The following is a 59,178-nucleotide window of genomic DNA, read 5'->3' as shown; positions in this document are numbered from 1 at the left end:
GAGGAGGGGGGAGAGGAGGAGGAGGGGGGTGGAGTGGGGAGGGAGGGGGGTGGAGTGGGGAGGGAGGGGGGTGGAAGGGAGGGGGAGGGAGGGAGGGAGGAGAGACCAGGGAGGGAGAGAAGGAGGCTGAAGGGCCGGGCCCGAGACTTCGGGCTGGATTTACAGGTGGATGGCGTCGGGTCTGCGGGGGGAGGGGAGAGAGAGTCGCGGAGGTCGGGTCGCCGGGGGGAGAAGAGAGTCGCGGAGGTCGGGTCGCCGGGGGGAAGAGAGAGTCGGGAGGGGGTGGGAGCGGAGGTAGGGTGGTTGGGGGGGGGCGGGTGAAGCGGAGGTCGGGTCGCTGGGGGGGCGGTGGAAAGCGGGGGTCGGGTCCGGTCCAGGGAGCGGGAGTCCAGTCGGGTGGGAGGGTGAGCCTTATGCACGCAGCCCCAGTGAGGCCATTCGACCAGGGCTAGGGGCTGCGTGCTTCGGGCCCCTCCCACAATTTTGGGCGCCTGGAGCTACTGCACATGCGCGCTCACTGTCGCGGTCCTGTGCAGAGGTCCCGGCACTGTTTTCAGCGCAGGGACCTGGCTCCGCCCCCCACAGCTCATGCTGCGCCGCGCCAAGCTCCAGAGGACCTGAAGGGAGCCAGAGAATAGGTGAGTTTTTTTTTAGGTGCACTTTGTGGCATAAAAAACGGCGTCCAGGTCCAGGCTGCACCGTTTTAGGCGTGACCCGAAACTTGGGCCCATTAAACTGAGTTCTGTTTGCCTGTATTGGTGATCCAGGGAGACATAAAGGATCCTATAGTACTATTTGAAAAGAGCAAGGAGTTCTCCAGGTGTCCTGGTCAACATTAATCTCTCCAACATCACCAAATGCTCGTGCATTTTGTTTGTTTTTGTGCAAATTAACATCACATTTGTCTGCAAAGCAAGTGGCAGACTGCACTTTGCAAGTAATTCATTAGTTGTTAAGTGTTTTGAAGTGCCTTGGGATGTTTTACTACATTAAAGGTGCTATATAAATACAAGTTGTTGAATGTCCTGATAGTGTGATGAAGTACTTTTGCTCGTCTATTTAAGTACAAGTTTGTTTTTCTGATATTTCCCGAGTAGTGCTTTTAAAAATCCAGCAAGTGACAGTTGCTAATAATGTCTTAAACTTTTCACTCTGCTGTAATCTTTTTTTTTTAAATGCAAAGTTATTAATGAAGCAGTTTGTCTTGTGGCATGAAGGGCACCACATTATTGAGTTTATTTGTATTACTTTATCCCAAAATGCATTGTTTTTCTTTGAGGTAATGTTTTATTAATTTCTCTGCCATCCTCTACTAAATGTTACATAGAAACTTAGAAAAATAGGTGCAGGATAGGCTATTCGGCCCTGTGAATGGTGGTGCAGGCTCAATCAGATCATGGCTGATCATTCACCTCAGTACCCCTTTCCTGCTTTCTCTCCATACCCCTTGATCCCTTTAGCCTTAAGGGCCATATCCAATGCCCTCTTGAATATATCTAATGAACTGGCATCAACAACTCTCTGCGGAAGAGAATTCCACAGGTTAACAACTCTCTGAATGAAGAAGTTTCTCCTCATGTCGGTCCTAAATGGACTACCCCTTATCCTTAGACTGTGACCCCTGGTTCTAGACTCACCCAACATTGGGAACATTCTTCCTGCATCTAACCTGTCCAATTCTGTCAGAATTTTATGTTTCTATGAGATCCCCTCTCATTCTTCTAAACTCCAGTGATTCAAGCCCAGTCGATCCAATGCCTCCTCAGATATCAGTCCTGCCATCCCAGGAATCAGTCTGGTGAACCTTCGCTGCACTCCCTCAATAGCAAGAATGTCCTTCCTCAGATTAGAAAACCAAAACTGAACACACTATTCCAGTCGAGGCCTCAGCAAGGCCCTGTACAGCTGCAGCAAGACCTTCCTGCTCTGAGACTCAAATCCCCGAGCTATGAAGGTCAACATGCCATTTGCCGCCTTCACCGCCTGCTGCACCTTCATGCCAACCTTCAATGACTGATGTACCATGACACCCAGGTCTCGTTGCACCTCCCCTTTTCCTAATCTGCCGCTATTCAGATAATATTCTGCCTTCGTGTTTTTGCCACCAAAGTGGATAACCTCACATTTATCCACATTATACTGCATCTGCCATGCATTTGCACACTCACCTAACATGTCCAAGTCACTCTGCAGCCTCTTTGCATTCTCCTCACAGCTCACACTGCCACCTACCTTCGTGTCATCTGAAAACTTGGGAGATATTACACTCAATTCCTTCATCTAAATCATTGATGTATATTGTAAATAGCTGAGGTCCCAGCACTGAGCCCTGTGGTACCCCACGAGTCACTGCCTGCCATTCTGAAAAGGATCCGTTTATCCCGACTCTCTGCTTCCTGTCTGCCAACCAGTTCTCTATCCACGTCAATACATTATCCCCAATACCATGTGCTTTAATTTTACACACTAATCTCTTGTGTGGGACCTTGTCAAAAGCCTTTTGAAAGTCCAAATACACCACATCCACTGATTCTCCCTTGACCACTCTAGTTACATCCTCAAAAAATTCTAGAAGATTTGTCAAGTATGATTCCCCTTTCATAAATCCATGCTGACTTGGACCGATCCTGTCACTGCTTTCCAAATGCGCTGCTATTTCATCTTTAATAATTGATTCCAACATATTCCCCACCACTGATGTCAGGCCATAATTCCCTGTTTTCTCTCACTCCTTTTTTAAAAAGTGGGGTTACATTTGCTACCCTCCAGTCCATAGGAACTGATCCAGAGTCGATAGACTGTTGGAAAATGATCACCAATGCATCCACTATTTCTAGGGCCACTTCCATAAGCACTCTAGGATGCAGACTATCAGGCCCTGGGGATTTATCGACCTTCAATCTCATCAATTTCCCTAACACAATTTCCTGGCTAATAAGGATTTCCTTCGGTTTCTCCTTCTCGCTAGACTCTCGGTCCCCTAGTATTTTACGAAGGTTATTTGTGTCTTCCTTCATGAAGACAGAACCAAAGTATTTGTTCAATTGGTCTGCCATTTCTTTGTTCCCCATTATAAATTCACCTGATTCTGACTGCAAGGGACCTATGTTTGTCTTCACTAATCTTTTTCTCTTCACTTATCTATAGAAGCTTTTGCAGTCAGTTTTTATGATCCCAGCAAGCTTCCTGTCATACTCTCTTTTCCCCTTCCTAATTAAACCCTTTGTCCTCCTCTGCTGAATTCTAAATTTCTCCCAGTCCTCAGGTTTGCTGCTTTTACTGGCCAATTTATATGCCTCTTGGATTTAACACTATCCCTAATTTCCCTTGTTAGCCACGGTTGAGCCACCTTCCCCGTTTTTTTATTTTTACTCCAGACAGGGATGTACAATTGTTGAAGTTTATCCTTGTGCTCTTTAAATGTTTGCCATTGTCTATCCACCATCAACTCTTTAAGTATCATTCGCCAGTCTATTCACGTCTCATACCATCGAAGTTACCTTTCCTTAAGTTCAGGACCCTAGTCTCTGAATTAACTGTGTCACTCTCCATCTTTATAAAGAATTCTACCATATTATGGTCACTCTTCCCCAAGGGGTCTCGCACAACAAGATTGCTAATTAGTCCTTTCTCGTTACACATCACCCAGTCTAGGATGGGCAGTCCTCTAGTTGGTTCCTCGACATATTGGTCAAGAAAACCATCCCTAATACACTCCAGGAAATCCTCCTCCACCGTACCGCTACCTGTTTGGTTAGCCCAACCTATATGTCGATTAAAGTCGCCCATGATAACTGCTGTACCTTTATTGCACGCATCCCTAATTTCTTGTTTGATGCTGTCCCCAACCTCACTACTACTGTTTGGTGGTCTGTACACAACTCCCACTAGCGTTTTCTGCCCTTTGTATTCCGCAGCTCTACCCATACAGATTCCACATCATCCAAGCTAATGTCCTTCCTTACTATTGTGTTAATTTCTTCTTTAACCAGAAATCCCATCTCCTTTTCCTTTCTGTTTATCCTTCCTGAATGTTGAATTCCCAGACTTGGTCACCCTGGAGCCATGTCTCCGTAATCCCAATTATATCATATTCGTTAATAGATGCCTGCGCAGTAAATTCGTCCACCTTCATCCACCTTTTTACGAATACTCCTCGCATTGAGGCACAGAGCCTTCAGGCTTGTCTTTTTAACACACTTTGTCCCTTTAGACTTTTGCTGTAATGTGGCCCTTTTTGATTTTTGCCTTGGGTTTCTCTGCCCTCCACTTTTACTTTTCTTCTTTCTATCTTTTGCTTTTGCCCCTATTTTACTTCCCTCTGTCTCCCTGCATAGGTTCCCATCTCCCTGCCATATTAGAACATAAGAACATAAGAATTAGGAACAGGAGTAGGCCATCTAGCCCCTCGAGTCTGCTCCGCCATTCAACAAGATCATGGCTGATCTGGCCGTGGACTCAGCTCCACTTACCTGCCCACTCCCCATAACCCTTAATTCCCTTATTGGTTAAAAATCTATCTATCTGTGACTTGAATACATTCAATGGGCCCAAGTTTCCACATGATTTGCGCCTGATTTTTAGGAGCAACTGGTGGAGAACGGACTATCTTAAAAATCGCAATTCTCCACATTTTTTTTTCTGCAGTTCTAGTCAGTTAGAACAGTTCCACTTTGGAACAGAATTTTTTCTTCAAATGGGGGCATGTCCGGCCACTGACACCTGATTTCAAAGTTTCCACAGTGAAAACGTACTCCAAACTAACTTAGAATGGAGCAAGTGAAGATTTTTGTTGAAACTGAAAAAACCTTGTCTACACATTAAAAAATCAGGCGCAGGTTACAAATTAGGCGTCCAGAACGGGGGGGGGAGGGAAGTCATTAAATTCTACAATAAATCCTTATTTATACTTTTACAAATATTATACAAATAAATCCAACCTGAATAAACATTTATAAGCAAAGAAAAGATTAAATAAACCATCTTCCTACTTGTGTGAAAGTGCTTCAGCCAGGGAGAATGCTGCAGGCGTTCGTTCCCGTGGGGGGGTGAGGTGGGGGAGGAGAAAGCCGTTCGTTCCCGCGGGGGGGAGGAGAAAGCCGTTCGTTCCCGCGGGGGGGGGGGGGGCTAGGAGAAAGCTGTTCGTTCCCGTGGGGGAGGAGGAGAAAGCCGTTGGTTCCCGCGGAGGGGGAGGAGAAAGCCGTTCGTTCCCGCGGGGGGAGGGGGAGGGAAACGGCTGCCTCAACTTTCTGAGGCTTCCTGCAGCTTTCTCACTGCTTTTATTAAAAAATGTTCAAAAATTAAACAGCTACAAAGAACTACAAAAATGGCCGAGTGCCAATGTTTCCTTCACACTGCACGTGCGCAAACACTCCAACGCGCACGCGCAGCGTTGCCGGCAGGAAAAAAACTAATTTAAATGGTACCCGCCCCCTCCCACTTACAAAATCGGCGCGAGTGTAGGCTCCGCCCCCGGGCGCCGCGCCAAACAGACAAGGAGCTGCAGGGTGCTCCAGAATCGCGCGTGTTTTTTCCAGCGCCGTTTTAGGCGCGAAAAACGGGCGCCCAGCTCGGAGGGGCGCCTGTTTTTTATCGTGTGGAAACTTGGGCCCAATGAGCTAGCCTCAACTGCTTCCTTGGGCAGAGAATTCCACAGATTCACAACCCTCTGGGAGAAGAAATTCCTTCTCAACTCGGTTTTAAATTGTCTCCCCTGTATTTTGAGGCTGTGCCCCCTAGTTCTAGTCTCCCCGACCAGTGGAAACAACCTCTCTGCCTCTATCTTGTCTATCCCTTTCATTATTTAAATGTTTCTATAAGATCAGCCCTCATCCTTCTGAACTCCGAGTAAAGACTCCGTCTACTCAATCTATCATCATAAGGTAACCCCCTCATCTCCGGAATCAGCCTAGTGAATCGTCTCTGTACCCCCTCCAAGGCTAGTATATCCTTCCTTAAGTAAGGTGACCAAAACTGCACACAGTACTCCAGGTGCGGCCTCATCAATACCCTATACAGTTGCAGCAGGACCTCCCTGCTTTTGTACTCCATCCCTCTCGCAATGAAGGCCAACATTCCATTCGCCTTCCTGATTGCCTGCTGCACCTGCAAACTAACTTTTTGGGAGTTTCATGCACAAGGACCCCCAGGTCCCTCTGCACCGCAGCATGTTGTAATTTCTCCCCATTCAAATAATAATCCCTTTTACTGTTTTTTTTTCCCCCAAGGTGGATGACCTCACATTTTCCGACATTGTATTCCATCTGCCAAACCTTAGCCCTTTCGCTTAACCTATCTCAATCTCTTTGCAGCCTCTCTCTGTCCTCTACACAACCCGCTTTCCCACTAATCTTCCCACTAAAATTAGTTTAACCCCTCCCCAACAGCACTAGCAAACACTCCCCCTAGGACATTGGTTCCGGTCCATTCGCTCCCTCCGGTCCGTTAATCAGCTCCATTCGTTTCCATCACTTACTTTCTAGTTTAGTTCAGTAAGTGTCCACAATTTCATAGTATTCTGTGATATGCAGCACAGGGTATTATATTCTTAAACAACGAATGTGACTCTTCGACAAGTTGAAGAGTGGAATTTATGATGCTGCCCTTCTGCCCATGAACTAACTTGATGCCCCGAATAAAATATTCTTAACATTTTATCTGGATTTATAAGTAGTTTCTTCCCATAAACACCATGTTCCTTTTGAAAATGTTACGATTTAACTGTCAAAAGATCAGAATAAAACCAATACACATTTTCTGGTAACTGCGAGATCTTTGTGGTGAAACTATTTTATTTTTCTTTAGTTGCCTTTTACTGTATAAGTAGTCACTTACTGTCTTTCTGGTTTGATTAATATGGGGATAGCAGCTTTTAGTTCCGGGGTGGCATGTGCTACTTTTAAGCCTTGGAGCTGTAAACAACTGCAATAAAGCACAAGCTTGATACCTACAATCTTACATGAACTCACCACCAGTTATTTGTTTTTGAAGGGTAGCAGTTACAACTGAATTAGCTCCTATGAATGAAATGTCTAAATAACCCAATGGCTTTCTTCTTTTTGTTGATGTATTATAGTGGATTTAAAATGTGAATGAAGCATACTGTACTTAATCACACAATTAGCAATTATTTAGGTAACTTTGCATCTTCTAATAAAGCTTTTGTACATAATGTGCTTAAAAAGAAGTGAATTTTATTTTGCCAGTATTGAGTAGCAGCCACAAATATGCAGTACTGTTGCTTCAACTGAATACTTATCAACTTATTTTTTCCTTCAGATCTATGTAATGCACACTGTAGCAGCTTCTCTGTCTGCATGCCTCTACCAGTGTCTTTGTGATGGCCACAGTTACAGGTAAGTGTAAATGCAGTGTATTGAGGTGAAGTCTTTATTTTCTTTTGATCAGATTTCTTCCCTTTATGAAGATATTCACTCCTGCAGGACTAGAATTTCACGGGTGCCAGGCAATATCCAATACCTTGTAACAAGTGACTATTTTACACGTGCAAGCCCTGAGAATGAGTCTTGAAAGAATATTTGACTTCGGGATAGTATCAGAGCAGAACTCAATCCTGTCCTCACCCAATATCCACATGCATGCACTTTCCAGCAGGGTCATAAGAATATAAGAATTAGGAGCCATTCAGCCCCTTGAGCCTGCTCCATCATTCAATAAGATGATGGCTGATCTACCTCAACTCCACTTTCCTGCACTATCCTCATATCCCTTACTATTTAAAAGTCTCTCTAGCATTGTCTTGAATATACTCAATGACTGAGCATCCACAGCCCTCTGGGGTAGAGAATTCCAAAGATTCACCACCCTCTTAATGAAGAAATTTCTCCTCATCTCAGTCCTAAATGGCCGACCCCTTATTCTGAGACTGTGACCCTTGGTTCTTGACTCCCCAGCCAAGGGAAACATCCTCCCTGCATCAACCCTGTCAAGTCCTGTAAGAATGTATGTTTCAATGAGATCACCTCTTATTCTTGCAACCTCTAGAGAATATAGGCCTAGTCTACTAAATCTCTCCTCATATGACAATCCCCTATCCTAGGAATCAGTCTGGTGAACCTTTGTTGCACTCTCTCTAAGGCAAGTACAGGTTCGACCTCCAAAATCTGGAGTTCCGGAATCCGGACACCGGGCAGATCCGTGGCGGGGTCGTCCGGAAACTGGAAAATGTTCCGATATCCGAACCTCCACCCCCCGCCTCAGCAAACCGACTTCGGCCCAACTTCGTTCGCCCCGGCCCCCCTCCCTCCCCTTTACCTCGGCTGCCCGACCCCACCTACCTCGGGCCAGACAAGGAACTCCTCCTCAGCGGTGGGGCCCCGCCCGATCAGCCCTCGGCAGCAGACCCCGTCCGAACACTTTCTCGGCACTTGGCCCCGCCCAACGACCTCATCGACTGGGCCGGCGACCCAAACAGCTCCTCGGCGAGCACCTGCCCCCCCCCCCCCCCCCCCCCAAGCCTCTGTCATTCTGAAATCCGGAAATAGCGGAGGCCTGGGCTCGGGTGATTCTGGATTCGTGACATCAGAAATACGTTCCCAAGTCCGGAAAAACATGAAAACCGGCTCGGCCTCAGTCCCAAGGTTGCCGGATTCGGGAGGTCGAACCTGTATATCCTTCCTTGGGTAAGGAGACCAAAAACTGTACATAATACTCCAGGTGGGGCCCTATATAATTGCATCTTTACTCTTATACTCAAATCCTCTCGTAATAAGGGTCAACATACCATTTGCTTTCTTAATTTCTTGCTGTACCTGCATATTAACTTCCAGTGATTCGTGTGCAAGGACATCCAGGTCCCTCAACACCAATAGTTCCCAATCTCTTAATTTAAAAAAATACTCTCTCTATCTATTTTTCCTACTAAATGGATAACTTCACATTATATTCCATTTGCCATGTTCTTGCCCACTCACTTAGCCTTTCTATATATCCCTTGAAATCTCTTTGCATCCTCCTCAAAACTTACATTCCCACCTAGCTTTGTATCATCAGAAAACTTGGACTCCTCTCCTCAAAATCATTGATTTAGATTGTGAATAGCTGAGACCCAAGCACTGATCCTTGCAGTACCCGACTAGTTATAGTCTGCCAACCCAAAAAAGACCCTTTTAATTCCTATTCTCTCTTCTGTCCATTAACCAATCCTCAATCCATGCTAGTATATTACCCCCAATCCCATGAGCCCTAATTTTGTTTAATAACTTTTTGTGTGGTAGTTTATCAAATGCCTTCTGAAAATCTAAATACATCACATCCACTGGTTCCCCCTCTTATCTATTCTGCTAGTTACAACCTCAAATAACTCTTAGCTCTTAAGTACATTTCTTCCTGACTTTACACAGAAAGCTTCGTAATCTTAAAATTTCTCTTGCTGTTGCATTTCTTTTGTCCCTTATCTATTGATCTCATAATGTATCTGACATGCATCATGCTCTGTCTGTTGCTGATGCATATATGTTTTCTCTCTTCTATCCTCCTGTTGCCTGTTCACTGTCCATTCTTGAGTTAGCCCACTCCTCACTCTGTCCTCCACTCTGTCCTCCTCTCTTCCTTAGCTGAGTGGACATATTCTCCCTTCTCACCACTCTCTCCTATTTGATTTATTTGCTGCTGTTCTCCACTTATTACTGCATTCCTTCCATCCTCCACCTTGCATTCCCTAGATGTGCATGGACTCCCTCCTCCACTGTCTTCCCTCCTTCTATTTCTCAGATGTTCTTTACCACCCTCACCATGCCTATCCTTCATTAGTCCACTTGTTTTATTGGCCCCATTCCTTACCTTCCTGTCCTATGTATCCAGTCACATGTACATTGTTATTTTCCCCAATCCAAAACAAACTTTTGCTTCCTTCACATACTCATCCCCATAATGAAACGCAGTGCTCACTTATCCTGCTTCCACCAGGACTCTATTTCTCACTTGCCCCTTCATCTTTCCCACTCTGTCTTTTGTGCGTGTACTTATTTGTTCAGTTTCTCAATAATGCCCCCTCTCCGCTTCACCACTCCCACCACGACCTAAACTGGGTTATATGTATGTTCTATGCCTGTCATACAACATTTTGGCCCATGCACTGCATTGCCCTCCTTTGTTGCAACCACTTAACTCCATGCATGATCTTGGTCTTATTTCCACTCTCGTGCTCTTGCTTTCTAGCCTTCCTCATTTTTAAGTACCTTGTGATATATTTCTCTCTCTCTCTCTCATTCTCTCTCTCTCTCTCTCATTCTCTCTCTCATTCTCTCTCTCTCTCTCTCTCACTCTCTCTCTCTCTCTCTCTCTCTCTCTCTCTCTCTCTCTCTCTCTCTCTCTCTCTCTCTCTCTCTCTTTCTTTCTCTCTTTCTCTCTTTCTCATTCTCTCGCTCGCTGCCTGGTGCTCTGTCTTTTTCTTTTCTATCATAGTTTCCTCCTCTGCCTGAGATTTTAATATGAATTGATAGTCATTTTGGGGATCACATAAGCTAATGTTCCAATGAAGGAAATAAACTTGTGTTTTATCTCTTTCAGTTCTTCATATGCAAACCAGTTCACTGGAATGGTCTATCAGAGCTTTCTGTTTACACAGCAACGTTCAAACAGAGCAGCAAGTTTAGATGGCACAGTAACTCCCAATACTTCCCCTGACCAATGGCCAGGTAAAAGTTATATATAGATAGATATTTATTATTCCTTTTATTCAGTGGGAAAATAGTCTGTTGTATAACTTGAAAATATTATGTTTTCATTCGACCTCCACGCACCACTAAATAGGCTGTTGTCTAAATTTGAAGGTGGGAGGAGAAATCACCACACTAGTTAGAAATTGATGTTATATGGATCCTCAACTCCCATTAAATATTAATCCTTGTTATGGAAGTTTTGTTTTGTCATTGCAGCAGCAGGTTGTTAATTTTTCAGTACAATTATTCACTCTTACAGTTGTGTGCTCCTTCCACATTTATTCCCGTTTCTAGCATTAGGTAAGTAGTGCTGCCCTTTAAGATATGAGAGATAGGGAGAACTAACAAATGAAGAAAATGCAGCAATATTTCTAAAAGATGTTCCTAAAAAAATAAATAGTGATGATAATGTTTCTCAGAAGAATCTGAAATACATATTTTCTACTACTCTAATTTACAGGTATAAAGGAACTCATTCGTCTCTTAAATTCTGCTGGAGATGACGACAAGCCCAAATTGACAGTCCTACTCTGTGAGGTGTTGACAGCAGTTTACCTTAGTCTTTTTGTTCATGGCCTGGGAACACATTCCAGCAATGAGCTATTCCGCCTTGTAGCTCATCCTCTTAACAGCAAGATGTGGGCCGCAGTTTTTGGTGGAGGTGCCCATGTACCTATGAAAAGCCAAATCCCGCCTCAGCCTGTTCTAGGTTTGTTCACTTTTTTACCATCTTATGTTTATGCAAATGGTATTTGTATAAAATTCTGATTTAATACAGTTCATTAGCATGTGTGCTTGCCAGTGCAACAGCAATATAGAAATAAAGTGAAAATACGAGGAAGAGATAAGACAACATTTAAGTTAAGAACCTTCATCAAATTTGATCAGCTCTGATGGAAAAATCTCAATGAAAAATGTTAACCTGTGCCCTCTTTGATTGCTGAAGGACCAGTGCTGTATTTTCAGTGTTTACTATTTTAATTTGTTTTGTAGCATTTACAGTTTTACTTTTTATTTAGTAATATATTTATATTACCAAGAACAAAACCAAAACTTTCATCCCCATAGTCATTGCAAGAACAAAAATCTATGTAACAATATTATCTGGTAAATCAGGTATCTTCCAACAAAACTATCTTATGCTATTTATCCTCCTTCAATATTACTTAAGAATTTTCTACAAGAAGTTTTCTCTAGTCTCTCCAGCATTTATTATTTTTGTTTGGAATTTCCTTATTGAAAATTCATTGCTAAGAACATAAGAAATAGGAGCAGAGTAGGCCATACTGCCCCTCAAGCCTGCTCCGCCATTCACTAAGATCATGGCTGATCTTTGACCTCAATTCCACTTTCTTGCCCGATCTCCATATCCCTTGATTCTCCGAGACTCTCAAAATCTATCTATCTCAGCCTTGAATATATTCAGAGACTTCCACAGCCCTCTGATGAAGAAATTCCTCCTCATCTGTCTTAAATGACCTCCCCCTTATCTTGACACTGCCCCAAGTTCTAGACACTCCAGCCAGGGGAAATAACCTCTCAACATCTACCCTGTCAATCCCCTTCAGAATCTTGTGTGTCAAAAATGTGAAGGATTACTGTTGGAGCTTTTTTTCAGTTTGATAAGTACATTAGCACAGAAAATGAAACCCAGTAAACAATTAAATCAGATATTGTTTATCTTGCTCTGTAAATTAACAGTTGTGAGTATCCTGCTTACTGTATGAACATTTTTTTAAATATTCTCAAATGGTTTTCTCTTGGAGATTTTGTTGCAGCAATGTATTTTTGTAAATAATAGTCAATTTGTAGTGAGAATCTACATTTTGTTAAATAATTGGCTATGACTAATCTCCCAACTGGGTAGAATATTTTTGCTCCATTCCCAATTTCAATGGCATTCAGAAGTTTAGATCTAACATTTCAGTCTTTAGCTTCACTCTCCCAGATCACCTTGGACTCAGCTTTATACACACAGTCCAATGTACTGCACTGATCATGCTGATAAAATTAGCTGACAATAGTGGCATGAAGGAACTCAATGAATTAAATGGTATTAACTTTTTACATAAGTATCCTGAAAAGCTGTGTTGTGTAATTTGTTGTCAGCTTTGCGCAGACCAAAAAATATTAGCCATTAGATGCACGATATTAGGATAAGTGTATATAACCAGAAATGTTGCAATAAAGTCCTCAAGCATTAAACAATACATTGAGTTCCCTCAATAGTCAGTAGTAATAAGAACAAGTATTATATTTGAACATGAAGAATAGACAAGGCAGTACAGTGTGTTGTAGCACCTATGCATTGTGGGGCACAGATTCAATTCCCTACTGCACTGAGTTCCTGATCTTAGTTGCACTGTTGTGAATAAGAACTGTGCAGCAGCCTAGCAACCTTTCCACAAAAGAGACAGAGAAAATAGGTGAGAAAATTGTTACTGGACTTTGTGTGCCTACTAGGAGCTGGGTCTAGAGTAAAATGGGCTTAGCAGCAGTTTGTCTACCTTTTCTCTTAACCTCAGGAGGTGTTTTCTCCAGGAAGGGAGAGAAAAACAAGGGCACATTTTTAAGTAACAGAACCATAGAAATACAAGTTGAAATCCTTTTAATTCTCAGTAAAGTGAGGTGGGATGCTTTTTTTTTTGAACAAGTGCAAAATATTGTACAAAATCGAGTGGGTATAATGAGGCAACCAAAACCTTAAAATAAAATAGCCAAGTTCATACTGCAAACCTTTAGAAACCATTCACAGGATTGTGATAACTTTTTCAGAATCAACTTGTCTTCTGTTGCCATACTCTTAATTGCTCCAGCATGTCCCAGTGGCAATAAATTCCCTGGCTTCACTCTTGCAGGTTTCTACCATTTTCTCTCTTAATTTGTGAAGGCATCATAAACTGCAGAATCGAGGAGGTGGTTTTGCATGTCATGACATATGTTCACAGCCCCAAGTGACATGGTGGGCATTTAGTGCTTCACCCTGTTTTGTTACCATTTGTTGGTTGGCGACTCAAAATTATTTTTAAACTTTGGACCATCAACAACCCCTTTGCTGTTGACCTCGTGAATACTGATGCAGAATTCAGTTGGACATAATTTTTCAGTGCACTCTAATCTCTGAAATTTTGACATTTTGTGAAGTTTTTTAAAAATTAAAAATCTGATCATTGTTACACAAAATAAGGTTGTGAATTATTTAGATTACTTGCCTTTGAGTCTGTGTTGGAGGAGGAAGTAATTTGAAGTTTTTTTAATCTTTGCAAGTAATGTAGGCAGAATACAAAACTGTAAAGTGTACAAAGCTAGTTTATTTCACTTATGAAGACTCAAATTCGAGCAATCTTCACCGTTACCATTGTTTATACTGTACCTTTCGGGCACAGCATTTCCTGGTAATGAGCTGTAGATTATTTCTCAATATTCTATAGTTTTTATGTTGCTATCGTTAATCCTCTCTATATAAATGTTAGCACTCACCAAGTACACAGAGCACGTTAATGGCTTATATTTGTACTGATGGCACTAACCTTAAATAAAACTCTCTTGTAAAATGTAAACCATATATTTTAAATGCATACTTTCATGATTTCAAGAAAGTTGATGGCTGTAGGCTATTCAGGCTTTGCACATTATGTCCCCTGAACCTTCATGAAGATTGCTGCCTTATTTTCACTCTAAGAATCCATATTTTATTCAGCAGGGGAGAACATGTACAGATATTTTCTCAAATAATTGTACAATTCTATTGCACAATACTTACAAGAGAAAGATTTGGTATATCCGGGTTATCTTTACAATTGTGCACACATGATGGGCAGCAGACTATTTGAGTAAAAATAGTTTGGCAATGGTCTCTCAGATTTATTATTCTCTAATGCTTGTGTATCCGAATTATAATTTAAATTAAAATTAAATGTTTTTAGCATGAATACGATAATGAAACTAAGAGCTCCAAACGGTTTACTCTGATTTTCCAGCCTTTTAAAATTCAATGCTTTGTGGGTTTTTTCCCAAATTTAAGTGTTACTATTCATGTACTCACTCCTATTGTTTGGTAGTACGTCAGCACTTAATGCATGCAAATAGCTATGTTCACGGAAATAAGAGCAATGCATGATAAACATTTGTTCAGTATCCACTGTTTGTAATTCTTTATGTATTGCCTTCATGTTTTTCCAGCAGCAGATTGATGCTTGTTTATTTTGACAGGGTTACCTGAGCATAGCCAACAGCAGATAGTAATGTACTCCGTGGATTGTGTGGGGTTTTCAAAAGCTCTTGCAATCTTCAATCCTACGTGTTCTGCAAGTGCAGCAGGCAAGATAAATAGGGCCCGAGTATTTTATATAGTGTCTGTGCATAGGAAGCAATTATTTAAAAAAAAGTGAATACTGCATACTTTTGTTTTATTACTGCTTTTTATTATTGCTTTAGTCTGTACTTTTGAAAAATCGTTGCATTTCTAATGTTTTAAATGCTTTCTTTGATGTGTTAAAAACAAAACATTATTGTAAAGTTAAAACTGTGCCTAAACAAGTTCTTAACATATCAAAACTGTCAATTTATTCAACTTGCTATACACATTTAAGTAGAATTTCACAGATTTTCAGCATCTACCACTTCTATCAGTAGCATCTATTACAATGAATCGTTCTGATAATGTCTTTTAAAATTGCATGAATTAAAAGATTATAATATTTTTAAAGTAAGATGGTGCTATGATTAGTCTTGCACTCAATTATGTCATCACCATGAAATGCAATATTGGGTGGTGATGTAATAGAGAACAGCACTTAAATAAATCAGATTAGGAAAAGGGGAGGTGCAACGAGACCTGTGTGTCATGGTACATCAGTCATTGAAGATTGACATGCAGGTACAGCAGGCGATTAAGAAAGCAAATGGCATGTTGGCCTTCATAGCGAGGGGATTTGAGTACAGGGGCAGGGAGGTGTTGCTACAGTTGTACAGGGCCTTGGTGAGGCCACACCTGGAGTATTATGTACAGTTTTGGTCTCCTAACTTGAGGAAGGACATTCTTGCTATTGAGGGAGTGCAGCGAAGGTTCACCAGACTGATTCCCGGGATGGCGGGACTGACATATCAAGAAAGACTGGATCAACTGGGCTTGTATTCACTGGAGTTCAGAAGAATGAGAGGGGACCTCATAGAAACGATTAAAATTCTGACGGGTTTTAGACAGGTTATAGATGCAGGAAGAATGTTCTCAATGTTGGGGAAGTCCAGAACCAGGGGTCACAGTCTAAGGATAAGGGGTAAGCCATTTAGGACCAAGATGAGGAGAAACTTCTTCACCCAGAGAGTGGTGAACCTGTGGAATTCTCTACCACAAAGTTGTTGAGGCCAACTCACTAAATATATTCAAAAAGGAGTTGGATGTAGTCCTTACTACTAGGGGGATCAAGGGGTATGGTAAGAAAGCAGGAATGGGGTACTGAAGTTGCATGTTCAGCCATGAACTCATTGAATGGCGGTGCAGGCTAGAAGGGCCGAATGGCCTACTCCTGCACCTATTTTCTATGTTTCTATGTTTCTGTTGATGGTGATGTCTTCAGAATCCACTCAGTGACATTAATATAATGTGCACATAGATTTAAAATGTTCAAAATTTAATTTTAAATACTACACCAAATTTGCAATAAAATCAGAATCTATGATGTGGATCCATGAGGTATGGCTTTTATCTCCCATCATTATGCTCATTTTTTCTTTTCTTTGTTCACCAGGTGTGGTGATGTGGCAAGACCACATTCATTGTCCATCCTTTGTTACATTGTCACTATGTAGTGAGGACTAGTGTCCTGCATAGGAGTGGCAGGTTCCTTTCTCTGAAGAACATTCGTGAACCAGTTGGATTTTTGCCGCAATTCAGCAGTTTTTATGGATTTCTTGAATTTAATTCATAACTTACTAAAATTGAATTTGAACTCCCATAATCACTATGCTACCTTACACAGACCAGATCAGAATTTGGTTCCACACAAGTCATCAGTGAAGTCCAGTCATCAGATATAAATTGTATACTGCAGGTGCTCATCATGTCCCATTATAAATGCCAGCCTTACATTATTCTGAGAGAACTATTGTAGTTTGAAAGGTATTTTGTTCATTTTCAAATGTAAACTTTCTGTCTAATACATGGTGTTGCATTTGAAATAACACCGGATAAATTACTGTTTTGTTAAAATAGGTAAACATTCATTTTAAAACGAAATAATTGGGTTACATTTGTTGCTTTGTACAGAATAATGCACATCATAGTGAAGTCCAGATTTTACTTCACTTGAGACAAAACCTTTAAAACAAATCTGCATCTCCAGAACTTTCTGGAAAAGTAATTGCCATAACAGCAGTGTGCAACAGGTAACTGTTACATTTTCACTAACCCTCATTAGTCAGAAAAAAACTTTCCCATCAGTGCCATATCTATTACATGATCTGTGAGATCAAAGTTTATGTTTACCTGCAATTAATTTCAAATGACTTCTACCTATATTTACACACATGTAATTAATGATTTCAAATCGGTTAGCGTTCCTAGAACTGAAAATGACAGATGGAGACCCACCTTGTATGACCTCCAGTCAAAATACTTTGAAAGAGCCATCAATGGAGGAAACCAATTGAAGGAAAAATTGTTTTCCTTTTAAACCTTAATATAATATATAGTGCATAATGATATGCTACTCAGCATCCTTACTTGAAAATTAAGTTGAAAGTTGATGACGTAAAACTTTATAGAGCATATGAAAGGAACCAGTAAAGCAAAAATTAAGATTTCTTAAAAAGATAGACATTCTTAATGACATTACCCCATTGAATTGACTACACCTATAGTAGGTGAGCAATGACAAATAAAAGAATTACAAGTACTACAGGTACCTAAAAGAAGTTAAATACTTTGTTTTTTTACCAATAAACTGCTCAAGAGGCTAAGTCAATATCAGATACTACATGGCAAAGCCATTACATCTTGGTATACAAAGCTAATAGTTTTTTAAAAAATGTTCAACTCAGGAAATAGCTTTTTCTGCAACTCTGATAGTGGAAGAGGAGCATGCTGTGTATCACGTGGTACCATGTAAGGAGATACCATTTTGTACCATTCCAATTGTGCCCAATATTTTCTTTTAGTTTTGAGACAAGTAAGTTGGACAGTATTTAGGGTTAGAGTTAGTAGTCTTTCCTGATTCGTTACATTTATATCTCCTAAATTCAGAGCATTATCATGCAAATAATTGAGTAATTCTTCAGTTAGTATTCCAATATCTATTGGCATCCAGCTAAAGAACTGCACAATTTTGTTGAATTTGTCACTCAGGACAATATATTAAATGAAAGCACCTTTCTCACCCATTTCTAGCATACTCTTCAGCCAATATCTTCGATTTAAATTCTCTGAAAGTAGATTTTATGATGTCTTTTGCATTATCTTTGACTTGCACAGATTTAAGAACACAAGAAATGGGAGCAAGAGTAGGCCATTCAGCCCTTCGTGCCTACTCTGCCATTCAATAAGATCATGGCTGATCATCTAACCCAACTCCATCTTCCCGCACTATCCCCATATTCCTTGATTCCTTTAGTATCTCAAAATCTATCGATATCTATCTTGAATATACTGAACGACGAAGCATCCACAGCTCTCTGGGGTAGAGAATTCCAAAGATTCGTAACCCTTTGAGTGACGAAATTCCGCCTCATCTCGTCCCTTTACTCTGAGACTGCGACTTTTGGTTCTAGACTTCGTGGCCAGGGGAAACATCCTCCCAGCATCTACCCTGTTGAGTCCTTCAAGAATTTTGCATTCCAACGAGATCACCTCTCGTTCATTTAAATTCTAGGGAATATAGCCCTAGTCTACTCAATCTCTCTTTATAGGACAATCCCCATCATCCCAGGAAACAGTTTAGTGAACCTTTGTTGCATTCCCTCTAAGGCAAATATATTCTTAATTGGGTAAGGAGACTACAACAATACACAGTTTCACCAAGGCCCTATATAATTGTGTGTTCTTTACTCCAAACCCTTTGTAATAAAGGCCAATATACCATTTGTTTTTCTAATTGCTTGCTGTACCTGTATGTTAACTTGCTGTGAGTCGTGTACAAGGACACCCAAGTCCCTCTGAATACCAACATTTCCCAATCTCTCTCCATGTAAAAGTATTTTGTTTTTCTATTTTTCCGACCAAAGTGGATAACTTCATACTTCTCCACATTATACTCCATCTGTCATGTTCTTGCCCATTCACGTATCCCTTTGCAGCCTTTTTGCGCCGCCTCATAGCTTATTTGTACCGTCAGCAGACTTAGATACGTTACACTTGGTCCCCTCATCTAAGTCATTGATATAGATTGTAAATAGCTGAAGCCCAAGCACTGATCCTTGTGGTACCCCACTAGTTGCAGCCTGTCAATCCGAAAATAAGCTGTTTTATGTTCTTTAACCAATCCTCTATCCATGCGAATATATTACTCCAATCCCATGAGCCCTAATTTGGTGTAATACCTTAATGAATGCTTTTTGAAATTTCAAGTACGTGACATCCACTGGTTCCCCTTTATCTACCCTGCTAGTTACAACCTCAAAAAAATAACACATTTGGCAAACACGATTTCTCTTTCATAAATCAGTGTTGACTCTGCCCAATCATGTTTAATTAGGAGGGGGAAAATAGAGTATGAGAGTAAGCTTGCAAGGAACACAAATACTGACTGCAAAAGCTTCTATAGATATGTGAAGAGAAAAAGATTGTTAAGACTAATGTAGGTCCCTTGGAGTCAGAATCAGGGAAATTCATAAAGGGGAACAAGGAAATGGCAGACCAATTGAACAAATACTTTGGTTCTGTCTTCACTAAGGAAGACACGAATAACCTCCCGAAAATACTAGGGGACCGAGGGTCTAATGAGAAGGGGGAACTGAGGGAAATCCTTATTAGTCAGGAAATGCTGTTAGGGAAATAGAAGGGAGTGAAGGCCGATAAATCCTCAGGGCCTGATAGTCTGCATCCCAGAGTACTTAAGGAAGTGGCCCTAGAAATAGTGGATGCATTGGTAGTCATTTTCCAACATTCTATAGACTCTGGTTCAGTTCCTATGGATTGGAGAGTAGATAATGTAACCCCACTTTTTAAAAAAGGAGGGAGAGGGAAAACAGGGGTATTTGGACTTTCAAACGGCTTTTGACAAAGTCCCATGCAAGAGATTAATGTGCAAAATTAAGGCACATAGTATTGGGGGTAATGTATTGACGTGGATAGAGAACTGGTTGGCAGACAGGAAGCAAAGAGTGGGAATAAACGGGTCCTTTTCAGAATGGCAGGCAGTGACTAGTGGGGTGCCATAGGGTTCAGTGCTGGGACCTCAGCTATTTACAATATACATCAATGATTTAGACGAAGGAATTGAATGTAATATCTCCAAGTTTGCAGATGATACTAAGCTGGGTGGCAGTGTGAGCTGTGAGGAGGATGCTATGAGGTTGCAGGGGGACTTGGGCAGGGTAGGTGAATGGGCAAATGCATGGCAGATGCAATATAATGTGGATAAATGTGAGGTTATCCACTTTGGTTGCAAAAAGAGAATGGCAGATTATTATCTGAATGGTGACAGATTAGTAAAATAGGAGGTGCAACGAGACCTGGGTGTCATGGTACATCCGTCATTGAAGGTAGGCATGCAGGTACAGCAGGCAGTAAAGAAGGCAAATGGCACGCTGGTCTTCATAGCAAGGGGATTTGAGTATAGGAGCAGGCAAGTTTTACTGCAGTTGTACAGAGCCTTGGTGAGACCACACCTTAAGTATTGTGTACAGTTTTGGTCTCCTTATCTGAGGAAGGACATTCTTACTATTGAGGGAGTGCAGCGAAGGTTCACCAGACTGATTCCCAGGATGGCAGGACTGACATATGAAGAAAGAATGGAATCGACTAGGCTTATACGCAATGGAATTTAGAAGAATGAGAGGGGATCTCATAGAAACATATAAAATTCTGACGGGACTGGACAGGTTAGATGCAGGAAGAATGTTCCCGATGTTCCCGATGTTGGGGAAGTCCAGAACCAGGGGTCACAGTCTAAGGATAAGGGATAAGCCATTTTGGACCGAGATGAGGAGAAACTTCTTCACTCAGAGAATTGTGAATCTGTGGAATTCTCTACCATAGAAAGTTGTTGAGGCCAGTTGGTTAGATATATTCAAAAGGGAGTTAGATGTGGCCCTTATGGCTAAAGGGATCAAGGGAGAGAAAGCAGAGTGGGGTACTGAAGTTGCATGATCAGCCATGATCATATTGAATGGTAGGACCAAGTGGCCTACTCCTGCACCTACTTTCTATGTTTCTGTTATAATTTTCTAAGTGCCCTGTTACCACATCGCTAATAATAGATTCCAGTATGTTCCCTACTACTGATGTCAGGCTAACTGGTCTACAGTGTCCTGTTTTCTAGAATCTAGGGAATTCTTACAGATCAAAACCAATGCATCCACTATCTCTGTAGCTACCTCTTTTAAAACCGTAAGATGTAGGCCATCAGGTCCAGGGGATTTGTCAATTTGTAATCCCATTACTTTCTCCAATGCAGTTTCTTTACCAGTACTAATTTCTTTAAGTTCCTCATTCTCTTTGGTTCCCCACTATTTCCAGAATGTTATTGGTGTCTTCGACCATAAAGACAGATACAAGGTGTTAGTTTAGTGTCTCTGCCATTTCTTTATTCCCCATTATAATTTCTCCTGTCTCTGCCTGTAAGGGGATCCACGTTTACATTCGCTAATCTCTTCCTTCTTGCATATCTATAGAAGCTTTTAAGGACATAAGAAATAGGAGCAGGAGCCTGCTTGCCATTTAATAAGATCATGGCCGATCTGATCATGGACTCAGCTCCACTTCACTGCCCATTCCCCATAACCCTTTATTTCCTTATCGCTCAAAAATCTGTCTATCTCCGCTTTAAATATATTTAATGACCCAGCTTCCCCAGCTCTCTGAGGCAGCGAATTCCGCAGATCCACAACCCTCAGAGAAGAAATTTCTCCTCATCTCAGTTTTAAATGGGCGGCCCCTTATTCTAAGATTATGCCCTCGAGTTCTAGTCTCCCCCATCAATGGAAACATCCTTTCTGCATCCTACCTTGTCAAGCCTCCTCATAATCTTATACGTTTTGATAAGATCACCTCTCATTCTTCTGAATTCCAATGAGTAGAGAGCCAACCTACTCAACCTTTCCTCCTAAGTCAACCCCCTCATCTCCAGAATCAATCTAGCGAACCTTCTCTGGACTGCCTCCAATGTAAGTATATCCTTCCTTAAACACGAAGACCAAAACTGCATGCAGTACTCTAGGTGTGGCCTCACCAATACCCTGCACAGTTGTGGCAGGACTTCTTTGCTTTTATACTCCATCCCCCTTGCAATAAAGGCCAACATTCCATTTGCCTTCCTGATCACTTGCTGTACCTGCATACTAACTTTTTGTGTTTTATGCACAAGGACCCCAGGTCCCTCTGTACTGCAGTGCTTTATAATTTAAATGGAGAAAAATTGCTAATTGTTTTTCTCTCTTTTTCTGCTAAAGTGGATAACCTCACATATTTTCCCACTCTATCTGCCAAATTTTTACAATCTGTTTTTATGTCTCTTGCTAGCTTACATACACATTCTTTCTTTTCAATTTCTTGGTCATCCTTTGCTTAATTCTAAAATCCTCACCATCCTTTTTTGGCAACATTATATGCCTTTTTGATCTAATACTATCTTTAACTCCATGTTAGCCATGGTTGGACTACTAATTCTATTTTTTTCCCCTTATGGGAATGTGAATTATGAATTCTTTAAATGTTTGCCATTCGATCCTACTTTCGGACTTAACGAAATCACTCTCAAACTCAGTATAAAATTCTATCATATGATCACTCTTCACCAGAGACTCCTTTACTACAAGGTTGTTAATTAGCCCTTTCTCATTGCACAATACTAGATCTAAAATAGCCTATTCCCTAGTTGATTCCTTGATAAACTGATCTAGAAAGCCATTTTGAATATATTCCATGAACTCCTCCACACTATTACTGCAAATTTGGTTTGCCCAGTCTTTAAAATCCCCCAGGATTACTGTATTACCCTTGTTACATGCACCTCTGATCCTCTAATTTCCTGATTTATACCCCGCCTGACACTACAACTACTGTTACGGGAGTCTGTAAACTACTTGCATCTTGCATCAGTGTTTTCTGCTCCTTCTTGTTTCTTAGCTCCACTCAAACTAATTCTACATCTTGATTTTCTGATACTTTATTATCAGGGCTATCCTTCCCCCCCCCCCCCAACCACCGTTTACATTTTGCCGATCTCTTTTAAAGTCAAGTATCCTGCAATATTTAGTTAGCAACCTTGGGCACTTTGCTACATTGTTTCCACAATGGTTATTAGATCAAACCCATTTATTTCTATCTGTTATTTCTGAAAGCTCAGATAATAAATGTATTTTTTTTGTCGTCATACAGCAAACCTTAACTTTAAAAGTAGTTACCATTCTACAAGTCATGCATATGTAGAGAGCGAAGTTATATTTGTCCACTTTTCACTTAGTTTGAGGCAAATTATTTGAAGACCGTGAATACAAGACACATTTTTAATTTTGTTTCTTGGAAGAGAAGATCTTGCAGTCTCATTGAAATGAAATGCATGATTAGCTGGAACTTTACAGTATTTGAAGTTGGATTACTGTAATGTTATATCCATTCAGGAATGTGAATGTCTATTTTCCTGATTAAATTGGCATTTGGATCTTTCAGTTTCACCTCTGATAATATGCTGTTTTTTGTAGACAGACTCCTAGAGGTTCTAGTTTTGTATATTTAGCAAAATCTTTATTTACAAAAAAATTAGTTGCGTAAGATTTCTAAAGGTTAGCCAGAAGCATTAATGTCTCATGATGCTATTCATGATGCAAGTAAATAATTGAGTTATTCTTCAAACCAAATGTTGTTTGAAATCAGAAATCTAACCATGAACTAGTATAACCGTTTATTGCTTCTGTTTTTAAGATTCTTGTTATCGACTTTAGTTTAAGAATTTGGTTATATGGTGGATCAATAACAATTGGACACACAGCTCTTCCATACAACAACATATAATAACATTCCTTTTTAACTTTTATTAAAATATTTATATATTTATCCATGTAGGCTTAAGTGTGGATACATTTGTTGCAAGATGAAAGGTTTTTATTCCTTGTTGAAAGAGTATTTCTTACAAGATTTAAATAGAAGACTTAATGACGCTATGCTTTGATGGGATGAAAGTCAATGGAGAGTCTCCGGGTATGATGGGTTTGGGGCAGTCTCAACTCAATTCATAGTGAATGTGGGTACACTTCCAAAAAGTACTACCCATAATTTGCTAGTTTGGTATTAAATGGACAGTTTTAAAGAGACTCTTACAAGATAGCTACTGTGGAAAATAGAAAACAATCATACTGATACATTTGGGAGGAGGTTAAGCTTAACTTGTGTTGTTGAGTCAGAATAGAGCTTTATATGGTACTTGTTTGTGCTGCACCTGACTTGAGATTGTGAAAAAGGATATTCCCTTCCTCACCTTCAGTACATAAATTCTCCATTATACAAGATAATTAGAGTAATGAATTTTCAGGGCAGCTATACAAGGCAAATGGTGCTTATACTCCAGTTTCATAACTTGGCCAGATATTTTCCTATGTGAATATGCTGAATTGTTACTGCAAAATAAAAACTAATGTTTAAGAAATGGGTTGATCAGTTCACTTGAAACATGTTGGGTCTTTTTTTTCCAGAAGTGCAATACTCATTTTGTAGCTAGAATAGCTCTGACAAAGTACACTTTCTAGCTGCCAGATTGTGATGGAATTTGAATCCATGAAAACATGGTGTGCTGTGCTACAGTGCTACTCAGTATTTGAAACTAGGGATATATTATGATTTGTATTTACTTTTACCTTAAATATTATAATATCTGTATTCACAGAAAGAGGCTTTTGTTTCGATGGGGAATCTTCATTTTATTTTCATGTTTCTCTCTGCTTTATTTTTTTCACACAACTTTTCATTGCTTTTCCACTGAAGCGATAGAAACTGTAGGAGAGTTGTCTGACCCAGAGCTGCAGCTTCATCCCTACCATTTCAGTATGTCTGAGGCTGAAATAGTTAAGGTTACTGGTGAGGTTGGTGAGTAAATACTTGGACTGCCTAGTATTTTTGTGTTACAGCTATTCTAGTTAACTATCACCAAACAAATACTAGACATGCCGGTAGCTAATATTGTGAAGGAGTTGTTGCATTTTAAACTAACTATTTGAAATCTTAAACTATTTGAATGCAAACAAATCCATGCAAAAGTGTCCATCATGTTCAAACAGTGAAAAACCTAAAATGCTTGCAATTTCTTAGTGTGTGTTGCACATGAATATTAACCTTGTCAATGTTGGTCTGATTGAGCTGCAAAATGGTTACCTGTAGAAAGGGAAAATATGCTTCTGGTTAAGTACACAGAAAGACTATCTATGCATGTACTAATTCTGTATATATTGCTATCATACTGCCGAAGTTTAGACAGCACACCATTTTTGGTTTTATACAAGAAAAGCAGTAGTTAATTTTTTTTAAACTAGTTCAGATTTTATTTTTTTTTAATTATAACACTTTGTTGATTAACTTTTCTATTCCTTTTTATGTCTGACTTTTTGCAAGAAATTTTAAAAATTCTGTTTAACCAGTTGGCATTTTCATTCCTTAAATTTCAGTTTTTGCATGTATTTGCATATCTATACTGCAGAATGGAGGTTATATGCAAACATTATTATATTAGCCTCTTCTGAACAGATGTGCTCATTAGAGAAATTTACTTTCGGTACTGGGGAGTGTTGGTATGAATTTGTATGTTTGTTGTCTTGTGTGAAGGAGGCTGATGTGTAATTGTACTATCATTCACTTGTATTTGTACTTGTTGATATTACAGCTGAAGTGCTTATCCTTTGGCCTGTTTTCAATTTGCTTTTTGTGAGTGGAAGAAAATATTATGAAATTGCATTGATATGGCTATTATGTTCTGGTAAACCTGTTCCCACAACAAATAGGTAAACAAAATGTGATGCATTGCATATTACTCTTTCTCTACTTCCTTTACAGTAGTTACTCCTCCCTCTGATGATCAGCATCACAGCCGTTTCAAGCGCATGACATCAAGAACAGTAAGCAGAGAATCCAAAGCAGCCTCACAAGGCCATCCCCCTCGAGTTGTCAACCAGGAGATTCCAGTTTATAAAGAGAAGTTTATCCCACCTGAGCTTAGTATCTGGGATTACTTCATAGCAAAGGTAATAATTTTTAAATGTTTGAACAAGATTAATATCAGGTCATTGAAAACCATTAAAATACACACAAAGAGGTTAAAATATATCTGTATTATGTATTGGAACTGATGGACTGTGACCATATTAATGCATATGGAAACTCGCCAGGTAAACATCAACAAAATGGTGATAACAACAAAAAAAACTCTTTTGGGAGAATGCACATTTTTTTTTATTCATTGCCCTCGAGAAGGTGGTGATGAGCGAGCTACATGAACCACAAGTCAGGGAATGAAGGTACTCCCATAGTGCTAGCAGTTTGATACCGTTGAGTGGCTTGCTAGGCCATTTGAGGGCAGTTAAGAGTCAACCACATTGCTGTGAGTCTTGTCGCCGACAACATGCAGAAACCAAGCGCAGGCAGAGGAAGGAGCATGCGGCAAACCAGACTCCCCACCCACCCTTTCCTTCAACAACTGTCTCCCACCTGTGATTTAAAAACTCTAATTCCCACATTGGACTGTCCAGTCACCTGAGAACTCACTTTTAGAGTGGAAGCAAGTCTTCTTTTGAGGGACTGCCTATGATGATGATGATGATGGGTCTGGAGTCACATATAGGCCAGACCGGGTAAGGGTGGCAGATTTCCTTCTTAAAAGGACATTAGTAAACCAGATAGGTTTTTATGACAATCATGGTCACCATTACTGATACTAGCTTTTTATTCAATTAACCTGAATTTAAATTTCACAGCTGCTGTGGTGGGATTTGAACTCCTATCTCCAGATCATTCGTCCAGGCTTCTGGATTACTAGTCCAGTTACATAATCACTACAGTACCATTGCCGAGACATTATTGATATTGGGGTTGTTCAATATGTACATTATTTGCCGTTGTTAATTACAGCCAAAATAATTTAGACATATCTGCCATACCACTCTTTGGAGTATGCATATTTTTTGTAAATTTGCTGGATGGCACAGGTATTTTCATGCTTCTTGCCTAAAAGCTGAATTGCTTTACAGACAACTATAGCCTAATTTTTGTGTTCATTTCATATTCAAACACTTTGTAACAAGCTGATTGCAGGCTCAGGACCAGTGGCTAATTAGGAATGCAGACTATATCTTAAAGCAAGTGAGGTTTATTCACCCTTGTGGTGTCTTGCATCGATGAACAAGACAGTGATAGATATTACTTTCCAGTCTACCTCTTATCTCTCTCAGTTCCTTCCTTTCCAAACACCTCTCTCCAACTGAACCATTTCTGTGCCTTTTATTCTGGCTGGGTCATTCCTGATTGAAGGCAATTAAGGTCAACAATTTCTTAAAGCTGCACTGCCTTTTATATAACTTGAAGTTGTAATCCTATCTCGGATACTGAGCTCTCAACATCCTGTGGCTTATAGATGGTGCCTCTCTCACTCTGTTGCACCTGAAGCAAAAACAGAAAATGCTGAAAACACGCAGCTGGTCAGGCACCATCTGGAAAGAATAGACAAAATGTTTTGTGTATGCACCCTTCATACAACGGGAAGAAATTATAGATGAACAGCATTTAAAAAGGAACAGAACAAGAGAAAGGAGGAGTGGAAAAAACAACATAGCCGCACACACCGCAAAAGAAATAGAATGATGTGGAGAACAGGAGAAGGCTAAATGACACAAGTACTATTAGTACAAGACAATAAGAAGCATAATGTGTTGAAATAAGACATGAGACATATAGGGGGCATTTTTAAAACCTAAAAGCGGGTGGGTTTAGTTTCGATGGGAGGTTAAAAAGCTAAAAATCTGAAACCGTAACCCAACACGCATCGAACCCGCCTACTTCCAGTTTTAACGGAGGCTGGTCAAGGGGTGGGCGACCAATCTGCTCTCAGGAGATGGGTTGTTAATTGAAATATTTTAATCAGGCTGCACACCCTCTTTTTAACAGTGATTCTATTTTTAACCACAGTCGGCCAGGATTCCCTGGGCTGGGGAAACCCAGGCGGCTGAGAAGTTCTGAATCCATGAGGTAAGTGCATTGCTTATGGCCAGGAGGAGCAGAAGTGTTTGCCCCAGACCAAACAAGCTTATCCAGTGCACATCTCCACCAATGTTACCCTTTAACATCTGCGTGGGCCATTCAAAATTCTGCGCACGCGCGGTTTTTCTATTCAAAACCCGGCTCACCGGCTGTGTGGGACCTGCAGAGCAGCCGCACAGCTTAAGGGGAACATTGCTCCCCACAATCCCACCCCCCGCACGGAACACCTCGGCGGTAATATCTGGGCCATAAGAGTGCATACACTTTCTGTTTTGTTTCTGATCTCCAGCATCTATAGTATTGTGTTTTTTGTTCCTACTAATCAGCTTATTCAATTCATAAAGAAAGAAAGAAAGAAAGAAAGACTTAGATTTATATAGCACTGTTGACGCCCACCAGACATCTCAACACACTTTACAGCCAATGGAGTACTTTTGGAGTGTAGTCACTGTTATAATTTAGGAAATATGGAATAAATGTAAAAAGAATAAATGAGTTTCACAGTTGGTGGATAAAAAATGCATACTGAAAACTATGCAAAGGTAAGGCTATAAATGGCTAGATATTGCAGTACATTTAAGTTAAATCTAGAATCAAATTTTTAATCAATAGTTGCAACTGTTATAAACTGCATATATACCTTCCTCCAGCCCTTCCTTCCCCCATCACAGAGCAAAATTGAGTATGATTCAGAAGAGAGCCAGGTCAGTGATGATGAGGAAGATGCTTTTGCTTCAGACATACAGCTTCAAGAGCATTCTAATCCTAATTCTTTCAGGTAAGAGATACCTTGGTCTGTTTTCATTTGATAAAAGCGACTGATATCATCTTTTTCTCTTCACCAAACTTTCTTACCCTTTTGGTTTCTCCTTTAGCCCCATTTTCTTTCCATACTGGGTCACGCAGTTCTTGCAGCCAAAATAGGAAGCAACGTGCTTGAAAATTATGGCTATAAGGCATACATTAGTAACCCATGATAACTCTTAAGATTTTTCCTGTGAGGAGTTACTCTCTTCCCCACAAAAGCTATTCCATAATCTATCTACCAGATGTTACATTTTGCTTTGCAAAATACTTCACTACACTGCTTTTTAGAAAAGGGTTGGGCAGCACAGCGAACCACCGCATTTTTGTAGAATCAAAGGATGATGCAGCATAAAAGGAGGCCATTTGGCCCATAGTGCCTGTGCCGGCTCCTTGATAGAGCTATCCAATTAATCACACTCCCCTGCTCTTCCCCTTGGCCCTTTATTATTTTTCCTTCAAGTATTTATCCAATTCTCTTTTTAATGTTACTATTGAATCTGCTTCCACCACACTTTCAGGCAATGTATACCAGATAATAACTCATTGTGTTTCCTCATGATGCCTCTGGTTCGTTTGCCAATCACGTTAAATCTGTGTCCTCTGGTTATTGACCCTTCCGCCACTGAGAACAGTTTCTCCTTATTTACTCTATCAAAATCACTCATGATTGTGAACACCTCTATCAAAGCACCTCTTGGTCTTCTCTGCTCTAAGGAGAACAAACCCAGCTTCTCCAGTCTCTCCATATAACAAGTCCCTCATCTCTGGTACCATTCTAGTCAATATCTTCTGCACATTCTCCAAGGCCCTGACATCCTTCTAAAGTGTGTTGCCCAGAATTGAACACACTGCTCCAGCTGGGGCCTAACCAATGTTTTATAAAAGTTCAGCATAACTTCCTTGCTTTTGTACTCTCTTCAACAACAACAACTTGCATTTATATAGCACCTTTTAATGTAGTAAAACATCCCAAGGCACTTCATAGGAGTATAAGACAAAAATTTGACACTGAGCCACATAAGGAGAAATTAGGACAAAGAGGTAGGCTTTAAGGAGTGTCTTAAAGGAGGAAAAAGAGGTGGAGAGGTTTAGGGAAGGAATTCCAGAGCTTTAGGGCTTAGGCAACAGAAGGCACAGTTGAGCGATTATAATCATAGATGCTCAAGAGGGCAAAATTAGTGGGGGGCAGATATCTCAGGAAGCGGGTGTTTTGGGGCTGGAGGAGATTACAGAGATGGGGAGGGGCAAGGCCATGGAGGGATTTTAAAAACAAGGATGGGACTTTTGAAATCGAGGCCTTGCTCAACCAGGAGCTAATGTAGGTCAGTGAGCACAGGGGTGATGGGTGAACAGGACTTGGTGCGAGTTAGGACATGGGCAGCCGAGTTTTGGATAACCTCAAATTTACGTAGGGTAGAACATGGGAGGCCAGCCAGGAGTGCGTTGGAATAGTGAGATCTAGAGGTAACAAAGGCATGAATGAGGGTTTCAGCAACGGATAAGCTGAGGCAGGGGCCTAGACAGATAATATTACGGAGGTGGAAATAGGCAGTCTTAATGTGTCATTTGTGACTTTGATGAGAGCCGTTTCGGTACTGTGGCAGGGGCTGAAACCTGATTGGAGGAATTCAAACATGGAGATCTGGGAAAGATGGGCATGGATTTGGGAGGCGACAACATGTTCAAAGACTTTGAAGAGGAAAGGGAGGTTGGAGATGGGGCAGTAGTTTGCAAGGATGGAGGGGTTGAGGGTTTTTTTGAGCAGAGGGGTGTTGATGGCAGAGTTGAGGGAGAGGGGGACAGTACCTAAGGAGAGAGAACCATTAACAGCTAACATGGGAGCCAGAAAATGAAATTAGGTGGTCAGCAGTTTGGTGGGAATAGGGTCGAGGGAGCAGGAAGTGGGTCTCATGAGCACCAAGAGGTCATGAGGGTAGATCAGAGAGAAACTGGAGAAAGATGGGAGTTCAGGGCTAGGGCAGGGTGAACCTCAGGAAGTTTGGCCCGGTGGGCATGGGGAAGGAAGGGATGTGGCAAAGGCAGCTGAACGGATGGTCTCAATCTTAGAGAGAAAGAAGCCAATGAGCTCCTCGCACTTGTTGTTTGAGGCGAGGATGGAGGAGAGGGGTTTAAGAAAATGGCTAGCAGTAGAGAATAGAAGCCGGGGTTTATCTTTGCATTCCAGAATGATCTGGAAGAGTGAGCAGTTTTGGCAGACGAGAGCAGGATGTGATGTTGCTTTGTGGTCCAGCAGATCTGGCGGTGAATGGCTAAACCAGTTGTCCGCCATATCCGTTCAAGTCTGTGGGTGAGAAATTCGGCTACTTATCGTCGCCCGTTAGCACCTGGGATGGGGGGTGCAAACGTAGCGCTAAGGCATTAGCGACCGGGCGCAGCGAATTCAGCAACACCCGTGAACTTCAGTGTCGGTTGAGCGCTGGCATGAGCTCTCGCCGCCTGGGCCTCTAGCACCTCGCAGATCGTGACATCATAAAGTGCACAGTGCCCCCTTACCACCCCAGTTGTGAAATTGCCTCCTGCCCCCTGCTGTATCGCCAGGCATGAACAACGGTAGGAAGAGGGGGCGTTGTCAACTCGGCTGGCCGCTTGTGGAGTGCTAATTAATGGTTTTCAGGTAGGCCGACCTTTATTATTTGCACCAGCCTGATGCCTGCTGAAAGTTTTCGATGTTTCATGGCTGCAAGATGTCGTAGCCCTTCACTTTGTGAGAGTGTTTGGAGCTCTAATGGCAGTCGCGCAGGTTGCCTTGCAACGCAGAACTGCCGACAAGTAGGTTGCGCACCATCATTGGCCCTTCCCTCTCAGCGAGGGAAACAGCCTCTGATGCCGTTTGCAATGCGCTCCATATTGTTCAGCGCTCTGCCGCTACCACTCCGCTCTTGGACTTTAGCATCCTAAGCGAAGTGGTTCGTGCTTGATTTAGCGCTCCACTTCCCTCTTGGAGTGCTAAAGCTGAATTTCCCAGCAGAAGAGTATCATTAACACCTGCCGTAGAATTTCCCTTGGACGAAGATGAGGGCCAAGGTGAGAGAAAGTAATTGTTTTAATGGGAATTAGGGCACCAAAGGTGTTTGTGAGGGTGTGATTGAGCAGATCAGTAGCTGCAGAAATGACATGATGAATGGAGGGCCAAAAAGCTGGACAGTTGGGATTTCGTAAGTGCAGTTGTAAGAGAGTTGGGAAAGAGTTTTTTCCAGGGGTGGACACGGAAGGAAGTAGGGTTGAAAGGATGGTGAAAAGGGAAATGTGGGTGGCGAGCGATACGAGGAATGGTTAGAGATGGCCTTATCTGCGATTGACACAATGGGAGCAGCGATGCCACAAGAAATGGCAAGGTCGAGGGCATGGCCGTGAATATATGTTGGGGCGTTTTCATGGAGGGAGAGATTAAGGGAGGATAGGAGGCTAGTGAACTCAGAGGAGAAAGAGCATGATGAATTGAGATGGAGGTTGAAATCACCGGGGACAAGAAGTCGTTCGGTGCAGAGGCTGAGGGAGGAAAGCAGTGAATATATCTCAGTAATAACATTTTTATGGTACTTGGGTGGGCGGTAGAGAATGAGAAGTTTAAATCAGAGGTAAGACAGGTAGAATAAGAGAATAAGGTGAAATGTTCAAAGGATGAGAAAGTGCCAGAGGAGATGGGGTACAGATCAAGTGTGATTTGGTGATGAGAGCCACACTGCTACCATGGCAGTTTGGGCGGGGCAAGTGGTGGAAGGTTATAGCCAGGCGGGGAGGCTTCATTTAAGGGCAAGGTGTCATCACCCCTCAGTTTCTGTCATTGCAGTTATGTCAGTGCAATCATCTACCATAAGCTCATGGATGGCAAGGTCCTTGTTCACAAGTGAACAGCCTTCTCAACTTGTCTGCCACCTTCAAAGATTTGTGTATGTACACCCTCAGGTCTCACTGTTTTTGCAGCCCCTTTAAAATTGTACCATTTAGTTTATATTGCCTCTCATTCTTCCTACCAAAATGTATCACTTCATACTTCTCTGCGTTAAATTTCATCTTCCATGTGTCTGCCTGATATGTCCTTACTATACAGTATAAATGCACACGAGGCCCATACTTGAGAGAAGGTCACTCTGTGACCAGTTACCTTTATTACCAAGACCTCAAGTGATGAAGGCGGGTGGAGCTTCCCCTTTTATACCTGAAAATCCAGGTTAGGAATGTTTCCCACAAGTTTGTCCCTTGTGGTCAATGTTCTCAAGGTGTACAACTTGGGTCAGCTTATACATGGGTTACAATGATCGTTGAATACATGACACTGCCCATTTCACCAGTCTGTTTATGTCCTCTTGAAGTCCGTTGCTATTTACCTCATTGTTTACTACATTTCTGAGTTTTGTATCGGCTGCAGACGTTGAAATTATGCCCTGTATAATCAAATTCAGGTCATTTATATATAACAAGAAAAACAATGATCCTAATACCAACCCCTGCACTAAAACTTTTTTCCAGTCTTAAAAACAACTGCTCCCTGCTTTCTGTCCCTTAGCCAATGTTGTTTCCATGCTGCCACTGTCCTTTTAATCCCCTGGGCTTTAATTTTGCTACCATATCTATTATGTGGAATATGGGGCAATTGGAGTTTCGGGTACAAAACATTTCCTCAGAACTGCATCTTACTGAAGGGTTAACATGGGTTGCTTGATTATCAGAGGAGGTGTGAATGGAGCTGAACACTGGAATCATCAGTAAACAGCCCTGCTCCTGACCTCATGATGAAGTTATTGAATCAGCTGAAGATGGTCGACCCAAGATGCTTCCCTGAAGCACTCCTGCAGCAATGTCCTGGGGCGGTGATGATTGGCCTCCAACAACCACAATCTCTCCTTTCATTTGTTCGATATAAATTCTAATCCAACCCAGACTGAGGACACAAAAGTGTCGTGATGGCTCTATTGATTTGGAACAGTTTTATCTTGGTGACTTGAGTATGATTTTTTTGTAACCGAATAACACTTTTTTAACATTTTTGTTAACATTTAGCTGGTCACTGATGCGATATGCTATAGTGCAGTTGGTGCTGCATAATTTGAAGAACTTTTACCCAATGGCAGGGCTGGATCTTTCAGGTAACTAACTACCTTCTCTTAGTTTCATAATGTAGCAGGGGAATTTTTTTCCTCTAATTTCTCCCCATTTTTATTCTCTCCTCAAGGCAATGACTCGTTATGTCGGATCGCAAATACCCCCTATACTTAATTTAAAGTCTCAATATGAATGCATATAATGAGATTTTAATCTGGAGGGGAAGAAGCAAAAAATTTTGAAGGGATGAAACATTTATGCAGTAGTTCTCCAATTTGTTAGCTTTAATGCCCTTTTATTTTTCAAAATTCTCAAGTTTTGATGATACAAATTAAATTTGTTATTTCACCAATGTTTACTTTTATTGCTATCTTGCAGAACTCCCTGTTTATTCCCCTTCTTGCCATGCAATTCTAAAGACTCTTCAGCGCTGGGAACAAGTACTGCTTCGGCGACTTGAGTTATTTGGTGGGCCTCCTCCAGACTTCATCTCAATGCATACCAATGAAGGCACAATGTCTTCAGGTCCTGCTATCCTCATCCATAAAGCATTGCTGGAACCCACAAATACACCATTCAAGTAAGAGGAACAAGGCAACAATATTGGATGATTTTAATTATCCCAGGATAGACTAGAATGAAAGTAATGCTAAAGGCCAAAGTGAAAAATGACTTATCCAGAACTGCTTTCTAGATCTATATGATTCTTGTCCAGTAAGGAAAGACACACTGCTTGATTTAGTTCCAGTTAATGAAATGAGACAAACAAAAGACGTGAACAAGTAATCAATTGGGAATTAGCAAGCACAACTTGGGTAGTGTCAGTTAGTTGATGGAGTTAAGATAAATGGGTTACGTTTAGATTGGAACAAGGTTGGAAAATGATCAGTACCCCATGGATCAGTGCTGAGTCTACTTTTGTTCTTGGTATATAGAGATGGTTTGGACTTGGATATAAGGAGCACAGTCTTGAAATTTGCTGACAACCATTGGCAGGGGGTTTAGCAAATATTGAGGAAATCTGTAAAAGGTTTTAGGAAGACAAGTTAGTGGAATGGACAAACAATTTATCATGGGTATCAGTGTGAGATAATACATTTTGGGAGAAATTAAGGAATTAGGGTATACAATGGAAAGGCAATGACGAGTGTGTGTGAACAGACACACTTGGGACCCAAGTTTCCACCGACCCTTAGAACGGCGCACCTGCATGAGGTCCACGATTTTCTCGAACAAAAAGTGCGCCTAATCCTTACCATGGTATTCTCCACGCTGATCAGGCTTCCTCGGGACTCGGCGCAGCACAGCAGAACCAGCAGGGGGGCGAAGCTACAGCCCTGCGCCGAAAAGAGTGCCGGCAGCTGCATGCATGCGCAGTGGAGTTTGCGCACATGCGCAATTACTCCTGGCCCTCCCAGCACGTCCTGGCTCTGAGCGACCCTATCCCTGGCCGAAGGGACGACGCGATGTTCGCTGCCCCATCCCGGGCCGAGTGGCGCCGCACAGGCCGGCCGCTGCCTTCCCGCGCTCACATCAGTTCATTGTTGTAGCCTCTCGCACCCCCATTGCCTGCATCCTTTGCTGCCAGTGCTGCTCCTCCTGTTCTATTGGCGGGGTGTGTGCCGAGGGAAGCTTGCCGGGGAGCCCGGGGGAGCAGGAGCTGGAGGAGCCCGGGGGGGTGCGGCTCGAGAATTCTTTGAGACACGATACTGAGGGGATGAAGCTACTGGTTTGTGTCACTGGTCACATCTATGTCAAGAAATTTCAAAGCATTAATGCCTAAAGACAATATCCCTTTTGAACTTTATAAATCGAGTTCAAGACTCAATCCACTCTGAGGGTTACAAGAAACAGGTTGGTGCGGGGAAACTTTTGAGTGGGGGGGGGGGGGTGAAGGAGGAGGGATCCTTTAAATGATTCAGAAAAAGAACAAGCTGCTCGAATTAGAAAAGTCCCTAGACTGTCTGCTGATAAGAGCAGTAAGAAAGGCAGTCAGCACCATCAAAATTCAACTTTTGATATAAATGATATTAAAAAGTGCATATTTTATGAAGCTTTATATAGTGGAATATGTAAATTATGCAAAAGTTACAGTACAAGATCTGTATTAGTTGTTGTGAAGGTGTTTAGTGCTTTGCAAGTCATCTAACTTCCCTTCCCCCCCCCCCCAAATCTCTGGCTACTTGCGTCTGATTTCTAAACTGTCAACAAGGTTTTTCTGAGCGGACACATACGCTGGCCTAAGTTAGTTTGAAGTAACTTTTTGCTGTCTAAACTTGCTTAAAAGGCCAAAACAGGCATAAGTGGCTGGTAACGCCCGCTTTTGGAAAAAGAAACTGAACTAACTCACTGAAACTGGAGCAAACTAAATGTGGAGAATTGTGATTTTTAAGATACTCCCCAGAAAAAACTAGTTGCTCCAAAAAAAATAGGAGCAACTCCTGTCGAAACTTGGCCCATAGAGGGTTCAAATATTATAACTCCCTAAAAGCACTAGTCCAGATAGATAAAACCATAAAAAAAGGACAACGGTATTTTAGATTTTGCTAATAGGGGCACAAAGTATGAGAGTAAAGAAGTAATAAATTTGTACAAAATAAGGTTAGACCATAGTTAGAATGATATGTGCAGTTTTGATTGTCCTATTAAAGAAAGCGTATTAAACCCATAGCATACACTGTAGATTGACCAGCATGATATCAGGGATTGGAAACTATAGTTATGAAAAGATTCTTGAAATAATTGGATTATTTCTACTCGAGCAGAGACAGTTAAGAGGAGATTTAATATAGGGTATTAAAATTATGAAAGGCAAGTGGATAGCGAGCTACTTTTTCCATTGGTTGGGGATTTTCTTTTTATTCGTTTATGGGATGTGGGCATCACTGGCAAGGCCAGCATTTATTGATCATCCCTATTTGCCCTTGAGAAGGTGTTGGGAGCTGCCTTTTTGAACCGCTACAGTCCATGTGGTGAAGGTATTCCATAGTGCTGTTTAAGAGGGAGCTCCAGGATTTTGACCCAGTGACAATAAAGGAACGGCGATATATTGCCAAGCCACGATGGTGTGTGACTTGGAAGAGAACTTGGAAGTGATGGTGTTCCCATACACCTGCTACCCTTGTTCTTCTAGGTGGTAGAGGTCGCAGGTTTGAGAGGTGCTGCCGAAGAAGCCTTGGCGAGTTGCTGCAGTGTAGTGGTGGATGGGATGCCAATCAAGCGGGCTGCTTTGTCCTTGATGCTGTTGAGCTTCTTAAGTGTTGGTGGAGCTGCACTCATCCAGGCAAGTGGAGTGTCCATCACACTCCTGACTTGTGCCTTGTAGATGGTGGAAAGGCTTTGGGGAGTCAAGACGTGAGACACTCGCCGTTGAATACCCGACCTCTGACCTGCTTTTGTAGCCACAGTATTTATGTGACTGGTCCAGTTAAATTTCTGGTTAATGGTAACCCCCCCCAGGATGTTGATGGTGGGAGATTTGGCGATTATAATCCCGTTGAAGGTCAAAGGGAGGTGGCTAGACTCTCTTGTTGGAGATGGTCATTGCCTGGCACTTGTGTGGCGCAAATGCTACTTGCCACTTGCCTTGATGTTGTCCAAGTCTTGTTGCTTTATTATCTGAGGAGTTGCGAATGGATCTGAACACTGCAATCCTCAGCAAACATCCCCACTTCTGACCTTATGATGGGGTGGGGGGGGGGAAGGCCAGTGATGAAGCAGCTGAAGATGGTTGGGCCTTGGACACTGCCGTGAGGAACTCCTATAGTAATGTCCTAGGGCTGAGATAATTGTTTTCGAACAACCACCACCATCTTTGTGCTAGGTATGACTCCAGCCAGTGGAGAATTTTCCCCCTGATTCCCATTGACTTAAATTTTACTAGGGCTCTTTGATGCCACACTCTGTCAAATGCTATCTTGATGTCAATGGCTGGCAGTCTCACCTCAGCTCTGGAATTCAGCTTTTTTGTTCATGTTTGGACCAAGTCTACAATGAGGTCTGAAGCTGAATGGTCCTAGTGGAACCCAAACTGAGCATCGGTGAACATGTTATTGGTAACTACCGCTTGATAGTGCTATCGACGACCCCTTCCATCACTTTGCCGATGATCGAGAGTAGACTGATGGGCCAGTAATTGGCCGGATTGGATTTGTCCTGCTTTTTGGGGACAGGACAATTTTCCACATTGTCAAGTAGAAGGCGTCTTAAATTTAACATCGATTCGGAGAAATTAGAAGATTGTTGGAGCAAATAATTTGGTATTTGAAGATAATGATACAGGACTATGAAGAGAGAGCAAGGAAGTGGGATTTGTTTTGGATTGCTGTAACAGAGCCAGAACAGACATGATGGTAGCCGCCTTTGCTGGAAACCTGTGTTTGTATGGTTCTTAGCACTGACATGTAACTATTTTAAAACTAATTTTTACTGTTGAAAGTAATGATTATTTTATTGTATTATATATTTTCACTTCGGAATCTTCAGTGTATAGGTTAAGTGTGTATCTTTTATTTTGAGTTATACAATCGGTAGGCGATGGAGGGACCATCGACTAAAACAGCAATTGCTGCCCAATTGAGATTACTTTTTCTCTATACAGGTCAAAACACCACACTGCACTTCCTGTAAAGAGACTTTGGCAATACCTCGTGAAACAGGAAGAGGTGCAAGAGACCTTCATTAGAAACATATTCACAAAAAAGAGATGTCAAAATGAGGTCTGTATTGCTAGAATAAATAAAACTTTTACATTTATTTCATCTTTGCCACTACTAACTGTTAGTTTTCAGGTCTTTAAGTATAACCCCTATTTATTACAAGTGGTTGAATACAGTCATGTTAAAATTAGATTGCACACTGATACTTTCTGCATAAGCATGCAGTTTTATGAGTTGTATAAGGAATTTGAGGATGAGTCGGAGTTATGTTTAAGAAGGCTGAAGGAGTTTCATTAAAAAATTAACCAACCCTTCCTTTGGAAAAGTTTATTACAGGAGTTCTACTGATTAGACATCACAATTATTGTGAAACAATTGAAATAAAGTCAATATACATGACTGAAAAATAGGAAATTTAACAGAAGTTGCTTTTCATGCCACCTTTTCACTGATTCTGGGAACATTTGTATACTGCGCGTAAAATTCTCTCTATAATCTATTTATTCTTGGGCAATGCCATCACAAAACAAGCTGACCGTATCTGCCTGTGTCTGTTCATGTACGCATTTAAGCTGCTGCACTGGACCCAAGTCCATTGCCTCTATCAGCTTTTTTTTCCTCTTCCCCGTAATCCCTATCTATCTACTCCTCTGAAACCAAGCCGCAACCCAAACTGCGCCATCCTTCTCTCTGGCTGACATTTCCACCCACTGTGCCTGCTTGGGGCTAACCCCACGAACTTTCCCACCCTGCTCACCCCATCCACCACTGCCTTTGGACTCTACCAGCAGATCAATCACCCCCGCCCACCCTATCTCAGTTAACAACAGAATGTTCATTCACACGTGAGCAAAGCCCTTGCCATCCATGATCATATGATGGATAATTGTATTTGACATCCTGGCTTTGACTGAAACATGGCTCACCTTGCCCCTTACTGAAGCTTCCCTGCCCATTGATACTTTGGACAACCTGCTCTGCCCAAACTTCCACGGTAGCAGTGTGGCCCTGATCACCAAGTCACACCTTGGTCTCTTTACCCCAACTTTTCTGGCATACCTTACCTTATTCCACCATTCTTAGCTCAGCTTTAAAATCCATATCGTCCAGCCCTCCCCACACAAGCCCCACACTGAGTGTCTCACCTAGATATAGTCCGTTTTCCGCCTTCTGCAATGAGTAACTCTGATTCTTCAGTGATTTTAATCTCTCAGCTCTTCTTACCCTTTCTACTCTAACTTCAGTGCCCTCCTGTCCTCCCTAAACTTCTCCCACCATATAAATGTTCCTATCCATATTCATAGCCACCCTCTGAACGTTGCCATTGCTTATTCTACTCCCATGGTTTCAATCACCGATCAGGCCATCTCTGACCACTTCTTTATGTCCCTCACCACCCACACTTCCGACCCATTTCCTTCTGCATCCGTCCTTCTTTTCCTAACTATCAACCAGCTCTTTAAACCTCTCGCCCCAGCCACCTCCAACAACAAGTACGCGGAGCTTATTGACTTCATGATCACTAACTATCCATTCAGCTACCTCTGCTGCCTACCCCTTTTCCCTGTTCCACCGAGCCAAACTTCCCCAGGCTTTCCTCTGCCCTGGCCAGAAACCTGTGTGTCTCTATAGTTTCTCTTCTATTTCGCCTCATTCCCTCTCCAAGCTCATCTACCTCCTGCTTACACCCAACTTCCCATCTTGGCCCCCATGTTAGCTGACATAGTTCACTCTCCTCAGATACTGTCCCCATGTCTTTCAAAATTGCCGTCCTCAGCTCCTCTTCCACAAACCCACCCTTGGCACCTTTGTCCTTGTAAATTACTGCCCTTCTTCAATCACCCTTTCCTCCCCAAAGTCCTTGTACAAGTTGTCACCTCCTAAATCCATGCCCATCTTTCCTGCAACTCCCTATTTTGAATCTTTGTAATCAGGTTTACACTGCTGTCACAGTGCTGAACCATCCCTAACCAAAGTCAGAAATGACATCCTCTGTGACTGTGACCACGGTGCCTTATCCCCCATCAACCTCTCACTGGCCTTCTATAGCACCTCTGTTGTCCAGCACAATAGAATTGCCCTTGCTTGGTTCCACTTTTATTTTTCCAAACATAGCCAAGCTATAAACATCTCCAGCTATAACCTTTTTCCACTGTTCCCTCTGGAGTACCATGAGGAACTATCCTTGGCCTCTTCCTCTCCCTCCCTTTGGCTACATCATCCGTAGTCATGACATCAGCTTCTGGATGTATTCTGACAACACTGAAGTTCACCTCTCCACCATCTCTGCTTTTCTGACATCCAACTTTGGAGGAGGCACAATTTCTTCCAGCTGTACATTGGTAAAACTAAAGCCATTGTCTTTGACCCTGCCACAAACCCTGTAACTTTGCCGTTGATTTCATGCCCTTCTTGCTTGACCACTGTTTCAGGCTGTACAAGACTTTTCTCAACCTTGGTGTTGACCCTGAACCAACCCCATATCCTCTACTTCTGCCTTATTCACATCACTTGCCTCCATCCTACCTCAGCTCATCTGTTACATCCATACCTTTGTCACCTCTAGACTTGATCATTCCTGGCTGGCCTTCTATCCACCTTCCTCTGTAAAGTGCAACTTATCCAAATCTCTGCTGCGCCTCACTAAATCCCAATCACACAATTAATCTTTCATTCTTTGCAACATTTTAGTAAATCTGTATTGCAGCTCCAATATTCTTTTCAACACTGGGTCTGTAAAAATGCGCACAGTATTCCAACTATGGCCTAACCAATGTCTTTTAAAGATTGATGATCGCCTTGTTTTGTATTCAGTACCACTATATATAAAGTCCAGAATACCTTTTGCCCTTTTCATGCTTTGCATCTCCTTGCCTGCTTTCGGAGATGTATATATTGTCCTTCTTTACTTTAACTTCTTTGAGAATTTTACCACTTAGGGCATATTTACATTCTCTATTCCCTTTCCCAAAATATATTCCTTCACATTTATCTAATTTGAACTGCAATTACTGCATATTGTCCACTTCCCTAGCCGGTCTATCTCCTGTAATCCCTCACATTCTTCCTCACAGTTTGCCATGCCCTTTTTATAAAGAAATGACCTTTTGCAGTTTTTACTATCTGAAGTTGGTAAATTACATTGTGTCTTGTAGCTCTTGGATTCCTATTACTTGTTCTACTACTTCACTTGGTAATCCTTAATTAAAATATTGATAATATACATTTCTAAGATTATGGAACAATAAAGTTTATTTTAGTTGAGTTTGTAAAAAAAAAAGCATTTGTCCCAAATATCTAATACTACCCTGTTATAAACATAAAATCAGATTGGTTATTCCTTTTAATCACGAAGATTATTTTATATGTTATTTCTTATGAGATTAGTCTATTAGGACTTTCAGGTAGTGACAGCAGAAACACCAATACAATATTTATATGTAGTGCCTATCGTATGGCCAGTAATCCTTTTCATTTTTCAGTATAAAGGACAGAGCTTCATCTATAACGATGTTTTCTAATTCATGCTTAATTCATCTCTTTTTTTTAAACCATTTGTCTTGTGGCTGTTCTTTGTTCTGTGATGTAGTCAATAGACACCTCCAATGAAACAGTCAGAAATTCTATGACGGACGAACCTAGCATCAACAAGGTACAGCTCAACTGTTAATAACCAGCTCTGGCATTGAATGTAGTGTTCTCCCCAGGAATTACTGTTCTGTTGTAATGCAATGTTAGCATCTAATCCAACATAATTTGATTAAATAAATAACTGAATCTATATTTCTAAAAAAAACTATAAATTCAAATAACAAGCCAAAGTACCTGGGGAGACCACACATTAAATGAGGTTCATAAACTGCCAGAGTAACAGCATTCACCATATCATGTATTTGGAAATCTAAAACATTCCTTTTACTTGCTGTGTTAGTGAACTGCAAATTAAAAAAAAGTCAGAGCTTGATTTTCCCTTTACTCTTTCAAGTGCTAATTTTGACACATGCACCCTTGTGTTTTTAGCATGAGGTAAAGTTGCTATTTTTCATTCCAGTTTATTAGAAGGAATTAAAAACACAGAAATGCATCAGAATCCGAGGAGAATTATACTGGTGAGAAATGAGGAGCACTGCCTCTCGCAAAGAACAGCTGAGACTGACAGATATTGAGCATTTTAAGGATTCTACTTAGATGCTCCTTAATGAAGAAATCTTCAAATATCTTCTAATGTGGCTCTTAATATGATAAATACTGCAAATGGGCAATTTGTACTTAAATTACATTTTGCTGTGTATGTGCAGGACTTGGAACCTGCAAATTTAAATTTACCATGTTTAAACAGGGGGCAGTCTCTAGAATTTCTGCACGTTATGGCTATTAAAAACGGTTCTATTCTATTTTGTATGAAGTGTGGTGGATCTGCATAGGAACAGGAGTAGGCCATTCAGTCGCTCGAGCCTGTTCTCCATTTCATTAAATCATGGCTAATCTGTACCTTAACTCCCAATTACCCACCTTTTAATCCATATCCCTTGATTACCCGTACCTAATGAAAATCTGTCAATCTCCGTCTTGAAAGTTTCAATTGACACAGCATCCACATTTCCACTGCCTTTTCTGTGAAAAGGTGCTTTCTGATCTGAAAGGCCTAGCTCGAATTTTAAGATTGTGCCCAGTTCCTCCTCAAGAGGAAATAGCTTTTCGGTATCTATTGAATCCTTTTATCATTTTAAATGCTTCAATTTTCTAAAATCAAGGAAATGCAGATCAAGTTTATGCAACTTGACCTTGTAATGTAACCCTTTAGGCCCCGTAATCATTTTGATAAATTTGCACTGTACCCCGCAAGGCCAATGTCACCTTCCTGTATGGTGCCCAGAAAGAAACTGAATATTCCAGATGGGGTCTGACCAAGGCTCTACAACTGAAGCATAACTTTTTCCACCTTGTATTCCAACCCTCTTGAGATAAAAGCTACTATTCCATTAGCCTTTTTGATTACTTTTTATGCCTGTGTCTGGACACCCAAATCCCTTTGATTCTCCACAGTTTCTGGTCTCTCACCATTTGGAAAATATTCTGAATTGTCTTTCTTGGATCCAAAGTGGATTACTTCCCCACATCTAATTCCATCTGTCACATTTTTACCTACTCATTTAATCTAGCAATATCCCTTTGTAACTTCCTGCTCCCATCTATACAACTTGCTATTCCTCCTAATTTAATGTAATATGTAAACTTGGATATGCAACTTTCTCTTCTTTTATCCAAGTCTTTGATACACAATGGGAAATGCTGAGACTCCAGTACAGATCTGTGGGGAATACCACTTACACATTTCACCAATCGGAGTACAGTCCCTTTATGCCTACTTTGTCTCCAACTTCCAAACCAATTTCTGACCCATGTCTTAAGGTTACCTCCAATTCCATGCGTCCTTGTTTTTGCTAATAATATCTTGTGCAGAACCTTATCAAATTTCTTGAGGTAGTCCAAATAGACAACATCCATCGACATACCCCTGTTCACCATGTTTGCGACCTACTGAAGATTAATCAAACTTGAACTACACATATCTATTATGACTCTCTGATCAGCTCATACTTGTTCAAATTCTCAGTCATTCTGTCCCCGATGATAGACATCTATTTCCCCCATCCCCCCACGTTTCCTCATTTGCATGCCCTTCCATGACATAATTCACAGGCAATGGTTCAGCTGTCATGTGTACCCTGAAGAGACAAGCTCGACGACTACTCTCGACCCCATGATTGCCGCTTTGATGTCATTGATTAATCAAAGCTTTCTCCAAATGAACATCGAGAAGTTTGAAGCCATCATCTTTAGTCCTCATGAACTGCTTCCTTGCCATTGACTACCCCCTATCACAGAGGTGAGCTTCAAACCTCACATCTTTTCTAAGACTACTTATCTCCATCTCTAACATTGTCCCCTTTGCCCTTGCCTTAACTCCTCTTACATTGAAACTCTTTTGGTATCTATTGACTACATTTTTCCAGTGTTACTTGAGGCCTCGCCTCTACCTTCCATAAATTCTAACTTGTCCAGAGTCCATCTACCTGTATCCTGTCTTGCACCAAATTCCACTTACCCACCATTACTGATCCACACTGGCTCTCTCTATCTCATTGCATTAAATGTTTTAAATCTTGGTCTCCATGGCCTTGCTCCACTCTACCATTGCAATTCCTCCAGTCTTGCATCTATTACCGGACTCTTTGTTCTTCTTACTCTGCCCTTTTGTGAATCCCTCCACCCCTCACTCCACTATTGTTGGCAGAGCCTTCAGCCAGCTTGACCCCATACCATCTCAAACTCTTTCTCTAAACTCTTCTACCTCTCTGGTTCGCTTTCCACCTTTAATAACTTGCTCAGAACTTATCTTTTTGATCAAGCTTTGAGTCAATCTTAATTATATCTTCCCCATGGCTCAATGTCTCTTCCTTTTATCTATTTATCCATTCTCTGACTAGCTTTGGGATATTTCTTTTACATGAAGAGTATTATATAAATGAAAGCTTTCGCAGAACTACAAGGTGTAGTTGGTCTGATCTGTTCCTATTGTATGGGATCAGGTGAGAAAAACTAAAGCAACGTTTTGTTAATGTCGACCTGATAAATTAATAGTTTCTCAGCAAAGTTATTTTTGCTCAAAATTTCTATCAGTCTCTGGTTTAACAGATTCTTCTTTGCAATGATACGTCCTGATTACAGTAACAGTGGTGGTACTATTGACTGCAAATGTAAACTGACAATAAATTTTTTTTGTTGCACAAACCTGAAATCTGGAATGAAAAGTAGGTAACACTTTGCCAAAAGGCAAAATTGAGCCCAGTGTTCCATTTGGTTGTATGATATACATTATCAATGTTGTAACTACACAACATTGTTTTAAATCCAAGAAGGTGCAACTAATGTATTACAGTCCATCTATTTTTAGTCTTGTGCACGCATATGCAAAATTGCTAAAGGTGAATTTCTGAAAAAATCAGCAGGAAATTTTTTGTTGCACAGTTCTAATGTTTTGATTACACCATAGCACTATCGGGAAACAAATTGAGTTATTATAGTATGTGGTCTTTTTCTGTCCTGTTTTGTAAAGGTGGAAGCAGATTCTGGTTACCCTGGTGGAAGAGCAAGGATCGTCCATAAAGAATCTGACATCATTACAGCATTTGCAATTAATAAAGTAAGTGAACACAGTTTCATCAATAAGTCAACACTTTAAGTGCTAGTTTAATTGCGTCTTTGAATAAGGTAGTGTGCTTTTCAGTTGAAAACCAATAAATACTGTTTTTGAAAAAGTTATTAATTTACTGTGCATTTAATGGAATTCTATTTTTACATTACGAGGTGAACAGCATTTGTCATTGCAGGCAACTTGGGTTTCTTTTCCTGAAGTATTGGTGTGAAAATCTGGTGTGATTCTGCTCTGCTAATTTCTCAGGCTAATCGGAACTGTGTTGCTATAGCCACAAGTCATGATATCCAGGAGTTGGATGTGTCTGCAATCCTGGCTACTCAGATCTATACTTGGGTTGAAGATGAGTTTGAGCTGGAATCTAAAGGGTATGTACAGTGGGGGCAAATTTTATTTTCTGCTTTTTAATTAAGACAACCATACGGTGTAAAATAGGCTTCATAAAATGATCCAAGTTCCTAAACATCTGGTAGCCTGCATAATATTTCAGTGATATGCATTTCAAAAAGTTTGTAATTTCCACTTGTGTGCTCCCAAATAAGAACATGAGAAATAGGAACAGGAGTAGGCCATTTGGCCCCTCGAGCCTGCTCTGCCATTTAACATGATCATGGACTCAGGTACACTTCCCTGCCCATTCCACATAATCCCTTATTCCCTTATCGGTTAAGAAACTGTTTATCACTGTCTTAAGTTTATTCAATGACCCAGCTTCCACAGTGCTCTCAGGCAGCGAATTCCACAGATTTACAACGCTCTGAGTGAAGAAATTCCTCCTCATTTCCGTTTTAAATAGGCGGCCCCTTATTCTAAGATTATGCCCTCTAGTTCTAGTCTCCACTATCAGTGTAAACATCCTCTCTGTATCCCACCTTGTCAAGCCCCCTCATAATCTTATACGTTTCGATAAGATCGCCTCTCATTCTTCTGAATTCCAATGAGTAGAGGCCCTACCTACTAAACCATTCCTTTATAAGTCAACCCCCTCATCCCCGGAATCAATCTAGTGAACGTTCTCGGAACTGCCTCCAATGTAAGTGTACCATTCCTTAAATACGGAGACCAAAACTGCACGCAGTACTCTAGGTGTGGCCTCACCAATACCCTGCACAGTTGTAGCAGGACTTCTTTGCTTTTATACTCCATCCCCCTTTGCAATAAAGGCCAACATTCCATTTGCCTTCCTGATTACTTGCTGTACCTGCATACTAACTTTTTGTGTTTCATGCACAAGGACCCCAGGTCCTGCTGTACTGCAGCACTTTGCAATTTTTCTCTATTTAAATAATAACTTGCTCTTTGATTTTTTTTCTGCCAAAGTGCATGACCTCACATTTTCTAACATTATACTCCATCAGCCAAATTTGTGCCCACTTACGTAGCCTGTCTATGCCTTTTGCAGGTTTTTTGTGTCCTCCTCATACATTGTTTTTCATCCCATCTTTGTATCATCAGCAAACTTGGCTACGTTACACTCGGTCCCTTCATCCAAGTTAATGTAGATTGTAAATAGTTGGGGTCCCAGCACTGATCCCTGCAGCACCCCACTAGTTACTGATTGCTAACCCGAGAATGAACCATTTATCCCGACTCTCTGTTTTCTGTTAGTTAGCCAATCCTCTATCCATGCTAATATATTACCTCCAACCCTATGAACTTTTATCTTGTGCAGTAACCTTTTATGTGGCACCTTGTCAATTGACTTCTGGAAGTCCAAATGCACCACATGCAACTTCAGTACCCCACTCTCACCTTCTCTCCATACCCCCTGATCCCCTTAGCCATAAGGGCTACATCTAACTCCCTCTTGAATATATCCAACGAACTGGACTCAACAACTTTCTGTGGTAGAGAATTCCACAGGTTTACCACTCTCTGGGTGAAAACGTTTCTCCTCATCTCGGTCGTATATGGCTTACCCCATATCCTTAGACTGTGACCCCTGGTGCTGGGCTTTCCCAACACCGGGAACATTCTTCCTGCATCTAACCTGTCCGGTCCTGTCATAATTTTATATGTTTCTATGAGATCTCCTCTCATTCTTCTAAATTCCAGTGAGTATAAGCCTAGCCGATCCAGTCTCTCCTCATATGTCAGTCCTGCCATCCTGGGAATTAGTCTGGTGAACCTTTGCTGCACACCCTCAATAGCAAGCACGTCCTTCCTCAGATTAGGAGACCAAAACTGCACACAATACTCAAGGTGTGGCCTCACCAAGGCCCTGTACAACTGCAGTAAGGACTCCCTGCTCCTATACTCAAATCCTCTCGCTATGAAGGCCAGCATGCCATTTTATTCTTTACTGCCTGCTGTACCTGCATGCCTACCTTCAGTGACTGATGTACCATGACACCCAGGTCTCGTTGCATCTCCCCTTTTACTAATCTGTCACCATTCAGATAATCTGCCTTCCTGTTTTTGCCAACAAAGTGGATAACCTCACATTTATCCACATGATACTGCATCTGCCATGCATTTGCCCACTCACCTAACCTGTCCAAGTCACCCTGAAGCCTCTTAGCATCCTCCTCACAGCTCACACTGCCACCCAGCTTAGTGTCAACTGCAAACTTGGAGATATCACATTCAATTCCTTCATCTAAATCATTAATGTATATTGTAAATAGCTGGGGTCCCAGCACTGAACCTTGCGGCACCCCACTAGTCACTGCCTGCCATTTTGAAAAGACCCCGTTTATTCCCACTCTTTGCTTCCTAGCTGCCAACCAGTTCTCTATCCACGTCAATACATTAACCCCAATACATGTGCCTTAATTTTGAACACTAATCTCTTGTGTGGGACCTTGTCAAAAGCCTTTTGAAAGTCCAAATACACCACATCCACTGGTTCTCCCTTATCCACTCTACTAGTTACATCCTCAAAATACTCTGAAGATTTGTCAAGCATGATTTCCCTTTCATAAATCCATGCTGACTTGGACCGATCTTGTCACTGCTTTCCAAATACACTGCTATTTCATCTTTAATAATTGATTCCAGCATTTTCCCCACCACCGATGTCAGGCTATTCCGTGTTTTCTCTCTCCCTCCTTTTTTAAAAAGTGGTGTTACATTAGCTACCCTCCAATCCATAGGTACTGATCCAGAGTCCATGGAATTTTGGAAAATGACCACCAATGCATCCACTATTTCCAGGGCCACTTCCTTAAGTACTCTGGGATGCAGACTATCAGGCCCTGGGGATTTATCGGCCTTCAGTCCCATTAGTTTCCCTAACATCATTTCCTGGCTAATAAGGATTTCCCTCAGTTCCTCCTTCTCGCTAGACCTTTGATCCCCTAGTATTTTCGGGATGTTATTCGTGTCTTCCTTAGTGAAGACAGAACCAAAGTGTTTGTTCAATTGGTTTGCCATTTCCTTGTTCCCCATTATGAATTCACCTGATTCTGACTGCAAGGGACCTACATTAGTCTTCACTAATCTTTTTCTCTTCACATATCTATAGAAGCTTTTGCAGTCAGTTTTTATGTTCCCTGCAAGTTTACTCTCATACTCTATTTTCCCCCTCCTAATTAAATCCTCAGTCGTCCTCTGCTGAATTCTAAATTTCTCCCAGTCCTCAGGTTTGCTGCTTTTTCTGGCCAATTTATATGCCTCTTCCTTGGATTTAACACTATCCCTAATTTCCCTTGTTAGCCACGGTTGAGCCACCTTTCCTGTTTTATTTTTACGCCAGACAGGGAAGTATAATAGTTGTAATTCATCCATGTGATCTTTAAATGTCTGCCATTGCCTGTCCACCGTCAACCCTTTAAGTATCATTCGCCAGTCTATCCTAGCCAAATCGTGTCTCATACCATCGAAGTTTACATTCTTTAAGTTCAGGACCCTCGTCTCTGAATTAACTCTGTTGCTCTTCATCTTAATGAAGAATTCTACCATATTATGATCACTCTTCCACAAGAGGCCACGCACAACTAGATTGCTAATTAATCCCCTCTCGTTACACAAGACCCAGTCTAGGATGGCCTGCTCTCTAGTTGGCTCCTCGACATATTGGCCTAGAAAATCATACCTTATACACTCCAGGAAATCCTGCTCCATAGTATTGATACGAGTTTGGTTAGGCCAATCAATATGTAGGTTAAAGTCACCCATGATAACTGTTGTACCCTTATTGCACGCCTCCCTAATTTCCTGTTTGATGCCATCCCCAACCTCCCTGCTACTGTTTGGTGGTCTGTACACAACTCCCACTAGGGTTTTCTGCCCTTTGGTGTTTCGCAGCTCTACCCATATAGATTCCACATCATCCAAGCTAATGTCCTTCCTTACTATTGCATTAACCTCCTCTTTAACCATTAGCGCTACCCCACCTTCTTTCCTTCCTGTCTGTCCTTCCTGAATATTGAATATCCCTGGATGTTGAGTTCCCAGCCTTGGTTACCCTGGAGCCATGTCTCCATAATCCCAATTACATCATATCCGTTTACAGCTATCTGCGCAGTTAATTCATCCACCTTATTACGAATGTTCCTCGCATTGCAACTCGGAGCCTTCAGGCTTGTTTTTTTAACACTCTTTGTCCTTTTAGAGTTATGATGTAATGTAATTTTGATTTCGCTGCCCTCCACTCTTGCTTTTCTTCTTCCTACCTTTTGCTTCTGCCCCCTTTTTACTTCCCTCTACCTCCCTGCATCGATTCCCATCCCCCTGCCATATTAGTTTAACCCCTCCCCAACAACACTAGCAAACACTCAGCCTAGGACATAGGTTCCGGTCCTGCCCAGGTGCAAACCGTCCGGTTTGTACTGGTCCCATCTCCCCCAGAACCGGTTCCAATGCACCATTCTCCTTGCACCATTTTGAGGTATATATCAATGATTTAGACTTGAATGTAGGAGGCCTGATTAAGAAGTTTGCAGATGATACTAAAATCGGCTGTGTGGTTGATAATGAAGAAGAAAGCTGTAGACTGCAGGAAGATATCAATGAACTGGTCAGGTGGACAGAACAGTGGCAAATGGAATTCAATCTGGAGAAATGTAAGGTAATGCATTTGGGGATGGCTAACAAGGCAAGGGAAAACACATTATATGGTAGGACACTGGGAAATGTAGAGTAACAAAGGGACCTTGGAGTGCATGTTCACAGATCCCTGAAGGTAGCAGGCCAGATAGATAAGGTGGTTAAGAAGGCATATGGAATGCTTGACTTTATTAACCGAGGCACAGAATATAAAAGCAGGGAGGTTATGCTTGAACTGTATAAAACACTAGTTAGGCCACAGCTCGAGTGCTGTATGCAGTTCTGGTCACCATATTACAGGAAAGATGTGATTGCACTGGAGAGGGTACAGAGGAGATTTTTGAGGATGTTGCCAGGACTGGAGAATTTTAGCTATGAGGAAAGATTGGAGATGCTGGGTTTGTTTTCTTTGGAACAGAGAAGGCTGAGGGGAGACTTGATTGAGATGTATAAAATTATGAGGGGCCTAGATAGAGTGGATAGGACGGACCTATTTCCCTGAGCAGAGGGGTCAACAACCAGGGGGCATAGATTTTAAAGTAATTGGTAGAAGGTTTAGAGGGAATTTGGGGGGAAATTTCTTCACCCAGAATGAGGTGGGGGTCTGGAACTCACTGTCTGAAAGGGTGGTCGAGGCAGAAACCCTCTCGACATTTTTAAAAGTACTTGGATGTGAAATTGAAGTGCCGTAACCTACAGGGCTGCGGACCAAGAGCTGGAAAGCTCTTTGTTGGTCGGCATGAACACGGTGGGCCGAAATGACCTCCTATGCTGTAAATTTCTATGATTCTATGACAAGACTTGACTTTTTGGGGTAGGCAGGGAAGTTTAACAGCGATATTCCAGTGTAATAGGGGAAGTTTTCGTCTTTCAGTATGATTTGAATTGATTGCCGGCTTTGGGGAGTTCCACAGCACAACTTGTGGCGGAGCAGGGAATGACCGACCACAACTTCAGGATATTTGCATTTAGCTGCACGTGCGCTAAATCCTGAAGTTGCTATCTGTTTCAGAGGAGTAATGATGGCGAACACTGACAGTTTTGCTGTCATTACCGCCACACAATCTGAGCTAATATTATCAAGAGCCTAGAAGAAAAAGTACATGCAATTTCTGATGTGGAAATTGTACCTGTTGAAAAGTGTACACGTGATGTCCTTTTGAGAAAGGGATCAGGCTTGTCTCTTATGCCCCCAATGTTATAATAGCCTTTCAACAATTAACAGTTATAGGGTGGGAATCTCTCTGTGCATGAAATATTGGCTAGCAATCGACATTTATGGAACAGTTCCCCCTCTCAGAGACTTCCTTTGAAACATGGAGAAAATTTGAGTATTAGCCTTTGGCTGAATATCTGCAGTTCCTAACACAACAAGGCTTAGTCATCAGGAGAAAAATATTTTTCTTTGGAACTGGAATCCATTTTAAAAACTGGAGTAATATTCACAACTTTTATCTATAAATCATCTTTATCTTTTATAAGAACACTTATGTTCTTATAATGTTTAAATTGCAAAGTTGTACACATACGTCCGAATAATGTTTAAGTTGCAAAGTTATGTATCAAATGGAGTCAACAGAGCAGTGCCAACCTGGCATTAAGAGGAAGCCATGCCTGACTAATCTCCTTGAACTTTTTGAGGAGATCATTAATAAGGTATATAAGGAAGTGTCTATGGCTGTTATCTATATGGACGTCCAGAACACATTTGGATAAGGTTCCACGCAGGAGATTATTAGCCTTTTGGATTAGAAATTGGTTGGGAGGTAGGAGACAGAGTGGGGATAAAAGGTAGATTCTTTGAATGGTGGAAAATAACAAGTGGTATTCCCAGGGATCTGTTCTAGAGGCTCAACTTTTCACCATATTTATTAATGGCTGTGAAGTGCTTTGGGAAGTCCTAAGCTTGTGATATGTGCTATATAAATGTAAGTCTTTTGGATGAAGGAATAGATAGTTGTATATCCAAATTTGCAAATTACACTAAGTTAGGAGGGACAGTAAGTAGTACAGATGAGAGCAAGAAGTATGAATGGAACATATAGTTTCAGTGGACAAAACTATGGCAAATGGATTTCAATGTGGACAACTATGAGGTCATCCATTTTGGAACCAAGAAAGATAAAAGTATTTTCTAAATGGTGAGGAACTAGGAACTGGAGAGAAACACAGAGATTTGAAAGTCCAAGTGCACAAATTATAAAAAGCTAGTAAACTGGTACAAAAAGCAATCAAAAAGGCTCATGGAACATTGGCCTTTATCTCAAGGGGGCTAGAATTTAAGATTATGCTGCAGTTGTACATGGCCTTGATATGATCACATCTGGAGTACTGTGTTCAGTTTTAGCCACCGCATCTCAGGAAGGATAAATTAGCCTTGATGGGGCGTTGCAGTGTCGATTAACCAGAATGATACCAGAACTTAAAGGGATAGGTTGCATAAACTTGTATTCCCTTGAGTATAGAAGATTGTGGGGTGATCGGATTGAGGTGTTCAAAATGTTAAAAGGATTTGATAAAGTCATGGGCCTAGAAATTCGACTGCGACACAAAAGTTGCCGGTGTCAACGCAACCTTGGGTTAGCGGCTGCTGAAAATGGTTGCGTCGGTAGGAGAGAGAAATTCACGCTAGGGACTAAAAATTATTAGCCCAGCTAAACTGACCATGTAACGCCCTCCTGGTGGCATTAATCCAGGCATCGGTCCCGAATATGGTGTCCAAAAGTGGCATTGCATCTTCCAACAGCCTCTGGAAATGAGGCTATGATTTCACTGGACCTTGTGGGATATTAAAAGGGCAATGCATTGTCATTTGCTTGAAAGGGCAATGCCTTCTGAACGGATGACAATAAAAAAAAATGCAATTTTCAGCCCATACAGTTCTACTGCCTTTTTTTTTTTAATTAACATTTGAAAATACATTCCCAAATGGGAGTCTTCAACTCTTAAAGCTGAATTCCCTCCCGCACCTCAAAAAATGGCAAAGTGCTTCAACACTAACACAAATGGCTCAGCAAGCCAGAAAAGTGACTCCTAGGGGCTTGCATGCAGCACTCCAGATATGTGCCAGAGGTCAATACTACAAAAGAGGTCCTCTACCCACAGTGAGCCAGGCGGCCTCCAGAAGGGACGATGTGGGATCAGATCACCATGGCCGTCACTGCCAGCAGTGATGTCCCCACCACCTGGCTCCAGTGCCCAAAGAGGCTTCATGATATCAGACTAGTGTTCAACGTTAGTGAATGCATCTTCAAAAGCCATTTCCTACCAACTACATCACTGGCCTCACACACTTCTCAATGCACGACCCCCCCCCCCAACCCCATCCAAATCACTCCAACAAACAATCTATCAAGCACGAGGCACTCCTCCCATTCCTAGCTTCACCTCACTGCCATGGAGGAGACGGTGCTAGCCATTCTTGGCAGGTGCACAGCTGAGCCCTTGGCCAGCTGCAGGTCTGAAAGGATATAAGATGCTGGTATCCTCATATGTTATCCTCCTTCTTGCATGCACCTCTTGCTTTCCCGCCCTCCAGATGTTAAAGTGGATGTTAAAGATCCTGTGGCATTAATTGGGAGCAAGGGAGTTCTCCCAGTGTCGTGGCCAACAATTATCTCTCAACCAATATAACTAAAACAGATTATCTGGTCATTTATTTAATTGCTGTTTGTGGAAGCTAGTGACTACACTTCAAAAGTATTTCTTAGGATGTTGCAAACTGCTTTAGAACCAAAGGTTGGGAAAGGTGCTAAATAAATGCAAGCCTTTCTTTTCAAATAACTTTCAGTTCATACAGCAAATGTAGCTGATAAGCGAAGTGTTACGGAGTTGGAGAGACACTTTTTTGGGAGGGGGGGTGTCGAGATCCTGTTTGGGAGGTGAAAGGTAGAAAGACATGAGTTGAGCAGGGAAGGGGAAAATCCTTACTTTGAGAGGGCTGTATCTCCAGCTCCGTGGCAAAGAACTTACTGTAAGCAATGCCACTCATTGCTTTAAAAAAGTGTTGAACCAAGATAGTCGAGTTTGTATTTGAACTGGTAGTTATTTTAGCTGCTAATGAGGAATACAATCATGTAATGGAATGTTGGTTCATCTGGTAGATTTGTGGCAGGATTGTAGAAGATTGGCAATAGCAGTGAGGAAGTACCCCATATCATGCATTACTCTTAAGTGCTTTGCTAGAATCATTTGCTTCAAATAACCTTTCAGAGGCATGGTAACTTTGGCTCTGTATAATAACAAGTTAAGTGCAATTCGATTCCTATCTGTTGGGTAAAGCATAATCACTTTTTATGAAACATTGTATCTCTGATTTTTTTTTTTCATTCTTTTGTTTGCCCATAGATCAGATGAGTTTCTGGTTGTTCATGCTAGAGAGGATTTTGGTGATTTACAGTGCAGCACACCTTATACTCCCAGTGTCCCTGGCACCCCAATAAACATGCCATGGCTAGGCAGCATGCAGACTGGCAGAGGGGCATCTGTGGTAAGTGTGAACATTTCACATTTACTCTTTCCATTTTTAACTTTTCCACTTACCATACCAATTGTATATCTTACAGAAATGACAATTTTACTAAGTTTGTTACTAACATAATAACAAATAATTGTTGATTAAATGACAGAACAAAATATTATACAAATACATTACTATTAGCTCTAGGATTCCATTTAGCCACCCAAGTCGAACTTTTGGTTCTGAGGTCAAGAAAGCAAGCAATACTGTTCTGCTCCAGGTGACGTCAATATGCTGTGTAGATATGAAATTACATATATTATGTCTTTCTTGCGACATTTATTAGTAGGACATCAGTACTGGTTAAGACCTGCCATTAAAAAACATACACTTTCGTCTTACAGTTGTCTCACCTCTTAACAATGTGTCTGGTATAATGATTGAAAATCCTCATGTACTTACAATTTTAACCTTTGAAGTGCAGCACTGAGTTTCTCTTTTAATGAAGGCCATGCTCCAGTGCCACTGACTGATTATTTTGTTAAATAGCTGCTCTTTCCTTCTGGTTAAAAAAAAATAATCAAAAGTTTGGCCTATCTGGCTATACAGTTGTACCTCTCCAGTACGGCACCCACGGGACCTCACCAGTGCCGGAACAGAGAATTTCCCGAACGACGGGAGGTGTCGCTTACCGGTACTGGTAGACAGTGCCGGGCTCCTGTGAGCGCGTTGCTTCCAGCCTTTGAGCGGCTCCCTCAGCACCCGCGCACGCACTCACTGACTGACAGCCGCTCCCAGCCGATCACCGAACACACTGATGGCAGCCATTGCAGCCGATGAAAACTTTAAAAAAAAATAAACCCTCCATTCCCTCAGGCCCAACTAATGCCGCACCACGGATGTTTCCGGATGAGAGTCCCGGACTGGAGAGGTATAACCTGTAGTTATAAATAAGACCTGCTTTGATTACCTGTCTGAAAAAGGTTCATTTTCACCCAGCCTGGTACAAAATTCAAAATGTATGATCACCATTCCAAAATGGATGGTATCTTGATGAGGGTAGAAGAAAAGCAAGCTTTAATAAAAATGGCAGGAGTATTTTATAAACCAATTAAAAGAAATAATATATTCGATAAGAAAAAATAAAATTAAAAGATGTAAAATAGACTAGAGCAAGAGCTTCCAAACAACATTAACCTAATTTTATACACCTCCAATTTAGGATTTTTCATTCTTGCTAAAGGTGAGTTTACCCAGATGGCTCTGGGACCTACAACAAGCTGTGACATGTGTGAAACTTAGATTTTAAAGTTACAGGGAAAATAGATTTGGTTACATTGGATAGAAAAATGTACAATTAACATTTAAAAAGGGGACTCAGAGATTAGAGAGAGGGGCAATATGGCAAGCAGACTTAAAATATTTATTTATTTTCCATTAAAATTAAGTGCTTATCTTAAATTAAGGTTAATACTTCAACAAAGCTATTAACACTCCAGTAATAGTATTACTGTAATACTAATGTCTGCTTCAGAGTCTCACTTTGAGTTGATAATTTACAAAACTGGTCAGAGCAGAAAGACTGAAATGTTCCCCAACCTGCTCGTCAGTCTTGGAGTTAAAATGCATCTTATCAATGTATTCTAGTTATATAGTAATAAAACTATTCTTGATATTTTGGTATAATCTTTTCATTTGTGTTTAGGATATGGGCAACATTGGGAAGACCATATTTTTATTGCCCATTCCTAATTGCCTTAAATAGATGGTGATACTTAACCATTGTAGTGCTTGTGCTATACTATAATATAGTGGGATTTTGTGCGCACATGGTGGCTGCGATTTCGTCACCCATGGCAAGACCGGGGCAGGCAGCATCGGTGGCGTGTGGGAAACCCGCGCCCAGCTCCATCCTGCCCTCTCGAAGCAATCCAGGCCAATTAACAGGAAGCGGGTCTGATGCCATCATCTGATGCGTCATCAGCCGCTTTCCTTAAAGGGACCATGCCCACATTGATTTTTACCATTCTTCTGTCAGTTTTCTGCAGCATTGAGCTGCAGTAAACACTGACAAGCATGTCACAGAGGTGAATGGCTGTACCCAGGCTCTCCCATCGCTCCCTCCAGATGCTTATGCACAGGAGGGCACAAGCAGGGATGTCGTCACGAGGATCTGGCTGCAGTGGCGCAAACCTTTCAATAATCTCAGTAGATCACAAAACGTTACTGCAAAGCCACACTCAACCTCATCCTGTTGTGCCACTCATCATATCCCCATCACTCTGCCCTCCCCACTCTACCCCTGCATATCCTTACTCACATCAACTTACCTTGCACCTCCACCCACCCATCCCTCTCTATCTACATTATCAGTTCCCCATCTCAGTAGCAACCCCTCACACTCGCCCTCATCCTTGTCCAATCATACCAACTAACAACACAAAAGGGTGAGCACTTGGGTCCTTTTGTCAATGTTCATGTATAGTTAATGTTGATGTATTGTCAAACATTTAAATCTTTATTTTCAACACTTTGCGTTCTTGGACAGATTTGTGGGCATCTTTGGAACATAACATAAGAAATAGGAACAGGAGTAGGCCATATGGCTCCTCGAGCCTGCTCTGCCACTCAGTAAGATCATGGCTGATCTGATCATGGACTCAGCTCCAGCTCCCTGCCTGCTCCCCATAACCCCTTATCCCCTTATCGTTTAAGAAACTGTCTATTTCTGTCTTAAATTTATTCAATGTCCCAGCTTCCACAGCTCTCTGAGGCAGCGAATTCCACAGATTTACAACCCTCAGAGAAGAAATTTCTCCTTATCTCAGTTTTAAATGGGTGGCCCCTTATTCGAGTTCTAGTCTTCCCCCATCAGTGGAAACATTCTCTCAGCATCCACCATCATAATCTTATACGTTTCGATAAGATCACCTCTCGTAGAGGCCCAACCTACTCGACCTTTCCTCATAAGTCAACCCCCTCATCTCCAGAATCAACCTAGTGAACCTTCTCTGAACTGTCTCCAAAGCAAATATATCCTTTCGTAAATATGGAAACCAAAATTGCACGCAGTATTCCAGGTGCAACCTCACCAAAACCCTGTATAACTGTAGCACGACTTCCCTGCTTTTATACTCCATCCCCTCCTGATCACTTGCTGTACCTTTTGTGTTTCATGCACAAGTATCCCCAGGTCCTGCTGTACTGCAGCATTTTGCAATCTTTCTCCATTTAAAGAATAACTTGCTCTTTGATTTTCTTCTGCCAAAGTACATAACCTCGCACTTTCCAACATTATGGGCCCAAGATTGCCCCCAAGGTTAGAACGGCGCACCTCCGTGTGGTGCGCCAACTTTTTAGAACAGAAACGGCGCCTATTATTTACCTTGGTATTCTCCCCGCAGTCCGGTCGATCCAGATCCTTGGCACAGCGCTGCAGAACACGTGGGTGGCAGAGCCAGGAACCGGCGCTAAAAATAGTGCCGGGACCTCTGCACATGCGCACTAGAGTGTGCGCGCATGTGCAGTAGTTCCTCGCAGCCCAAATCTGTGCAGGCTGCGTGGGAGGAGCCCGAAGAATGCCGTCCCAAGCCCTGGCCGAATGGGCTTACCGGGCATTGAAGATCAGGACTCTGGCTTCCTTCCCGTTCAGCTCCCCCACCCCCAGCCTTCCCATTCAGCCTCCATCCCTCCCGTTCATCCTCCCCCAACCACCTTCCCTCCTGTTCATCCTTCCCCAACCACCTTCACTCCTTTTCAGCTCCACCGCCTCCCCCCCCCCCCTCCCGTTCAGCCTCCCACCACCCCCCCTCCCGTTCAGCCTCCCCCCCCCCCCTTCCCGTTCAGACTCCCCCCCCCCCCCCCCCTCCCTCCCGTTCAGCCTCCCCCCCTCCCTCCCGTTCAGCCTC

General features: G+C 41.7%; 1 protein-coding gene across 1 annotated transcript; it reads left to right on the top strand.

Moving 5' to 3' along the window:
• Window positions 1–7,278: 7,278 nt before the first annotated feature.
• Window positions 7,279–55,300, top strand: LOC139242912 (dmX-like protein 1; the record flags this gene model as incomplete). Its single annotated transcript, XM_070870549.1, has 13 exons — window positions 7,279–7,355; window positions 10,531–10,658; window positions 11,143–11,391; window positions 24,817–24,918; window positions 25,879–26,066; window positions 28,725–28,852; window positions 33,904–33,989; window positions 34,324–34,525; window positions 38,546–38,663; window positions 42,193–42,255; window positions 45,724–45,810; window positions 46,069–46,190; window positions 55,159–55,300. Coding segments are annotated over 13 exons (1,692 nt in total), but the record flags the coding sequence as incomplete, so codon positions are not given.
• Between the last annotated feature and the right edge of the window lie 3,878 nt (window positions 55,301–59,178).

The sequence above is a fragment of the Pristiophorus japonicus genome, unplaced genomic scaffold (assembly GCF_044704955.1).
Source record: "Pristiophorus japonicus isolate sPriJap1 unplaced genomic scaffold, sPriJap1.hap1 HAP1_SCAFFOLD_1535, whole genome shotgun sequence".
NCBI classification, from domain to species: domain Eukaryota; kingdom Metazoa; phylum Chordata; class Chondrichthyes; family Pristiophoridae; genus Pristiophorus; species Pristiophorus japonicus.
Note: the sequence above shows the minus strand (reverse complement) of the source record. Positions and strands in the feature narration are given on the sequence as shown.